The sequence below is a fragment of the Phyllostomus hastatus genome, unplaced genomic scaffold (genome assembly GCF_019186645.2).
Source record: "Phyllostomus hastatus isolate PE091 unplaced genomic scaffold, TTU_PhHast_1.1 phas_contig_1162, whole genome shotgun sequence".
Taxonomy (NCBI): Eukaryota; Metazoa; Chordata; class Mammalia; order Chiroptera; family Phyllostomidae; genus Phyllostomus; species Phyllostomus hastatus.
The window spans coordinates 4,499,264-4,571,352 of NW_025333537.1; positions in this window are offsets into that span (position 1 = coordinate 4,499,264).

A 72,089-nucleotide genomic window follows, 5' to 3' on the forward strand; every position below is an offset into this window, starting at 1 on the left:
GACTGCGGAAGACATTCCAAAAACCCCATTCTGAGACTAGGCTAAAACCTAGGATGAGGACGTCAGAACTGGAAAAATAATCTTTTCTTAGAAATGATCTGACCCAGCTGGTCCACTGAATAATAATGTTAAAAATAACCATCCCCTATTCAGTGCACACAATGCAGTAGGCCCTCTGTTGAGACTTTACGTACGTCATGCCCTGAAATCCTCACAAGAACCCAGCCTGGGAGGTACTAGTTCATCTCCACCTTACAGGGGCAGCTGGGGTCGCAGAGCCTAAGCCACTTGCCTGTGCACAGGGTGCACCTGAGCAGCACAAGCCAGCTGACTCCTAGAGCCGTGCCCGTAGCCACGATGCGTTAGTATCAGCATTCACGGTCCTTGCTGTTAGTTACCCTTGGCGACAGGCACCCACCAAGTAATAGGAGCCCACTGAGGCTAGCTTAGGCACACAGGAGGTTTGTTATAAAGGAGGATATCAGGGTGTTTTACAGAACCCATAGACAAGGAATTAGCTGGACCACAGAAATCACCTGTACCTAGGCTTTGGTTTGCTATAGGTACAAAAAAGGCGATCCATCTGTTACAGACTAGATGCCTGTGTCCCACCAAAACTCAGGTGAGGAGGGCCTAATCCCCAGTGTGACTGTATTTGCAGACAGGCCCTGTAAGAAGAGGAAGGTTAAATGAGGTCATAAGGGTTGGGCCCTAAGCCAAAAAGGCTGATGTCCTTATTTAAAAAAGAAGAAGGAGCCCTGCCTCCTTGGCTCCTGTGGCTCAGTGGATTGAGTGCCGGCCTGCGAATCAAAGGGTCACCGGTTTGATTCCCAGTCAGTGCACATGCCTGGGTTGCAGGCCAGGTCCCCGGTGGAGGGCATGGGAGAGGCAACCACACATTAAAGTTTCTCTCCTTCTCTTTTGTCCTCCTTTCCCCTCTCTAAAAAACTACATAAAATATTTTTAAAAAATAAAAAAAAGAAAATAGACAAAGGAGAAGATAGCTGTCTACAAGCCAAGAAGAGAGCTCTTAACGGGAACCAAACCCTGCTAGAACCTTCACCTTGGACTTTCTGGCCTCCAGAAATGTGAGAAAATACATTTCTGTTGTTGAAAAAACATCCAGTCTGTGGCATTTTATTATGGCAGCCCTGGCGGATGAAAACATCACCCTCCTCTCCTTCTCCCTCCCCTTCCCCCAACAAGGCAAGAACATCGTCAAAGGGAAAGCGTAGGAGCTGGGCTCCCCAAGCACGAAGGCCGGGTCCCCGGTGAGAAAGGGCCTCTCAGAACAGCCACACCCCAAAGGAGAGAGACACTGAGGTTGTAAATGTTTCTCCTGCGGAGCCAGGAGCCAGGCAGGGACCAGAAGTGAAGGAAGCGGGCTGGGCGTGTCCAGAAGGCAGAGGCAGGAACCTGGAGCCCCACGTAGAAGACCCAGCCACGTCTCCGCGTCAGCCAGCCGTGCCATGGATGCACAAGTCGAGTGGTGGCAGATTGTGCCCTTTCATGTTCAAAAAATAAATTCATGATCTGCATTTTCATGTGAGATCTCCAGATTTGTAACATCGCACACTTGCACAGTCCAAACTAAGCACATGTGTGGGCTATTTCTAGACCGAGGGCAGCCCGTCTGTGGGCTGTGTGTACAGAACCCATATAGAATCCGTTTGGGAGGGAGGGCTGGGGAAGAGAAAGAGGATACTCTACGGAGTCAAGGACCTGGGTTCATAAAAGTGCCGTCGTCCCGCCAAGCCATGTATGTACCTGTGCACCTGCAGCCACTTGGAGGGGGCGCCTCCTTCTAACTTTCACAAAGGGGGCTAATAGGGGCTCTGAGTTCACCTCCCATGGATTGTCAGCAACCCCTCTCAGCCCTTCCACGTTCAAGGTCAAGGTGGAGCCCACTGGAATCACAGGTAAGAAACGACCCACAGTGACAGTCTCAGGAGACACTTTCATCGCGAGACGCCCCGTTCCTACTGGAAGCTCGTTGGCCTCACTCCGTGTGTCCATCCCTAACCCTTTAGGAGGGGTTTTTGAGTCAGGTTCCAGGGGCTTCAGGATTTATGTCAAGGGGCCTCGATTTATTGAATTAATGCTGCTAGGCAGAACGGTAGCTGTTAAACAGTGCGTAGATCTGGATTTTACAGCAATGTAACTAATAAGGCCATTAACACGAACTGGGCCTGCCGCTGGCATTTATAACACCATAAATCTCTGCTCCCAGTGGAAGTATCGACGGGATGGCGGGCACTGGAGCCCGCCGCCTTTTCTGTGCGGCTCTGCTCTCAGGACTTGCTGGGCGGGAGGCGCCGCCCAATGAGGGGACGCGTTCGGAGGAAGGAGGGAGAGAAGTGACCCTGGGCTGATTCTCAGCCCCCACCCCTCCCGTCCACTGGAAATGCTGGCCATGACCATGAGCAGGTGCGGACATTTTAAAAATTACTGTTTATGTATTTACTTCCTACCCCTGTAGCACTTACCATGTGCCAAGCCCCTCACAAACGTAGTGACTAGGAATTTCCCTTCTCAGGAATGAAAACAGGAGCTTGTGTGTGTGTGTGTGTGTGTGTGTGTGTGTGTGTGTGTGTGTGTTCTCCCACTGAACTTAATGTCTGTCTCTGAAGCAGAACTTGTCATTTTGTCACTTCTACCTGGCGATTTTTATTTTTCTCATTGACCTCAGGTCAAACCAAGTCAGACTTGGGATTTTTTCACTCCTTTTCCCTCCGTGGGGGAGACGTCAGCTTCCCGTGGGGGACAGCGAATGTCCCCGCGCCACCCGTGGGGAGGGGTGGCCAGGTCGTGTTTTCATCTGTGCGTGTACTCTATTGGCATCCACCGTGATGCAACCTGTGCCACAGTGTCACCCTCCACCCTGGCTGGTCCCCGGCATGGGACACGCCCCACCCAGTCCCCACACCCTGCGCTGCAGTTCCTGCGTCTGGTCAGGGGGAGGCCTTGCCGAAGTCCCGTCTCCCTCCCTCCTCGTCTCTGAGTCCCACGGACGGGCCAGGGGCCATGACACTCCAGGGCCACTGGAAAGACATTCTCTGGACATTATTCCTGGCCCTGCCACCCACATGTCTATGGTCTCCCCAGCTAGTACCCAGGATGGCATGAGGGCACTGGGGACAGCTCTGAGAAGCCTGCTGCCATCTCCCTTAGCATTCTCTCCCTCCCCCTCCCCACCCCCCCACCCCCCGCCCCCAACCACAACAACCCCAACAGGGAGCCTTTCTTGGACACCACTCTCAGCCTCACAAGATACTCCTCCCCTGCACCCACAACAGCTCTGCCAGGGAAGACCCATCATGATCCCCAACCAGAGAAGCACAGACTGAGGTCCAAGAGCTTCGGTCCCCAGTGAGAGGCCACGTGGCCATTAAGATGTGGAGCTAGATTTGAACCCAGACAGGTGGGCTTCACCAAAGCAACAAGACACCCACAGAACCCAAAATGAAAGTGGGGCCCTGCTCCCTAGCACCCCTCCGGAGCTCTGCCCCCACAGAGGCGCTATGCGCACAGTCCCACCTGCATCTGAGATTTTACTCTCCTCCTTCTTCCAGTCTGGAGCTTAGGGAGTTGGGGGGATAAGTGGTTCCCCAGAAAATCATCATAAACTCTTGTTCCTGTCAAGACCTCAGCCATGCGGACTTCCAAAGTGACAGATGTCACCGTAGTCCTTTGTTCCTCAGGGCAGTGGAGGCCAAGATTGGTCTGAGTCTAGGATGACACCTGAACTTGAGTGTTTCAGGGACCGAAGAAGCCAGCAAAGGTGAAAGCTTCACGCCTCATCCACGTCGACATCATCACTTTCAGCCTCGCAGTGGCCCTGCTGAGGAAGGCGCCGTCCTCCTTTGGAACAAGGCCACGAAGGCTCCGGAACTCAGTGGCTTCTCCGGAGAAGCAAAACTGACAGGTCGGAGAACAAGAATCTGGGCTCAGGTCTGTTGGCGTTCCTGGAGGATCACTAACCTCTCCTCTGGGAGTAGAAACCGGTCTTGACTGCTCTTTCTGTCTAGCCAAATGGTGGGAAAACTCGTCCGAGTACAGAGCTGCCCGGAGTCTGAGACCGTCCCCTGGGGGCTCGGCCATGTGGCAGGAAGCGTGTCACAGAGGAGGCCCAGCTGTGGACCCTGGCCAGGCACCTTCTGTTGCAACAGAACTCCAGTCTTCCAGTGCTTCTTACCTTTTCTCCTGTGTCTCTGCCTCCCCCTTCGGCCCCCATTGTTTTATTCAAAGTACTTGTGAGCTCCCTCCTACTATGTGTTAGGCTATGTGTTAGGCTATGTGTTAGGCCTACTGTGTGTTAGGCTATGTGTTAGACTATGTGTTAGAAACTGTAGAGACAGTGGGGAGCAAACCTGACCCTCTCTTTCCCTCACGATTTCAGGGTGCCCAAGGTGGAGACTGTCAGTTCCCAGGGGCAGGATCCAGGGTCTCACACAGGTCCTGGCACAGAGCAGGTGATCAGTAAAGTAACAAGGATTCCTGGTTCCCATCAAATACACAACTTAGAAATGACCACCCATGGGCGTCTCAAAGGTTTGGACAGTTCTGTGCTTCCCAGATACCTGGCAACACAAGGACACCCAAGAGTGGTCATTACAAGGTTCAGGAATAAGTGATTGGAAGGAGACAAAGCTGGTGAGGATGCACCCAGACTAGGACACAAGAACCCAGAAAACCTACACTGTGCCGGACCTGGCCCAGACACTTACCCCACATTAACCTACTGAATCTCACAGTAGACTACGAAGGAACACTCTCTTGCCAGCCCTACAAACCCTCCCTTGTCTATAAAAGAGTGCTCTGTTATTCTGCCTACCTCCCATGGGTGCTCGATTAATTTTCATGAATGAAAGTGGGGTCAAATCCTGAGCCAAACTGAACCCCAGGGGATGTGGCCCCAAGTACAGCAGGGACATGGTTGGCTGGTTGGTTTCATTTGCTCAAACATCTATTTTGTTAAAATAATATATTGGTTTTTTTCTTCTTAGTCGATACATACACATAGGGTGAAAATGAAAAAACTGCAAATGAGCAAAACTCAGAAGAGAAAAACCACCCTCAATCCCATCATCAAGAAATATCCAACCTCAGTGCTCTGGCATTTACCTCCCAGGCACTACAAACATGCATGCACATATGCATGCACACGCACTATCATACACATGTGGATGTGCACATGCATGCCACATATATTATCTGTGCACACACAGAGTCATACATATATCATGTGTGTGTGCATATGCATACATGGTGGCATTTGTGGACAAATGTTATGTGTCTGTGTGTGTGTGCATATATCACACGTATGCTATATACGCATGCATGTCACGTACATATACATACCATTTTCTTCCAGAGCACCGTTTTGAAGGCTCCAGCAAAGCCATTATGTGTGTGGGCCACATTAGTATACCCAGTCCCAAATGTTAAACCCTGAGCTAGTTCAGCACCATAAAAAATGGTGCCACGAACACCTTCAGCACCGCGTCTGCGTGAATTTGTGATGATTTTCTAGGACAGGTTCCCAGAAGTGAAACTGCAGTGTCAGGGGCTGCGCGTACAAAGGAGGCTTCTGATGCATTTTATCAAACCCCTTTGTGTAAAGCGTGTGTGAATTCACCCGCCCCCGCCACTGCATAAGACTGCCTGCTCCGTCACACTGGTACCCTCACTGGGGGCTGTCATTTTTTACGTGTCTTTCAACTCGGGAGATGAGAAATGGTGTTTTAAGGATAGTTTAATTTGCGATTTTTATCACAAGCGAGGGTAGATCAATCACCTATTGAGCAACTGCTCTGACTTCAGTGAAGAGAAGGTGAGTTGGGGAGAGTGGTTAGTTACACACAGAAAGTTACTTATCAACACAAGGACCACATGGTAGAAGACGGCCATGTCATAGCATGAACCGGTACAGAACCAAGTGCTAGAGGAGGTCAAGGCTGAGGCCAGGGGAAAGGAGGCAGTGCCTGCCCTGGAGCTGAAAGGGAGGCCTCGAGGAGGAGGTGTGATCGGGAGGGTGCCTCTCACATCGCTCTGCCCCTTTCGGCTTCCCAAATGCCCCATCGTCCTCTCGCCTCCCAGCCTCTGCACGTGCTGGTTCTGCACCCCACCTTCCAGGCTGCACCTGCAAAGTCTCTTCCTCAGGAGGAGCGTCTCACCCCAACCCTGTCCCAGGCTAGGTGCTCTCCCCGTGCTCTGTACTTTAAAATACATGTTATGGTGATGATTAGTTAACTGTGCTTGCAATTACTCATATAATGTCCCTGAACTGTAAGCTCCGGACTCGACTATAAGCTCGGAGAGCCTGGACTGTACCTGTCTCTGGGTTTCCAAGACCTAATACAAAATCTACTGTTTTGTATTACGTTCGCTACTGTTCAACTCCTGTCTCCCGGCTCTAAGCCCACCCTTCACTACTCTGCTTTGCAACACTAAGTGCTAGATCTGGACACTACATTTCTCTGTTGCCGGCTAGACTTCTCTACGGTTTTATCAATGGGTGGAGACACGAAGGCTGGAGGAGGGAGAAGGGACCTGTTCCCTCTCCCAGGTGACATCCTATCCCATAAGACACCTCCTCAGCAAAACAGCTTCCAACCTCCCCATTCCCGACCCCACCTCCACTGCCCCAGCCCCTAGCTTTGGCAGGTGGTTCCGTCTCCAGCTGCCCGCAGCACTCCCAGAATCAGCCCAGGTGTGTTTCACAGGAACCAGCCCACACCAGGGGTGTCCCCTTATCAGAGGTCTAAGCCCCAAATCCACGGGCCCCTCCTCCCAGCTTCTAGGCTGGGATGAGCGCATGCCCTTCCCTTCGATCCCTCGGCTATAGGGGCAGTGACTGCCGCTCTCCGTTATTACACCTGGGCTCCCTCATTGCTCTGCTCTCGCTTTTCCGTCCTCCATAATCTGAACATCAAACTGCTATATTATACTCCCTCTGTTAAGATACCTAGTGTGGTCTTTGTCTTCCTCAGTGGACTCTGATGACACATAGCCGTTCAGCTCACAATTCGCTGAAGCCAGGGACAATTCCATGGTTAGGAACAGCATGAACAGCTCATACCAATATTGTGTGGCGGAGCTTCTACTACGTGGCTGGCATCGTGTGAGGTCCCCGAGTCCCAGAGGAGAAACAGAGCCAGCCAGCAATGCCCCAAACACCTCCAGACAGAGAGCAGAACCCCCTTTCTCCAACCTCCGTGTCTAGATTGGAAGCCTCTCCAAAGGGGGCAGTTGAAGCTAAAGATCCCTCCTGCTCTCTGAACTTGGCAGTGGTTTTCAATGGGTCTAGGAACATTGAGAAGAATTCTTTATCGTGCAGGACTGATTTTCACGAAGTTTAGCATTTTGTGGCCCCTAATCCAGGTGCTCACTCCCCCCCTCCAGTCACTTGGCCAGCCCAAAATGTCCCCACATGTTGACAAACGTCACTTTGGCAATGTCCGCCCTTCCTGACCACTACGGAGTCGGTCACCCATTGAGGAGACAGCCCCAGGGAATGAAAATTTTGCTAATTACTTCTGACATTGTCAGCCCTGGCCGAGCAATCGTTAGTAAGTGCAGGAGCTGGCACAGTTCCAAGTGAGCTCAGCAAATTAACCAAGACAACCCGCGGAACGGAACCCCGCAGAGGGCACGAGAAGGCGGCAGACTGGTAGGGTGGCAGGCAGAGGAAGAAGGCAGCCGGGAACCTAATTAGCCAGGACGGCGCCTGTCCCAGGCTCTCTGCGCCCAGCCACCTCCTGACAGGTGACAGGCTGAACTGAAATCGCCAGGAAGCACTCTCCCACAGCCCCGGGTGGAAATGGGTCGCCCGTGAAGGTGGGTTCTCCACACGTACGGCGCCATCCAAGGCGAGGTATTTCTGAAGGAACTGAGGTCTTCTCCACTCCACTGCCTTGCTTCGATCCCACCCCTGGGGACTTGTGGAGCACCAGTGCTCAACAAAGCAGGCAGGCACACTCAAAATTGATAGTGAAATGTGGTCACTGTGGTTACAAATTATTAACTAAAACTGGTTCGGCTCGTCTCTCATAATATAATTCTCTGGCACTTACATCACAGTATTCTCTCTTACATGCAAGAGAGAAAATACAGAGTTCCAGGTACGGCGCACAACTCCAACCGATCTTATCTTCCCAACCCAAATATAAATATTAGTCCTTTACTTCCTGTACCCTTCGCCCCAACCAAAGAAAAAACTTCTTTTGACTTTTGAAGTCAGCATAGCACGGCATGACAATGGATGTGAACACAGGAGTCTGAACTGAGTTCCGATCCTTTCCTGGACATTTAGTAGTGCTGGAATTAATGGCAAGTTACTAACCACCCTGAGCCCTAGATTTCTTCCCACTGGGTTCAACCATTGGCATATCAGCTTTGGGCCCTGAATGCTGCTGAGAAATGGGACTCTAAGGCCTGTGCTGCCAGTATTACAGGGTTGCTGTGGGGGTCTTGGGAGATAAAGGATAGGAGGGTTCTCTGTAACGTTGAATCATCTCATGCACAGGTACTGTCGGGCCTTGCTTATTCGCAAACAGTTTATGCCGTCCATTGATTACCTATATCGGCCTCCCTGCTCTGCTTCCCAGCTGATCCCAGGTGGGAGATCTGGCCAGAATGGATGAATGGCAGTCCTCCTGGCTGACCACCCAACAACCGTTCCCCTCCTCCTCCTCTGCAGTCCTGACTGGACAGAACCAATCAGAGTAATTTCATTGTCCTTGTCAGGGATTGGCTGACACACGGACATGGGACACAATTCTGGCCAACACACAGGATGGGAAGGCTGCTGGGGGCTCTGGGAAATTTCTTGCTCTTACCAATGCATTGCCTTTGATATCGTTGATGTCTTGATGCCTAGAGCTGCTGTAGCCATCTCTGAACTTGAAGGGCAAAGCCTAAAGACAAAACCTAGCCACTGAGACTTTGAGAGCCTCAATGTCTTTGATCCTCTAGAGCTTCCCGGCCTAGAGATGTCCTGATAACTCTGGTGATCATAAAACCTAGTCAGCTCAGGCCGACGTAACAAACTGCCATATACTGAGTAGCTTAAACCATATGAATTTATTTCCAATAGTTCTGGAGGCTGGAAGCCCAACATCAGAGTGGTCGCAGGCTCTGGTGACAGCCCCCCTGCAGCCTGCAGAAGGCCAGACTCCTCCATGTAGCCTCATATGATGAAAAAAGGGGGCTAGCTAGCTCTCTGGCCTCTTCTTAGAAGGGCACCAACCCTATTGGTGTGGGCTCCACCCTCATGACCTAACGAGCCCCCAAACTCCCACCTCCAGCTACCATCACAATGAGGATTATATCACATTTCAATATATGAATTTTTTGGTGGGGTAGGGGAAGAGGATACAAACATTCGATCCATACCAATTCTGGTATTACTGATCTAACTATTCCAGTTTACATTTGTACCTGGGTACTGTTTGATTTAGCATTCATCCTGAACAAAAATGCCTTGGTTTGAATGATAAATTATATGCGCTCCCTGCTGATAATAAATGTCCTTATTATTTACGTCACTTTGAGTTAAGTTTATTCTACGCAGCCAAAATATTCTAATTAATACAGGACTAGAAAGAGGTACAAAGGATTTGTGTGTGCATATTTATGCACACATACAAGCACATGCATGCCTATACTAAAGCTTAGAATGAATGCTTTACGTAACCTCTACTTAAAATTTTCCATGTTTTATCTTCTTCCCATCTTAGTAAATATCATTATTATGGAAACAGAAAAAACCATGAGAGAGAAACAGCGACATTAGAATCTGAGAATTCATCTTCTCCCAAATGTCTCATGAATCTTTAAGGCACAGCCGGTGTGCCTCCCCTATCCCCCACACACTACATTTTCATATTGTCTCAGGCAGCAAAACCCTGATCCCTCTCAGTGCATGTAGCTGTTTAATTTCCCCCAAAGTTGTAAATCCATTGTCAGAAAAAATGCATCTACAAGTTCTCATTCTCACCCTCTCCTTCATCTGTCCTTCCCCAGTCATTCTATTAATGGCTTCAATTTGCCAGCTGCCCTCTCCCCTTACACGGTGATCAGCCAGGGAGGGCCGACTTGGCCAGTGTCACAGAGAAAACTGAGGAGTCTGCTGATGTAGTGTGTCAAACACGTGCTCTATATCTATCATCTGGTAAGCCTCAGACATTAGCTTGGCTGATCTGAGGCAAGGTTTCAAGGAAAACCAGCAGGCTGACACGCCAAGTTAGACAAAAGCAAGTTAGAACATTCAATGCCTGCCCAGCCTGGAAATGGCTCTTGCAGATAATCAGTCAATCGACCTCTCTCTCTCTCTCTCTCTCTCTCTCTCTCTCTCTCTCTCTCTCTCTCTCTCCCTCTCCCTCTCTCTCCCCCTCTCCCCACACCCCCTCCAACCACCCACCTCCCTAATTCCTCACCTCACGCAAATCCAAATGTCTGAACTCAACTTCTCACCACCCATCTGGACTTGGAGATTTGAATTAAGGAACTTAGAAGACACTCACAGCTATTACTATCACTCTTTCCAAATCAATGAAAGGCACTCTTCCACTCTGATGCTAGGGGTATAAAAAGGTACAACATTTTTAGAGGGCAACGTGATAATATGAACACTTGAGAGTATTAATAACACACTTTGATTCAACAGTCCAATTTCTGTGAATCTATCCTAAAGAAATAAGGAGACAAATATGTGTGTATACAACAACGTTCATCACATCACTGTAACAGAAAAAAAAACTGGAAATGCTCACTGGCAGGTGATTGATAAAATAACTAATGGTACATCCATGTAGTGGAGGATGGCACAATGTGTTATTAAAACAAGTCCTGGTCAGCTGAACAGCTGTGAGTGTCAACTGGCACAACCATTCTGGAGGATACTCTGGCAATACGATCTGAAGTCTTAAAAATGTTCACACCAACTGAGATACCCACTAATGCTGGCTCTCCACCTTCCACACACATGGCAGAATCGAACTTCTTGGCTTTCTAGATATTATCCATCTGGCTACTATCCACGTGACTGGTTCTGGCTAATGAGTTGTACAGTGATTAGTTGAGTACCACTTCCAAGCCAGAGCTCTGAATCATCAATGTAACACCCAGATAACGCTTTCCTTCTTCCACAGTGACTAGCAATTTTTGAAATGGTGGCAGTTCTGGCAGCTCTGCTCCCAGAGGGAGAAGACATAAGCATAACTCAGCTGGAATATGTTGGATGAGCAGAAAATAAGCCTTTGCTGTTTTAAGATTTTTAGAGTTGTTTGTTACCTGTGCTGACTGATACACCCTTTGGCCTAGCGTGCCCACCTCTAGAATTGTATGATAAGGGAACACTTGTACAGACAGATACACATGTTAGAAGATATTTTGTATACATAGATACATGTTGAAGGATGTTAATCACCAAGTTGCTTTCAACACATAGAAAAATACACAGCAGCAAGTCGTGAAGCACACCCACGTGCCAAGACAGCCAGGGCAGAAGGCATGTCAACGGCATCCACACACGATGACGCTTCCTAAGAAAACCTGATGGGGAATCAAGTTGCCATTCCAGCTTCTTCCCTCCCTCCCTCCCTCATAATGAGTTGGCTTCGGAGCTACCAGGGCCCAGCGGCCTCCTTCAGTCAGAGTTCCCCAGTCCATCAAATGTGTTCTAATAATAGTAAACGCAATCTCTTTTTCTCCTAAGAATCTCTGAGGTTTATATGCAAATGTGTCCAACTCTTCCCCATAAGTCATCAAGGTCCATATAACAAGGAATACAGGGAGAAAGAGCCTTTAAGTGATCCCAACACATACCTGCTCTGTTCTTCCCCCAAAACAGTGGGCACATAGTCTCTTTGCATCTGCAGCACCCACCCAAGCAAATTCTCCACCTCTAGAAGTGAAAGCAGCTGGAAATGGAGCGACGTCTCTCAACACTGAAGAAAATAGTTTTTTTCAGTTTACCACCTCATCACACCAGTATGATTATGAGTTCTGTTGACCATATTGACAATGATGAGAAAGAAAACAAGGATGGAGTGGAGAAATGACATGTTTCACTATTCAAATTAGAATTTGCCTTGGGGGGGGGGCAGTCTCAGGATGCCCCTTTTAGTAACGGATCATTAAATTTTAATGGCTCTTCTGAGCCATAGGAAGTAGTTGGTAAAGACAATAAGTGGAATGAAAAGTCCCTGAGTCTCCCAAAGGGATGGCTTCTCACTTGCTGGAAGACCTGACATGGTTGCTGGTGGTGGCAATCGCGGCAGTGGTGGGAGTGGGCGTGATGGGGGTGACAGCAGTGCTGGTAACAGGTGAACAGAGTAGACCCACTCATCCCCCCAATCCTGACCTCTCAATTCACACAGCTGAATTAATGAGACAGTGATGGGGCATTAATATTTACTAGGATTTAATATTTTATAACCAGTTGCTCACTCCAGAAATGGATTGAAAGCAGAGAGGTCAGCTGTCATCAGGGAAAACGCAACTCAAAGCAATCAGACAGAAGGCAAGCAAGAGCAGGGGTGGGGTTCAGAGCAACGAGTAGAAAGGGGAGAGTGGACAATCCCACCATGAGAGCTGAGAAATCTTGAGGCACCTGCCTTCACAGACTCTAATAAGCCTATGGGACAGAAGCACCACTAGAACATCTGGTCAACCATTCTTCCCTTCCTATTTTTCTTCCTTCTAGAACATTCTGTCTCTTTTAACTCATCATCTCTCCTTCCATGAGAGGCAGGAAATGTAGACAGTGTACCCTTTTATAGCTGGAAAGCCAACAGGCAGACTTTGGGTAGCAGATCAAGTTGGGTCAAGGCTATACCATGCAAGGCCAGCACCACAATCCCACCATTGGCTGCTCTTGAGATGCCTCCCTTCTGTGAATAGGTGAACCCAACTAGGTATCACAGTTCTCCCCAAAGAGTGTTTGAAGAGGTGATCTGTAAACTGGACTGGTATCCTGTGTGGGCAGGGACCGGGTCTATCCTGATCACTAATGTTTCCTAAGAACCTGAAAAATGCCTACAACGTGGTCAGAGATCAACAGTTTTTCAAAGATGAATGAATAGTTGTATTTAAAAAAGATTCCATAGTCACATAGTTGTGAGAAGCACGCAGATCTAGCCCTTTCTTGGAGAATTACAATGTAATACTAAAGAATTTGTCTAATTCTGTTTATCACAGGAGGTCTAGTTTATTTGAACATATTATCTCCCACCCCTTCTGGAATGCCTTACCTCTTCACATCTGTGAGACGTGCTTTGGAAAGTGCTAGGAAGTGGAATCATAGCACAGTGGAAAGAGCAAGAAATCCAGAGTCATTCAAACCAAGACCCAAGTCTCAACTTGAATAGTTTTCAGCTGGGTTACCTTGGACAGGCTGTTCGATCTCTGAGCCTCAGTTTCCTCATTTGTGATATATGCACTATAACGATGCCTCCTTCATGTACTGTGTGGGAGTTGTTATAAGAACCAAATGAAATACTACACACACGTGGGAAGTAAACCACTGGCATACTGTGGCTGTGGCTGTTTCTAGAAGCCAGAGCCATGTCAAGTTGACAGTGCCCAAAGTAATTTCCATCTCAGCTTAGATCCTGCTAAACATGTGCCAATGTCTGATCTCTGGGGGCTTCTTGGGACTCAGAGATAAATTTCCAAGTATAGGTGAGTCTTACTACCACAGAAAATTAATGCCCGAGTTTTCTTTAAGGCCACCTGAATCACTGTGGTAGGTACTGATCATTCATAATACCTTTAATCCTTTGCTAACCTCCCACTATCTGCAGGCTGGAAAGCCAAAGACTACATTTCCAGATGCCCTTGCAGATTTAAGGATTTAAGGAGCAACTGGCTATAAAATATTAAATCCTTGCAGACAGGGGAGTTATAGCCTATGAAATATAAGAAGACATCTTCAATGAGGCTTCTGGGAAAGGCTTTGATTTTCTGATTTACTCGAGTCACACAAGACTAGCACAACCTTCTCCCCACTCACTCCTTGAACTGAGTGCAGGTGTGAAGGCTGGAACAGCGACAGCCACCTTGCAACCTTGAGGAGAAACGCAAGAGAACTACAGAGGCATCATTCTGGAATTATTGAGCCAGTGCTCCAGAGCCAGAAACTACCTTCTTTCAATTTCACATTATTTAAAAAAGAAAAAAAGTGAAATCACTGTAATCAGGTTTATGCTATTTGCAGCTGAATTTATTATCCTACCTGATGAAAACAGTAGGGAAAAGGGTTTGACTGGGACTTTATCTTTAAAATCAAACTTTAAGTTGTGAAAATATGTTTATATCTCACAGTAAAACAAATTTAGTTTATAATTAAGTGGCACTCTAATTCTTAGAACAAGAATGCATTATTGGTTTATTTGGGACAGAGCACAATTCTTCCAACATTATATCCCCGCAACATGTTGTGGAGCCGCTTCTCCTTGTATTTGGCTTTTACAGCAAGTTCGTTAGGATGAGCTTCATCAATTTTCCCAAAAGTCTCTTTTAATTCTCTGCTGTTCTCATCCCTCCTCTTTGCAGCTCCCATTGCAGGGTCCTCTTTTGTGCATTTTGTCTCTTCTTTAGTTGCCTCACTCCACCACATGCTCAGATGTCAGGAGCTTCGCACGCGATTGGACCAGTTCAGCCTCATTGGCTCTCACACGAGATCTGCAGTGCACAGCGTCTTCCCTCAACACGGTCGGAGGTTTGCGACGTCTGACGGTTGATGGAGAGGCCGACTGAGACACCAATGAGAGGGTGATGACAGACTGGCATTGAGGCAAAAGGAGTATCTGTATGTGGACTCATTTCTTACGCGGACCATCCATTATGAATATTTTCGTGCAATGACGGCATTCAAAAGCCCATGGTGAGGAACCTAAACACCAAAACAAAGAAACAAGCAAAATATAACCAAAGACACTGAAATAGAGGAACAGGCTGACAGTGTTCAGAGGGGAGAGGGGAGGGAATTTCAGGGGAAAGGGAAAGGGTTTATAGGAACAAGTAAGGACACATGGATAAAAAACTAGGGGTGGGTGGAAATGGGAGGGGAGAGGGGGAGGGTTGGGTGGGTGGGCTGGGATGGGAGTAAAAGATAGAAAATTGTACTGCAACAACAATTAAAATAAAATTTTTTTAAAAAGCCCTGGCTGGTGTGGCTCGGTGGATTGAGTGCTGGCCTGTGAACCAAAGGGTCACTGGTTCAATTCCCAGTCAGGGCACATGCCCGAGTTGCAGGCCATGCCCCTGATAGAGGGTGCAGGAGAGGCAACCACATGTTGATGTTGCTCTCCCTCCCTCCCTCCCTCCCCCTCCCCCCCCTCAAAAAAAAAAAAAAAGCCCATGGCGATGTTCACCTTGACAGAGCCACAGAGGCAACAGGCTGGGAGTCAAAGACCTGCGCCCCAGTTCTACCTTCGTCTCTGATTTGCTGGGCAACATTGGGCAAGTCATTCCCCCTCACTGGGACTCAGCTTCCCCAGCTCAATTTCTGAAAAGTCTACTGTCCTGCAAACAAGTGACAATGAGTAGGGGGTGGCAAGTTTGAGCCCTGACCCGAAGAGCCTCTGAAAAGGGGGACACAAACCCCTGGAGAAGGTCCCTGGCTAAATCTGACTCGGGCTGCACATTCTCATTTGGAGGATGCCCTCAACCTCTTCGCAGCAGAGAAGCTAATTACATTTAATAAGAGACAAGGCCGCTAAATGAAAGTACACGAGAAATATCACATCGCTGAAGATTAACACATGTTCTGGTCTGTCCTCATAATAAAACCAGGTCCTCCGTCTATCCAGAAATCTGTGACCTAGACAGAGTGACGGGAATAAGCAGTGTATTCATCTCTAATAAGGAATGATTTCATCCCAAAGGAAGAACGAGGAATATGAGTACGATTTAGAAACAAAGTGTATATGGAGAAGATCAAACTTACCCCATCACCTACTCTAATTCTTAATGCTCCTGTAGTCCCTAATATTTAAAATTGCCCTGTGGTTCCCCACTTTGCCCTTGTCATTCACTATTTCAATCTTTTTACCTTGCACTTCAGCATCAAGGAATTTAATATGCTCAATATTAAATATTCCATTTACACTGAGCTCTTTCTCACTTCCCAGGTATATTTCCTCTGTGCTTCTCAGGATTCTCTCCCCTACCTTCCACCCTGTCCTGCAGCCAAACCAGTTATAGTTCCCTGAGCACGTCCCCCTCTAGCCTCTTTATTTGTACAAACAGGTGCCCTCTTCCAAGGACGATTTATCCATTACAATGTAGTTACTTTGACTACAATTAACACAATACTCAACTGAAAATAGCTCAAACAATAAAAAACTTAAAGTAGTTTGTTCAATAGCTCAACATCCTCAGCCAGGACAGCCCCTTCCCTCCCCCACCCACCCCACCTCAAGGTGGCAAAATGGCTGCCACAGCTCCGGGCATCACAAGTCACAAAACAGCATCCAAAGACATTCAAAAGAGAATTTTATCTTCTCAACTCTCTTTTTAGGAAGGAGGAAAAAAACTTTCTCAGAAGCTCCTGGCCCCCAAAGAATTTCCCTCATATTTCACTGGCAAGGAAAGTTCTCACACTTCCCAGGAGAAAAACTTATCAAGCACTTACCCTCTACTCCCTTCCTAAATGTCACTAGATCCTCCCCTAGCCTTACCTCTGGTTTTGACTTTCATTCTAGCAGCATATACTGACTATTACTAAATGCTAGCCACTCTGCTAAGCACTCTGTAAACAAACATCATCTTGTTTAGGCCCTAGAACAACTTCCTGAGGTGAGCATTGTTATTCCCACTTGAGAGTTGAGACCACAGCCCAGAAAGATTAAGCAACTCAGCCAAGGATGCACAGCTGGAAAGAGGGAGAGCCAGGACTGAAAGCCAAGTGTGTCCAAGCTCCCCGCCACCCTTCCTGTCTCCTTCCGACATTCTTTGCCGCTCCAGGGCTGCTGTCCTTACAAAGTGTAAGTCCCCCTGCCTAATGGACCCTTCCTCTCTGCTGAGCAACATTTTCAGATCTTCCCTATAATTAGAGAGACATGAGAGCCATTTCCTTTCACCCTGTTCTCTCCTCAATCTATCAAACTTCTCAAAACACCTTTTCGCACTTAACGATTCCACATCCTCAGCACACATCGACCCTGCTTCATCCGGGCGTCCTCCCCCGCCTCCTCACTGACAGGCTCTGCCAAGGTCATCAATAAGGGCCAATCAAATGGCTCCTCTCCACGCTCCCTCCTCCCGCGTCTGATCCTCCTTGATTGGCAAGGTAACCAGAGGCAGCTGCCCAGAGCTCGAGTCTGGATGGGACAGCTAAAACATCACTGGAAATGTAACAAGCGAGGAAAATTGTGTTTACTTCTCGGCCCTCCTCTCAGAGACAGTGCCTGCGTGCAGACGGAAAGGGACTTCGGGAAGGGCTGTGAGAGGTCCCCAGGAGGCATGCCCGAGTAACAATAAATGCTTTCCTCTCAGTGCTGGTCTCTGAGTACAGGGCTTTTGTTTTGCTGAATACGGAACGCAAGCCTAGAGCCAGAGCGAATCGCTTGGGTCAAGAGAGAGGAGAGGCCTTTGCCCCATGCAGTGCCCAGGCTCTCCCCCAAATTAATGCCCGAGATTTAAAGGACGTCAGTTTGAAGAGTACGAAATTATTAACTTACCCTATGGACCCACATTTCACAGTCCAGGTCTGTCTGCAGTATGTAGCATAGCCGATGCATTTCCTCCTCTCCTCGGTATCTGGTGTGCCTTCTTCTGGGCCCCAGTGGGCCACTGCTTCATCCTTTTGATACCTCTCTGTGTCTCTCCGCCCCCGCCCCCGCCCCCGCCCCCGCCCCCGCCCCCGCCCCCGCCCCCGCCCCCGCCCCCGCCCCCGCCCCCCATCCTGTCTCCCGCTCTTCGGTTTCATTGGTTCCTCTGTCTCCTCCCACCCGGGCTCTGACCTCCTGATCTCCGCCTTTCCCAGGTGTACTTCATCTACTGCCGCATAACAAAGCACCCCAAGCTGTAGCAGCTGAAAACAGCCAACATTGGCTCATCTCGAGGTTTCTTCTGGTCAGGAATCCAGGTGTGGCTTGTTAGGTGATTCTGCCTCGAGGTCCCTCATGATGAGGCTGCCGTCAAGGTGAGGCCAGGACTCCAGGCACCTTCATGTCACGCGGCCCTCCCCACGGGGCTGCAGCACAACGCAGCAGCCGGCCTCCCCAAGGGCGAGGCATCCAAGAGAAAGCACCCAAGAGGGAAGCCACGGCCTTTTTATAACCTCATCTCAGAAGTGATACCCCGTCACTTCTGCCGTATTCTGCACATGAGAATCAAGTCGACAGTCCCCTGTACACGGGGCGCATGGGGCAGGTGGTGGGGATCTGGGGCCCCTTAGGGACTAGGGACCACCTAGGGCTGTCCCACCAGCTTCCTGGAGCCCACATCTGTCACGACCCTTTCAGCCTGGTACTCCTACGTGCCTGCTGAGTCATCCGCGCAGACACGGTGGGTGGCCGGCACCTCATGTTCTACTTACCTCAAACCAACTTTTTTGTGTTTTCTTCAAGTGGCCCAATTTGCCTCCCTTGTCTCACTGATAGCACTATTGTTCTCCCAGCCCCTGGAGATGCAGGCTTCCGAGTCAAGCTTTCTTCTTCAATTCGACAAAAGCCCTCCCGCCGCCGTTCAGGGAGCGCCCGATGCGGTCCAGGCTCTTTCACAGACGGTGCCCCGTTTAATTTTGGCAGCCCTGTGAGGTGCACATTATCGCTCCCATTTTGCAGGTGGGTGAACTCACTTTTCCTTCAAAGACAGGTAGATTTCCTGGAGTCGGGTCCTGTTCTGCTCGGGGAAACATCGGTGAACGAGACAAGCACCGTCCCTGGAGGAGCGAATAACGTCGCAGAAGAGAATTTTCCTGGCTGAGCAGCCTCTGGCTGAGGTCGTGCGTTGTACAGAGTTAACAACCAGGGCTTGGAGTCAAACAGACCTCAGTTCAAGTCCCAGTTTAGATGTTGGCCAGAGAGGTGACCTCCGGCAAGTGGCTGAATGTTCCAGGCCTCAATTTCCTCCTGTATCGAAGTAAAAGCGCTTACATCATGCAGCTGTTTTGTATATTAAATGAACTCATTCAAGTAATCCACTTGGCACAGGGCTTACCTAGCACAATAGGGTTCACTAAAAGGGAGGTTTTGATGATGACGGGACAAGTGACGATGACAATGGTGAGGACGGTGATGTTCGCCCGGTCCACAGCAACAGTGATCACTAACATTTACGAAGACCCACTGGGCGCCAGGCCGCTTTCTAAGCACCACACGTGCAATAACTCAGTCATCAAAGCAGCTGTGAGTTAGACACAGTGTTACATCCATTTTATGTATGGGGCAACTGAGGCAGAGAGATTAAGAACCTTGACTACGGAGACGAAGCCAGCAAAGGGTAGAAACAGAATCTGAACCCAGGCAGACCAGCGTCAGGGCCAAGAACCTGACAGAATTTTAAAAGTAGAGCTGCCTAGCCCTGGCTGGCGTAGCTCAGTGGATTGAGCGCGAGCTGCGAACCGAAGTGTCGCAGGTTCAATTCCCAGTCAGGGCACATGCCTGGGTTGCAGGCCACGGCCCCCAGCAACCTCACATTGATGTTTCTCTCTCTCTCTCTCTTTCTCCCTCCCTTCCCTCTCTAGAAAATAAATAAATAAAATCTTTTAAAAAATAAAATAAGAATTTAAAAAAAAGTAGAGATGCCTGAAAAACCCAATGTTCAGGGAACCATAGTGATGTGTGTGTGTGTGTGTGTGTCCACAGGCAGGACTATGTGGCTTACATGTGTGGCTATACACATGTTAGATTGTGTGTGTTCACGCTCATACTGTATTGAGTAGAGGAAAAAATGTACATTCTAGGTTACATTTTGTATTCTCTTTGCATTTGGGCACATAGCTTTCAATTGCAAAAATTATTGCTTTTTTGTTTTTCCTAGAACGCCTCTCCTTTTCCTAAAGCACGATCCCCACTTACAGTTAAGGGAATGATGAAAAAGCCCCCACTGGCAAAGTGGAACTTGTCTCTTAAGGGCACATAAAAAGAACCACAAAACTCACTTAAACACTTCCTACTGATAAACAATTGGGAGATTTCCTCAGTAAAGAAGACGAATGAATTATACAGTATTTCATTCCAATGCAATCTTCTCCTTCCCGACATTACTGAATAAAGACATCCTATGGCAGGCAGGCTCTCTGGTTGGCCTGCCAGTGTCCCCCTCCACCACCCCCAGGCTTGGTGTCTCCATCAAACGGCTGGACAATCTACACACCCCTCCGCCACTGAGGGTGTCTCCATTTGGATATGACCAGTTCCGGCATCAGCAAAACTCACCTGCTGTGCCCCTCCCTCCTTCCTTCCTGTTTTTCCTTAGGTTCCCCCCACACCCTTCCCTCCCATTTCCAACTCTCTCCCTCCTCCCTCCGTTCCTGCCATTTCTCATCTTTACTCATAAAATTAGGAAGCAGAACTGGTTAAAAGGTAGGGAATTGGTGTCAGACTCATTGGCGTCAGATCATTTCTTTCATCTGCCCTTTACCACCTATGTGACTTTGAGCAAGTGGTTTAACCTTTTAGAGCCTTGGGTTCTTCATTTGAAAAATGAGGGTTACTGTGAGGATTAAATGAAATATGTAAGTAAGGTACTTAGAACAGCACTTGACACATGGTAAGCACTAAATCCATATTAGAAGTAACTATTAAATTCCTAATGAATCACAATGGGGACTCAAAAAATTTCCTGACTGAATGGTTAGACATCTGTTAAGAATAGGCCACTGATCAAGGATGAACTTGACCTGTCATTATGCAGCGGTCAAGAACACAGACCTGCATTCAAATGCAAGTGCTACAGCATACTGGCTCTGTGACCTTGGGCGAGAGGCTTAAGTTCTCTAGGCATCAGTTTCCTCAGCTGTCAGATGGAGGCAAGAGTCCCCACCTGTCAGGAAGATGTAACGAAGTAGATTCAAGCCCTTAGGTCAGAGCCCACTGCATGGCAATGATAATAAGTGGTTATTATTAGGATTGGGGCATACCCTTCCTTTTGCGGTCCATGAACTTCCCTTGGCCGTTTTTGCCCTCTTCCCTCTCTGCTTGGCCTTAACCCCTCCTCACTCCCCCGTCACACGCAGAACTAGGAAAATTCACTCCTAGTTTGTTTATCCAATGCTGTATCAGCTATCTATTGCCATTTAACGAAACACATGAAACTGAGTGGCCTAAAACAGTCAAAATCATTTCTTTTGCTCATGAATCTGCAACTTGGGCAGTGTTCGGCAGGAATGACTAGTCTCTGCTCCAAAGAGTGCCGGGTGAGGCCGTTGAAGAGGCAGCCCAGGATGGCTCGTTCACACGGCTGGGAAGGTGGTGCCGGTTCAGGCTGCGGACCCAGTCAAAGCTATGGGCTGGGAAGCTTGATTCCTCTCCACAGGCGCGGGTGTGTGGGCTTCCTTACAGCATGGTGGCTATGCCCCGAAAGTGAATGGTTTAAGAGAACAAGGAAGACATGCATGACATGTTTATGAACTAGGTTGGGACCTCACACAGCTCAAGGGGAGGGCTGAGTGTAATTTCAACTCCTTAACAGTTAAGGAGCAGTTACATGTATACAGTCCTAAAATTATCTGGCCCTTTGAAGGCAACCACGAGGCTGATGTGCCTGCCCTCCCTTGAAAATGAGTTTGACACCCCTGGCCTACAGCATGAAGACGAACTGAACCAATCAGATCCACTCTCACGGAAATGCAAACTAAGAAACAGAAGGCAGCATCCATTCAATGGGAACGACAGCTGGAAGCTCATAAGGCAGAGTAGGGATGAAGCCACCTTAAGAATTTGGTGCAAGCTGGTATTGTGGTGAGCAGGAACGACCAGTTACAGATGAGCTGGTCTGTAGCGAGGAGAGTGGAGCAGCCCCCCAAAATAAAGATAGAGACAATAAGTTAGAGGAGAGAGTAGACAGTCATTAGAGCTATTTCAGATTTGGAGAACTTTCCAGGGACTTGATGAGGAAGTCCCTCTTAAACCCAGAAGTAGGATTGCTGGGCCCTGTGGTAGTTCTGTTTTTAATCCCTTGAGGAATCTCTATATCGTCTTTCCATAGTGCCTGCTCCAATTCACACTCCCACCAACAACAGTGCACAAGGGTTCCCTTTCCCCCACTCATCAACACTGACACCGTTCGTCTTTTTGATAACAGCCGTCCTGACAGGTGTGTGAGGTGACACCTCACTGTGGTTTTGATTTGCACTTCCCTGATGATACCTTCTTGGGCATCTTTTCATCCACCTGCTGGCCCTTTGTACGGATTCTCTGGAGAAATGCCTATTCAAGTCCTTGCCCATTTTTAAAATCCAGTTACTTACTTATCTCTATGGATAAGGAAGATGTTCACATACAACGGAATATTACTCGGCTTTTTAGAACGAAATGTTGTCATACGCAACAGCATGGATGAACCTGATGAGCTACGTGAAATGAGCCAGTCACAGATGAACACTTACATGATCCCACTGACAGGTATTAAAAGAGTCAAACTCACAGAAACAGAGAGTAGAATGGTGGATGTCAGGGGCTCGGGAGAGGGTGGGCGGGGCATTGCTATGCAAATTTATGGCTATAAAGTTCCAGCTATGCAAGACGAATTACGTTCTAGAAATCTATTGTACAATGTTGTGCCCGTAACTGACAATGCTGCAGGGTGCACTTAAAAATGTGTTGAGATTACCACTCATGTTGTGTTCTGACCACAGGGTTTTAAAAGCCTCTTCGATTACATTTTTTTTATTTTATTTTTCAATTACAGCTTACATTCAGTATGATTTTGTAATGGTTTCAGGTGTACCGCACAGTGGTTATGTAATCATGTACTTCATGAAGTCTGCCCAGCACTTTGAGGGGCACTCCCCTGGCACCACACATGGTTATTTCAATATTACTGACTGTGTTTCTCAGGCCCTACTTTACCCCCACAATGTCCTTGCCATACTTCACTGGCTTCCCTCACTAAAACATGTACAGCGTATTCACCCATTACAGAGACAAGGAAACTGGGGCTCAGAGAGGTTAACCAACTTGCCAAAGGTGACATAGCAATTGAGTTGCCCAGTGGAGACTGGAGCACAGACCACCCGGGGCACCCCAGCCCTTCCTTCCATGTCTTCTGGAAAGGTCCTTCCTCTCTGATTCGTCCTCTAAGGGGCACCCCCCACTCTCAGAACTTGTGCCTTGGAGGCTGCTGTGAAGATATTTTAGCAATAATCCTGTCCTTGAGAGATGACTCTATCTTAATATTTCACCTTCCTGATGGAATTCTCTGATTCCACCCCTTGCTCATGCCAGCCTAATCACCAAGACTGTGGGGATATGTCACCTCCTCCTCAGTTCACCCAGCAGGGCCCAGCCCCTTAACAAGGCACCTTTCTGACAAAGTACATCATATGGCCACAGGTGAAACTTTCCAAGAAGGGGATTGGAGGGGGAAGTTAAAAGAATGCAGAGGGGAGACAAAGAGACTTCTTTTCATTGACGTCTTTGCCAATGAGAAGTCTTTAAAAATCACTTTTTAGCTGCACCCCTCAGGTGCCTCAGCTGTTATGCTGAGGGAGGGTGGGAAAAATCAAACTCTGTATCAGATCGAACTGTGAACTTTCATTCATCTGCACAGGCAGCCAACTTGGTAAACAGAAAATGAGATATTCAAACACAAGAAGAGGGAATGTCTGAGGTAGGCTTGGCCTCAGGCAAAATTGTGAGGTTGGAAAAGTCTGACTTCAGAACCCTGCAGTGCCCCTGCCATCTGCCCTGCCCCCTGCCCCAGGCAGAATCCGCCTTGATGCGGGCGAGGACAAGGGCAACATGGCATTGCCTCCCTCTCAGCTTCACCTTCTGCATCCTGGTACACCTCCGGTCACTTGTCCCCTCCAGTCTTGGCGTCATCTGTCCCATCACTTCTCTGCTGCTAGAAACCGCCCCCCAGGAGGTGCTGATAGTTGAAGGAGCTGTTAATTACCTAATCATAAAGTCTAAGCTGTAGGTTTCCCCTTCACACCAATTCAAGGGTATTTGAGATTTGAAAAAGGGAGCTCTTGGAGAGCCCAAGGTCTTCAAGATACAGACCCTTTGATGCAGGGCTAGTGGGTGATGTGTTGGTTGAGGGGTTTGGTGGATGCTAGGAGGTACCACCAAGCCCCCCTTCAGAAATGAAAGATGTGTTACCCAACTCCTGAAGGACTCTGAACAGACAGCCCTTTGCAATCCACCCCTTTCACAGATTGCCTCATCCAAAGGGCTACCTCATCCAAGGTCGTGCCCAAGGTCGTGCCCTCTTTCCTGGACAGCCTGCCAATGACTGATCACCAGAGAGTATACAGGTCCAGCCTTCTTGCTGAGACAACTTCAGAGACAAGTTTAGAAGATCACCCCACCTTCAGAACTCCTGCTAAGGCCAGCTGTTTCTGTTCAGACTAAGTTACAGCTCAATTTCTGTTTTCAATCTTGCTTCCTTCCCTTCTCCCCACAGGTATTGATCCCAAGAGCTCTCCCTAATAAACCTCCTGCATGCCAATGGATACAAGCTGTGGAGAGGATATGGAGGATGTAAAGAGGGTACTAAAACTAAGCCATCCCTAGTTCATCATTTCACCTGTCACCATCGTATAATTCAACCCAGTCTTTGGTGAATTCCCTCATCATGGATCCAAGTGACTTAATGATAGTCCTAAGGGGTACAATCCACCTAACAGCAGAGAGAATATGTGGTCCCTGCCCTCAAATAACAGCCTTGTTCAATTTGGGCAGCCACTCTCCCCAGCCCACAGCTTTCTTTCCTTTCCCATCATTTCTGTTCTAGCACAAAGCAATTCTGTCCCAGAGGCTTCCTGTGCCTTTTTAACTCTGCAATCACCCAGCAGTTAGTAAGACCTATTAACATTCCAGCTCATTCTTCAACTGCAGGGCCATGACACTCACTGAACACAAACCATCTATTTGTCTACCACAAAATGCACCCAAGTGTCTCGGAAATGCACCCAAGTGTCTCAGAAATGCCCTTCTGGTCGCCAAATGAGACCGCACTTCAGCACATTGGAGAGCACCCTCCCTCCGCCCCCCAATATCCAAGTCAACACAAAATCACTTGCTCCAGGACCTCTTCCACAATCCAGGGTATGGCTTTGCCTCTTCTTCACATTATTAACCGGAAAGAAAAATTCAAAACACTGAGTGGGCCTAGCCAGTTCCGAGGAGGCAATTCTCCTCAGAGGGAGCTTGAAAAAAAAAGGCTTATATTTAGCAAGATTAAGGTAATAATAATAAATATTCACTGTGTTCCTGACGTATGCCAGAAACATGCTATATTGTTGTCATGTTAAAGACAGAAAAACAGAGAAGTTACCACATTATAGAACGCTTGCTAAATGCCAGAGAGTCAGCTAAGATTTTATATATATATATATATATTCACACACACACAATCCTATGGATTTATACTGATATATTTTTGCCATATTTTATCTATCCAGTTCTTGAATTTGGATCAAAAAAATTTCAATAGTGAGAAGGAAAAAAAGAAAAGGAAAAGGAAAGAAAAGAATAGGAAAGGAAAGGAAAGGAAAGAAAAAAAAGAAAAGAAAAGAGAGAAGAAAAAAAAAAGAGGTACTTCTATTATTGGGCTCATTTTCTGGGAAGTAACTGAGGCAGGCAGTGGTACATCGCTCTTAATAGCAGTAGCAGATTTAATCCAGACAGCCTGAACACACCAAAGCATCATCCTTTTCAGGGTGACATGGGTGCCATTAATGCTAAGGCCAGAACAGCAAGTGTGAATCAGGACGGTCCCAGATACACCAGAATACACAGTCACTAATTACATGGACCTCAGTGAAATAACATATTGAAAGCATTTATCCCCAGGCCTAAAATGTAGTATGTGCTCAATATACTTTAGCTGTTCTCATTATTATCCATCTCTTTGGGTCATTGTGGGGCCTTCAGGAGATGGAAGGTGGGAAGTCGCCCAGAGACACAGTCTCATCGAGGGTCTCTTTAACATGCCGCCGGCATTCTGTCCCCTTGCTTTGTTAAGGGAGCATCAATTCTGGCACATGACATCTGTCCCAAGTGAGCAATGCAGAGCCAGGAGAACGTGAGATGACTCCAGGCCCGCCTGCCTCCGGTTGATGGATGGCAAACCAATGAAGCGCTGAGAGAGGCTCAAACACCCGGCTACCGCATGCCGGGAAAGAAGCCGAGGCCCCTGGGGCAGCCATTGATGTCCGTCTGGGCATCGGACCCCTCGGCAAATTCGGACTGCTAGTCATTCGAGACTCCTCTGGAGGCCTCGCTTTCGAGGTCCTCTCGGCTCATGGGCACGACCTGTTGCAGTGGTGAGGCCTTCATTCCGGGCTGCTGCTCCTGTTTCTTCAGCAGTTGTCTCAGTTTTCCCAGCTCTACCTTCATTCTCCTTCAAGTCTTCAATCACACGGTCTTGCAGCAAGTAAAACATCTTATCAATGGCCACTTTCCCAAGGTGAGGCTAACAGATATTAAATCATGAAGTCATGGAAAACCCACAGAGACCCAGGTTGCTCTATGAGTCTCCCGTCTGATGCCTTCAATTTACAGATCGGGAAACTGAGGCTCCGTGAGAGAAGAGAGTGGCCTGATATAATATGCAAATTACTTGAGCACCAGAATAAGAGGTTAGGGGCAGGTTTCTGGGGTCAGGCTGCCTAGAGTCAGATTCTACCTTCACCCCATTCAAGCTACTTTCTCTCTCTGCACCCCAACTTTCTCAGCCACAAAGGGAGACTAACCATAGCACCCATGGCCTTATACATGGTAAGGATTAAATAAGACAGTGAACGGAAACCTCTTAGCACAATTCCCTAGGGCTCAGAAAAAGCATTAGATAAAGGTTGCTTTTTATTATTTTTAATATTGATGGAGCTAGTACAAAATTCCAGATTTCTTAGCAGGAAAAATGGAACTTGTCCAATTCCGAATGTATCCTTAAAAAAAGGGGCTTTTTTAAGGTTTTAAATGTTTTAATGTTTTCCCTTTATAAATTCAATGCTCTGAAAGTAATCAAATTGACCAGCACGTCTTATACCGTATTCTTCAAAACAGTAGTTTCCTTCAAAGCTAAAAATTCCTTTGAAATCCTACGTTTGGTGATCACAGAAGTCTGAGAAATGTTGGACCTCTGTTTCCCCTCCTCCGGACGCTAATGCACGTGAATTTACTAAAGAGCTGAGCAGGCCTACGGGAAAGAAGTCTGCGCTATGCTGTGTAAGCTGGCATTTCCCAAGCATGCCTGACCACAGAAGCCTTTTTTGAGCACCCCGCTGACACTAGGGTCCCAGGAACACAGCTTGAGAAATTCTGCATGAAAGCTTCTCGAAGTCTCCCACTCAAACTCAGAAGCCAAACTGTATCACCTGACATTCCATAGCTTCCCAACCTGAAAAAAAAAAAAACTTCCTACAAATAACTGATAATTCCCATGCAGTACTGAGTCTCCACACTCATGTCTGCACCTCACCCCTAAGCCACAGCTGACTGGACCAGAGGTGAACGCCTGACTGAGGATGAACCAAGCAGATTCTCTCCACGGAGAGCCTGACATTGGGAGGTGTCCCAGCTCTGAAGTTCAAGTCCCAAAACTTTTACTGTTGTTGACCCAGAAACTATTCTGCTTATGGCTTCCCTCCCCACGTAGTGGTAAAGGTGGTGACTAGAAACTCTGGCCTGAGTGTTCTTGGCTCTGATTAGCCCCAGTTGGGTGCTAACTGATCCTGAACCAATCACAAAGCACAAAGAATGAGGGCTTCTGATTGGCTGGGCCTGAGTCACATGACCGTATCTGGAGCCAGGATTGACAAAAACCCACCTGAATCTCACAGGACTGAGAGTATGGGAAGGGTGGGCCCCCAAGGAAAGGTGAGATCTTGTGACCGGAAGAAGAGGGCAGAGGTGGTGGCCAGACGAAAGCAGAGGATGTCTACCATACCCAGGGCCACAAGATGACTTTTATGGGTCTTAAGACACTTTTGTCTTCCTCCATTAAAAAAATACACACACACACACATATTTAAAATTGTGTTTTACCATAAAGACAAATATAACCCAGGCTGGATTACACTCATGTTTTCTTCTGATTTTAGGAGAAATTTAAACAATTTTGGTGACAATTTCATTCATTGGCACTGCACCTACTGTGCCAGTGAACGAATCGGCCCTGACCACACCCACTCTCAGGAGGAAACCTGTTGATTGGCAACTTGTGCCCGCGGACTACCAAGCGCTGCCCCAGTGTCTGCCTTCCGTGCCGTCCTCCGGCTGGTCCTGAGAGCTCGTGAGGTGGGGCAGCCAATCCTCCTGAGCAACCAGCCTGGAGAAAAGGCAGCCAAGTAAATTATGGGCTTCCTAATAAGCATAATCTTCCTGCTAAGGGGTTTATCTGCCAGAATGGCTTAATCTGCTTCCAAAGTTCACATTCATTAACTGCCCAGTCTCCAAACCGTGCTGACAGGCCCTTCACAAATCTCTCGCCTGCCATAACCCAAGTTATATTCATGGTGATTCTTTTCAGGATATAAAGTCAGTAATCTTTTACTTCCTCCCCACGTGGCTTGAAGAGAGATGAACCACGGGGATGGGTTTTTTTTTTTTTTAAGATTTTATGTATTTATTTTTAGAAAGAGGCAGGGAGGGAGAAAGAGAGGGAGGGAAACATCAATGTGCGAGAGATACATCTGTAGGTTGCCTCTTGCCTGGCCCCAACCGGGGACCTGGCCCACAACCCAAGCGTGCGCCCATGCTGGAAATAGAAGTGGTGACCTTCCAATTCGCAGGCCGGCACCCAGTCCACTGAGCCGCATCAGCCAGGGCCGAAGGGGATGTTTTCATGGAGGAAAAAACAGAGGAACATGCTGAAAAGGGCCCTGACTGCTTTGAACCCAGAAGCCCAGAAGGAACGTTCTGAGGTTAGCTGGGAAAGCTGCTGTCTCTAGCACTTCACCTGAAATTATTCTGGCCGGAGGGTCACGTGTCAGCACCGTGTGGTGTACACATTCTCGTCTGTTAGCCATTTGCTTAACACGTCGGTGGGTTCTGCCACATCTGGGTCTCAACTCTAGTATTATTTATTAAGCTTTTGTTTACTTTCAACTGACTCTTTTCCACATAACCTAATTGTAAGCAGTACCATCCATGAGCTCAAGTATGACATACCCGTTATATTTTTCCTCATATGAACTATTTGAATAGAAAATATTTATAGAGGCACATCCTAAAACCTTCACAAGTACCCCCCCATCACATATATCCCCCTGGGAGGGTGGACACCTGCCACTAATTAGCTGTGTGACTTTAGCAAGTGACTCGCCCTCTCTGAGCGTCAGTTTCCTGGCCCAGCTGACCTCTAGAGGTCTATAATTCTGATATTACAGCGATGTGTTTAGGCAGCTGAATTTTGCAAGACTGTATTCTGGTTTCCGCCTACTTTTCTAATATTTAACTCTCTGAGTATTAATTTTTAAGTGAGGAAAGGCCTATATAAACTTTGAAAATAAAATATATCTTGAACTACTATTTTTCCCTTGCTCTCTGCACTCCAAAACTACTGAATTTTTTTCTCAGATTTCTGTCCACCCAAGAACCTTCAAAACTTCAGGGGTTTTGCACATTCTCTTCCCTCTAGAGGCGACGCTCTTCCCGCAAGAGTTAACACTTACCCTTCATACCTCAGCTCACATATGCCTTGCTTAGGGCAGCCTTCCCAACCTGTTACCACCACTTCTACTATAAGTCAGGTCTTCCTATTAAATGCTTCCGTATCATTCTGTTTCACTAGATGTAATTTTTTTTAAATTTGGGAATCATTTCATAAATGTCTGCCCTCCTCACTAGACTATAAGTTTCATAAAGGCAGGAATAGTATTTGATTTCCCTGCCACAGTGTTTCCAGAAAATTCTATAGTGCCTGGCACACAGTAGGTACCCAATTTGTTGAAAAAATGAAATTTCCGGGAGGGAATGGTTTTGTAATGCCATAGAAACTCACATTGCTTTTGGCAACCTGTTCTTGGATGTCTCAACCTTTTCAGTCACAAAAATGTCTTTCACGTCTAGTCGAAATTCTACCTTACTCTTGGCGGAGAAAACATTTTACAAATCGAGTTATACCTAAATGCTGTCGTCATTGGTCGAGCACCAAGGAGAAATGGCAAGCTGCTTCTCTGATGGGGCCCTGGGAATTTCCGCCCCCTTGCCCCCACCCTCCACCAGGCAAAATGCAAATGTTCTCGATGCACATTAATACCGAGTGAAGCCTACTGTTACCTGGTTCGATGCAATTATCTACAAAGCTGGTCAAAACCGCTCAGACAGAGATGGTTTAAGAACAAAGAGGAAGGGAGAACATTATTTGAGCAGCAAGTAGGCAAGCAAAATCCATCATGGTTAATTATTTGCTCTTAATTGTCAGGAAATGAAGGATGGATAGAAGAGGGTTTAAATGGAATAATACCGAAAGTGTTCCTCTACCCAAACACTGTAACCAAATTTGCAAGTGAGACTTTTCACATCCACGGGTTGTTAATTATCTAAACACGGGTCCCTTGGAGCTGCCTGAGTGAAGATTAATTAGTTTTTGAAATAATAGCTAAATTGATGCGGGGAAGGAGTTCAGACTCCAAAATAATGGCTGAAAATTAGCCATCCTATTTCTTCATTTCTCTTTGCTGGGCTCCTGGAGGACATTTATCTCTGCTGCTTTTGCAGAGAGGGCTCATTAATCAACCGGGCAGATGGGCCTTCCCAAGTCTGTGACATGCAATGAAAAAGCGGCCCTGCAAAGTGCACAGGAGAAGAAAAGCTGGGGATTTTTGGCGCAGACTTCCTCCTCAACGCAGCCACGGCCAGGCGCTTCCTTGTCAATGCGAGCGTGACAAGGCACAAACTCTCTTCTCCAGGCCTGGGAGGCGGGCCTGCGGGCAGAAGGAGGTTCTCGTGGGCCCACTGTTCAGCCCAGAGACTGGACTTCTCACTCCGACAAACAGCTTTATGCATAGTCTTTTTATCTATCTAAGTAAAATTAAGGGTTTTTTTCCTATTTACTTATCACATTGTGTCCCCCCCAAAAAAAAATCAGAGCAGGTTTTTCACTAGATTTGGGATGGATGTTTGGGGTGAGCTACTAAAAAATAGAGGCTAGGCGAGGCTGATGCATCTCACTTTTGAGGCAGGCAGTTGTCTTAGTCTGGGTTTCCCCAAATCATGCGCTTGACTTGGGTGAAGGTCATTTATCTGGGAGGTGACCCCAGGGAGCAGGCATGAGGAAGCGGGGAAAGGGAGCCAGACAAGGGTAAACGTCAACAAAGTGTTGGCAAGTGATGACCATGGTGAGCAGCAAGAGCTCCATCCCATTAGAAGTCATCTCGGAAACCCGTAAAACACGCGCCTAAGGGGTCTCCTGGAGGATGAGGAGGATGGGGCACTGGCTCGACGATCCCCAGGCTCCACCACTGGAGGGTTCCCTTGGGCACTGACCCCCGCTAGCGTTCTCCCTGGTGCCAGGGAAAGCCCTCGGGCGGAGAAGACAGACGCAGGTGAAAACTGCCCACCGCCGCAGGTGAGCTCAGACAGAGCCAGGGAGATGCGTGGTGGGGCGTCGACAGCACCTGCAACAGCAGCCACCCCTCCGAGCAGGTGGAATGGATAGAAGAAGTTGGGGACTGTGCAAACACGTAACATGATGCATTACAAAACTGTGGGGGAAACACCCAGTAGTTTCAAAAATGAGCCCCTGCACAAGCAATCCAATGAAAAAATGGGCAAAGGACCTAAACTGACACTTCTTCCAAGAGGACATAGAGGTGGCCCATAGACATAATGACAAGATGCTCAACGTTGCTACTCATCAGAGGAATGCAAATTAAAACCACAACGAGATATCTATCACCTCCCACCTGTCAGAATGGCTATCATCAATAAATCAAGAAACAGCAAGATTCGTTGAGGATGTGGAGAAAAGGGAACCCTCGCACACTGTTGGCAGGAATGCAGATTGGAGCAGCCACTGTGGAAAACAGTACAGAGTTTCCTCAAAAAAATAAATAATGGAACTACCCTATGATCCAGTGATTCCAACTCTAGCTATTTGAAGAAATCCAAAACACTTATTCCAAAAGATACATGCACCCCTATGTTCACAGCAGCATTATTTACAATAGCCAAGATATGGAAGCAACTAAGAGCCCGTCAATAGACAACTGGATAAAGAGCTGGTATGTGTATACAATGGAATATTACTCGGCCATAAAAAAGGAATGAAATCTTACCATCTGTGACAACATGGATGGGCCTAGAGGGCATTAAACTTAAGTGAAGTCAGACAGAGAAAGACAAATACCATATGACTTTACTTATCTCCAGAATCTAAAGAACAAAATAAATGAACAAACAAAACAGAAACAGACTCACAGACACAGAGAACAGACCGATAGATGCCAGAGGCGACATGGTTAGAAGGCTAGGTGAAAAGGGGAAAGGATTAAAAAGGACAAATTTGTAGTTACAAAATGGTCACAGGGAAGTGAAGTACAGCATAGGGAATACAATCAACAATACTGCAACAACGAATTATAAATGGTGCCAGGTGGGTACTAGAATTATCAGGGGAATCCCTTTGTAAATTATATAAAAATCTAATCACTATGCTGTACATCTGAAACTAATGTAAAATAACATTGAATGTCAATGGTAATCAAAAAAACTTTTAAAAATAAACGAGCCCCTAAGTCAAAGTCATAAGGGGAGTACTCCAAAATACAGCATTAACCGTTTTGGCCTCCCTCTGTTACAAGAAGAAACCCAAATTTCTGACACTGGCTTAAAGGGCCTGAGTCTGAGACACAATACCCCCTCGCCTTCTACACCCCACCGAGTACAATGCAGCCGTAGGTAACTAGATAAAGACGTGGTACATATGTACAATGGACTATGAAAAGAATGAAGTCGCCATGTTCTCTTCCTTCCAGGACTTCGCTTACACTGTTTCCTTGCTTGTAAAACTCTTCCCCTTTCTCCCACACACCTATAGCTTCCTCGGGTCTCAGTTTAGTGGCTCTTCTTCCAGAAAGCCTTCCTTCTATCACAGAGTCGGTGGGCACACCCTCTTTACCAACCCCTAGCACACTGACCTTCTCCATGGTAGTACTTAGGTACTGCACTGTATTTTTTTGTCGTGGACATATCTGTTTCCCCCATTAGACTGAGCTGTGCCAGAGCAGGGACCAGGATTTGCTCACCAATTGGTCATCAGTGCCTAGCACAAACACCCGGCACACTAATTGTGGTGGAGTAAATGTGAAGCAAAGCTTGCCCTGTACCCACACTAAGTGATGCTCTAAACCAGGGGTGTCCAATCCGCAGCCTGCGGGCCACCTGTGGCTCAGGATGGCTATGAATGCGGCCCAACACAAAATCGTAAATTTACTTAAAACATTATGAGATTTTTTTCTGATTACGTGTTGCAATGTCACGTAAAATAAATGTACGTACAATGAGATGATTTTTTTCACTTACATATGAACATTTTTCTATATTAGTGGTCACAAACTTGGGACCTGGTTGATAATTTTAAAAGATTACCAAAAGGGCCGCTGCATAATCAGGGTTATTATGTGAGGACTTCTTTGCTCATCTGTGGTGGCAGATAGTACAAAAATTATGCACAGACCTTTTTTTGCTCATCAGTTTTCATTAGCGCTTGTGTATTTAACGTGTGGCCCAAGACAACTCTTCTTCTTCCAGCGTGGCCCAGAGGCACCAAAAGGTTGGACGCCCTTGCTCTAAACCCTCCCCAGTCTGGTCCAGTTCCAACGATCGCTCTGAAGCAATATAGACAATTTCTTCACTGTGGGCTATGGAGAAAGTCTTTGCTGTCTGGTCCACCCTTGTACCATGCCCAGGTATTATGAGAAAGCTGATATTTGGCATCTCAATAGGAAGGACACAATTATCCAAGCAAGAAAAAGACTTTTACAACTTCCGGTCACCAAAGGGAGGTGTGTGGAGGGACGGAAGTTCCCTGGTTAATCCACAGGAGAACTTCACCTATGTGAAGTTCACGAGGGCCCCACGGCTGCTGAGGTGAGGATCTCATCTTTCACAGCTCCCATCAGCAAGAGAAACGAAGATGATACATCAAATTCTGGAATCATTACCAAGCTGTGAAGATCCAGTCTACACACTAATCGACCTCCAGGAGTGACACTGGAGTTTTGGAGTCTAAATGCATCCAGATGGCCAAGCAATCAATAACCCCCAGGAAAGCCAGTCAGAATTAGCAGGGGCCCAGCAGACTGTAGCCTGAGAGACACTGGGCAGGGCCGGAAGGAAACCCACTTGTTTGCCAGAACTGAAATGGAAGGGCTTGGCCCAGGCACAGTGACTCTTCTGAAAGAGGGTGCTTCTTTCCCCAAGAGTCTGATTCCCCAATCTCCACGAGGACAGGAATTCTGGGCATCCCTTTACCGACACATCTCCAGATCCTGGCACAGTACCAGGCACATAGCAAATCTTCACCAAATGTTTGTTGAGTAAATGAATAAACCACCCAATGCGGTACCACTTTCTTAACATCTGTTGCTGTCGATTTCTCTAGTTCTGTGCCTCTCCATTCTCCACCACACACGTGAAGTTCTAGCCACGGTGAAGATGCAGAGGGACCACTGGTGGTGGAAATGCAAATCTGTGGAAGTACTCTGAATAAATATTAGGCAGTATCTATTAAAGTTGAATATACACACATAAACTGACCCAGTAATCCCATTCCTAGGTATATGTGCACGTATGCACATATGTTCACTAAGAGATATGTATAAGGATTTTCTTAGCATCGCTCACTATTTACAATGACCCCCAAGCTGGAAACGACCAAGATGCCCATCAGCGGTAGAAAGGACAGAATAGACAACCACACTGTCATAGAATCACACAGTGGAGTACAATAAGTGATGAGAATGAACAGACAACTACAGGCAACAGCGCGGATGAACGTGACAAATAAAATGCTAAGTGAAAGAAACCAGGCACAAGGATCCTAGTGTATGATGCAATTATATAAAGTTCAAAAGCAAGCGAAACAATCTGTTCTGTTGGAAGACAGGGAGTGGCTACCCTCGGGGATGGCAGTGGCCAAAAGCAGGTGTGGTGGAAATTGAGGGGCGCTCGCAATGACCCATTTCTTAATGGGGGTGCTTGTTGCACGGATATGTTTGGACTGCAAGCATTCACTACACCACATACACTTCTAATGTGTGCTTTTTGCTGCATTTGGGTTATCCTTTATTTTGAAACATTTTTACTTTTTTAAGGATTTTACTTTATTTACTTTTGGAGAGAGGGGAAGGGAGGGAGAGAGCGGGGAAACATCACTGTGTGAGAGAAACATCAGTCACTTGCCTCTCACACACGCCCTGACCGGGGGACTGGGCCCACAGCCCAGGCGTGGACCCTGATGGGGAATCAAACCAGTGACCTTTTACTTTTGGGGACAATACTCAACCAATGGAGCCACGCTGCTCAGGGATTAACATTTTTAATAAAAAACGAATCCTACCCAACAACTTCCAAACCCAAATGTTTTCAGAGGTCACTATGTGTACTTAATGGAGGTGAGAGAAATGGGCCCGTGGGCCAGGCACGAGGGACAGAAGAAGTGGGAGGGGCTGAGGGGAACAGGGAGGCAAAGCCCCTTCACAGACATTTAAATTCAGATTTTAAACAGCTCTGCGCTCACCCAACCAAACATGACCGTGGGCCCAACTCAACCCACGTGTAACCACAACTACCCACCTCTTCAGGTCCAGCCCGCAGCCAAACGCCCACAGCCTCTAGACCGTGAGCATGCCTGTGAGGCTGCGTTTGCACACGGCCTTCTGCTGCCTTCTCCCATGGCAACGCCTTCCTTGTCCCCCAGGGTTTAGCTCAACACTGAACTCAACTCACCCACGGACAAGCCTTGCTGACCCTTCCTCTCTCAAGCGCTCACAATCACTTCCTCCTTCGTGCTGCCTCCCGCACAGGCAAATATTCAGGACCTAGGACAATGCCTTGCAAATACCAATAATGCCTGCTGTAAATATATGCAGAGTGAGGCTGTAGCTCTAACACTATGCCCTTTATCCAGAAGAGTAAAGTTATAAAGCCCATAGACAAATATGCATAGCCGGGCAATCCCTCATACCAAACCCAGAGGACTACCCGAACAGTCTTTACTTGGGAGGGAGGCTGGAATTGTCTCTTTATTATAACACAATGCCCACACCTACAAGCATTCTCTTCTTGATTCTTAGAAATGATATCCCTTGAGGCATGACCCAACTTGGAAGACCCTTTGACTTGGACCCTCCTTCTCTTCGTCCTCTCCCCACTGGACCCTTAGCTCAGTAAAGCCATTGCCCATTCTTCCTGTGCCCAGTTTCCAGTGCAATTTTTCAGCCAGTTGGATCTGCCTTTTGTTCCATTGTTAGGTTGGAGCAGGAAGAGGGGCTCCCAGGTCTTTTGGGGAGGAGGGGTGAGGTACTCACCCTGGCCCCACTCACGAATTATCAAAAAAGTGATCAGCTCTATCACACTGCCAGGATCAATCCCCCACTAGCTCATCCCTAAGGCATCGTTATGCTGAAAGAGTATCTCCCACTGGCATTCTAGCCTTGGTATATGCCACAGGAAGGGAGGGGTGCAGGGAGGAGAATAAGTCCCTCTCCTCCTCTACCATCATAAACATCGCACTGTATTGTGATGAGTTGTATGCAATCTGCTTCTCCTAGGAGACTGTGAGCTCCCTGAGGGCACCGACTATGTTTTATTCTTCTCTACATCTAAGCATCCTCAAGGCACTCGCAGAGGGATGGGGAGGGGGTGCCATATGGTGATGTGCTCTGCTGGGGAGTGGCTGAGATGAAAGCTGCCGCCACTGGCAAAAAAAAGGGTCGTTTTAAACCACATTCACATTTGCCTCCAACAGACTGCATCTGTCCAACGTTCTGTACAGTTGTGTTTGTGCTACAGAAGACAAAAGACACCAAGTGAGAGTTTGGGCAACTGAAAGCTTGGGCCGTTCAGAATGATGGGCCTGCATACAGCTCTCTCAGCTGGAAGCTCTGGGTACCCACCCCACCTTTGGTGTTCAGCATGCTGCATGCAGGGCGGAAGATTCAGGATGCTGCAATGCACTGTTTGGACTATAAGAGCATCCACGGGCACCACCAGGCACCAGTACCATGCACAGTCTAACAGGGACTGGCATTCCGGCCTATATTTTTAAATTGAAAATAATCTTCTTAATATAAGCACAATACATGTTAACTGTGGAAAACATTGAAAACACAAGGAAGCATAAATATATTTTTTAAAAAAACACGTGGTAGTAGTACCTAGAAATAAACACCGTAACTCTTCCCAGACTTTAATGTACCAGTCCTGGCCCTGGTCTCAGAAAGTGCTTGGCTGTATCCTCATGTTAATTCAACTCTGTTCCACACAGTTTCTGCTAGGTGTGGTCCCCTCCTTAATGCCTCTTACACGCCCTTGGCCACCTCCACTTCCCTCCAGCCATGGTGACTCTCACCTCTGGTGCACGGCGGGCGACGGCTGCTGCCCCTTCTTCTCCACTCCACGTAACATGCGCACTTATAGCATCAACTTTGCACCCTCCTCCGCTGGAGCCCTCCCCTTTGGGTTATCAAGAGGCTATGTTGTGACACCCCCAAATGTGTTACCATGTGCCTGCTACACCCACTCTAATTCTTCTGGAGGCAAGGGTGATGCCTCTGACTAATTAGGGAAGCTTACGTACTAGGAAAAAGAGGAAATAAAACACTACACACGTGTTCCTGCATTTCACCAAGTCTAAGATGCTAATAATTATAATGCACAGCATTTAAAAATGTTTGTTGAGGCCTAGTACACAGGAAGTGCATGAAACATAAGGGTATAATTCCAAGAATCATCACCAAGCGAGCGTCTGTGTGACCATCAGCTGGGTCGAGAAACAGAGCGTCTCTTCCTTGTTTCCATGCCTTTGCTTCTATTTGTTTGTTAGTGGGAGTGGGGGCTGGGACGGGCAGAGGAGGGCAAAGAGGGGAAAAATGGGATAACTATAATAGAATAGAATAACAATAAAAATGATTAAACTTAAAAAAGAAATAGAACGATGCCAGCCTTTTAGAAGTCCCCTTCACATCCTCTGCGTCCTCCTAGAACACCTGCTGGGCCTATAACACTCAATCTCGGTTTGGCCTGCGTTTTTGGAACTTTATGTACGTAGCATCGTGCATTATATATTCTTTTGTTTATAACTTCTATCACTCAACGTTGTACTTGTGAGATTCATCTTTGACTTGCCACTATTTTACACAGTCCTAAAAAAGGAAAAACACTACCAATTAAACTATGGCACAAAGCTTTCTCATCACTCATACTTTTTTATGTTACACCTACTTAAAGAGCTCTTTCAGACTTCTTCAGACTTTTATTACATATTATTCTTATACGCTCATAAAAAGGGACGTTATAACAAGCGAAGGAAATCGGTAGGGTATTCTTAAAACTCCTTTATGTTCAGAATCCAATTCTTCTAAACCATCCTGACTCACAGTGAAGAATGTGCATTTCTTTCTCACACTGTGCCATTCACTGTACAGCTGCACGGGTGATCCAGCTTTTTCTCGGTGTCCTGCCATTGTCTCCAGAGTTTTCTTCCAAGCTGGTGGCATGAGTCTGCAAATGTGGATGCTGAAACTTTCTTAATCTTCCTGGAGGTGTCAATGAATGGTTTCCAGACAATCACAATTCACAGTCTCTCCTCAAATGATCCTTCGCACAGCTTGCTGACTGAAGCATCACAGAGCTGAGTGGTCAGCTAGGCCACCGGGAATAAGACACAAGTGTGCAAATACCCAGATGGTGACAACCACATAATGATGGCTGTCTCGCTGGCAGTGACTGTATATGGCTATCAACTCCCAGATGCAGCCCAATTTCTGCAACGACACCATGCTATTGAATGTGTGTTTCAGAAACATTGAAATGTGGTAATATCGTAATGTATTTAGCTTGCTTTAGTATGCAGTAGGAAACTGTCATGTGGTAGGACTATATTTCCCTAAGAAAGGGAGAAAAAAATAGACAACAAAAAATAAATGATGTAGTATATCAAGAAAATGTTTGGGCCAAAAGACTGAGAAGCTGACTTCAGTTTAATTATAAAACAAAGGATGAGGTGAATTTGGCTGAATTTATTTAAATTTTACACTAAAAACCCTTTGGGACTTTGTGTTTTATCTCTCTCATGACCTCGCAGTAGCCGTGCTCACCGCCCTGGGAGCACCGCCACCAGCCATCCACCCCGCTTCCCAAGCTGGGAATGTAGCTGACGTCTCCTTCACTCACGACCCCCACGTCCAACCCGTGTCCAAATGGCACCCCTCTGACCACCCGGAGCTCTCTCCTGTCTATCCACACCTCTTCTCCTTCATCACAGGCACCCCAGGTCAAACCACCATTGTTGCTCACTTTGATGACGACCAAGGTCTCCTCCCAGGCCTATCCTAATCTCTCCCGGGCCCACTGCCACCCATGTGCCCCCCAGCAAAGAGGGGGTCTCTCTAAAACACAGATCTGGCCATGCCATCCCACGACTCCGACAGGTAACGTCCACACTCCTTACTGTGGCTCATAAATCTGCGCATGTTCAGGCTGATAAATGCCACGTATGGCCATGCTGGCGTGTCCTGGACAACTCTAGGGCACACCGTTCTCTCAACTGTGAGGAGGCTGACCGAGGGAGCTGTGGCCATCCACACCAGCCCTGCCCTGCTTGCTTCTCCAGCCCTGTCTGTACTGCTTTCCCCCACCTCCTCACGCTGGACCTTTTCCTGGTGCCCCCTCCACCCCGAAGTGCTTCCCAGCTTGGCCTGTGCTGTTCTGCCTGGTGCGGCACACTTACCCTCAATTCCTCCTTCACTTCGTAACTCCTACTAATCCCGCATGACTCAGTTTGAATGGCACTTCCTCAAGAAAGCCTTCCCTGACCGTCTGTCCAGGTTTTCTGTGTGACCATTCATAGATCTGGTTAAAATTGTAACAAATAGTTTACCGTGTACTTTATGGTATAATATATGTATCCTTGTCTGGCATATCAACTGCCCAAGGAGAGAAACCGCCCCCTCCCAATGTCCAGCCTAGTGCCAGGCACAGAGCATGTGTTCAATAGGGAGGGAATGAATGAATGGTGGATGCAGGATGGATGGGTAAGAAGATGACTGAATGAATAAGTGAATGAATCCCTTTAAAACAAATAGAAGTAGCGCTAATCCATTTGGCAAAGTTCGGGGCAGCCTGAGATCCCCAGTCCTCTCTCCTTCTTCATCCTAACCTGTCATCTACCTAGTTTGGTCTGAGAATTGGGACCCTCTGCTGGTCCCAAAATTGCCTTCAACCTGGAGTGGCCAAAGGTAGGAAATAAAACACAGGATGCCCAGTTAAATTTAAATTTCAGCTAAGCAGTGAATTATTTTTTAGTATTACTATGACAAAACGAATATTAAAAGTTTTCTTTTGGCATAGTAAAACTGAAAAAAATACATTCTTTATCTGAAATTCAAATTTAACTGAAAACCCTGTGCTTTTTCTGACAACCACACTTCAACTCTTGTGCAAAGCCTGGACCTATTTGCTCTCAGCTCCTGGCTCCTGCTTATCACAGGGGTCTGACTTCTGGGGACTACGTTTCCCAGAAACCTTTGCTCGCTGGCTTCTGGATTGGGCCAGAGGAAGGCACAAATGGAAAAGTAGATTACAATAAGAGAAGTCAGTCCTTCTCTCCTTTCTTCTCTTCCTGAGGCAACATCTCTAGGAGTAGCCACGCGGCCTCTATGAGACCATCTCCTGCTACCAGGCTCCCCGTGGTTCCAGCTTCCAAAGGTGACCCTTTGGTCACACCGCCTCCCCTCTCTGTGCCTAGGAATGGTAGGTAGCGTCTTCTGGTTCTACCAGTCTCTGAGTTGGCTCGCCATTTCAGTTTGGCTTCTCCATTCTCGGCTCCTCTGTGTAACCCCATGCCATGCATTAAATTCCTTTTGTAGTAAAACCTCAGAAGGTTTCTGAGGTGAACCCCAGCTCATAGACCCCAAGTCTCTGCCTCCTTGTACAGCCCCCTGCCCTGCTTACTAGGCACAGCTCCTCCTGCAAGACTGTGAGCCAAGTGTATCATCCCTAACACCGTCCCTATTGTCAAGTCCTTTCACTGAGATGGCAGTAACAGCTGGCCCAATGTTGGGGAAATGGCTTCGTTACTATTTTTGTGAGTAGCAGTAACAGCTAGTATTTATTGACCAGTTACTATAAGCAAAGCACAACATGTGCTTCCTCGCATTTACTTTCCAATGTAATTTCCTGACTTGGTACCATTATCCCCATTTAGCAGATGACAAACTTGAGTCTCAGAGATCAAGGTCATCATGCATTTAAGAAGGGCAAACCCAAGCTGGTGTGACTCCATGCTCTTAATTGTCCCACTCTTCTGCCTGGGAATCCGGTCCCATTCCCTCTATCACGCTGTCTTCTGACTGTGGCCTTGAAGCCAGTGCCCAGTCTCTCGGAAGACTTGGGCACCTTCAGAAGCTGGTGTGTATGCTTTCTCTGGAGGGCTCTTTGAGTTTTTCAGCCAGCGGGCTGTATACCTCGAGGCTGCTTCAAAGGAACCAGTCTCAGTGGTGTATGTGTGCATGGGGAGTGACCTTGAAATCTGCAATGAAGTCGCTCTGTCAGCTGCCATTGTAGTGAGAAGCCAGCCTCACGGCTCCGCAGGGGACCCAGGGAGACATGAAAGGCACACAGAGTCAGGTGGAAGGAGAAGTCATTAATCAGGCACAGGGGCCATCAGCACCAAGGGAGCATCTGCATTAACGAAATGTGAAGTGTCACCCACGCAGCACTGTGAGAAGGCCTCCTGATGTATGTGACCTTAGAACAGCCCACTTTGTAGCAAAAATAAATAATGAAGTGAGGCTGACACCCATCTCTTCATCACTCGTTCGAGCTTCTGGGAAATCTGCAGCTAACGGAGCACTGCACGACACCGAGCTGCACAATCAGACGCACAGAGAGGTGCCTCCACGGGGGTCTGCATCAGACTTCAGCCCCTGTTAGCCACCAGCTGCCACCTCGGGGATCCAGCTGTTTAACATTTGCAAACCAATGTCTATTTTTAACATGGCACAGGTGTCAGGTACTGGGCAGAGAGCCAGGCAGGGATGAAGTGAGCACAGTCTGATCTGACAAAGTTCCCTGATCTGGGGAGGGGTGGGGGAGAGGAGGCAGGGTGCCTTGGGAAGCAGACAGGGTATGTGAGGTCTGTCCAGAAAGTATCCAGCCACACACTATTTAAAAGGGAGACCTTTATTAAAAAAGATACAAGAAACACTGTACACAGGACAATTATGCCTTAGTCCCCTTCAAAATAGGCACCTTGGGACCTCACACAGTTCTCCCAACTGTCATCAGCTGCCCTGTTGCATTTTCCTGAATTTTATCAATGGTATGAAATCTCTTCCCTTTCAAAGGTGATTTTAGTTTTGGGAAGAGCCAGAAGTCACAGGGCACCATTCTGGGCTGTAGTGGGGCTGAGTCACCTGGGTGACTCGATGTTTCACCAAAAACCCCTGTACAAGACGTGATGCGTGAGTGGGTGCGTTGTCCTGATGAAGCTGCCAATCACCAGCTGCCCGTAGCTGCGGCCTTCTGAATCATACAAATAGTTTCCGTGGAGGAATGTTCAAGTTCAACACAAAATTTGATGTAGATTCATTGCTCTACTCACTCAGTCATTTTGAATGCGATGACCACACAGTTCACTTGCTCACTCAATGGTGTCTACCTCTCCCATAGACTAGTACAGTGAAGTCATCATTGTTCATGCATGTGCATTCCAGCCCACTCTCCTTGGCTGCCAGGTTACATCAATGTTGCACAAACTATTCTTATTATATTAACAATAGCTGGACTTTATATGGACAGACCTCGTATGTCTGGCAGTTTCCTTTCTGGGACCCCCCACATCAAATACCCAATGCTAACAGGCCACTGCTGCAGTGGCACAGGAAGGCCCACCTCCAAAGTCCCATCCACCCACTCCTCTTTAACCAGTGTTTACTGAGCATGTACTATGCCCCAGCGTTGTGCTGGGGGTAACCCCAGACATCCTCCATTAGGGAAGCCTTTCCCTATATTCTGTCCCATTCCCTCAAGATCTTGCTTTCTGGTCAGTTGTTTCATTCTGTCCAAGAAGTGTTCATTAGGCACCTGCTCTGTGAGGCACTGCAGGTGAATATACAGCAGTGCACAAGACAGACACAGTCAGTGACACACGGTGGCAAGAGCAACAGATTTAGAGGCAGACGACTGACTGTGGACCAGACAGTCCACTCCTCGGAACACCGGTCTCCCACTTAATGAGGCAGGACGATGCTACCCTCTTCACAGAGATATTACGACTCGCAGAGATGAAGAATGTGAACATTACCAATTTCATCCACAAAGGCCTTATTTCTAAATGAGGTCGTGTTCTGAGGTTATCAGTAGTTATAAATTTGGAGGGACACTAACCTACTATGATTACACTATATTATCAATTAATTAGTGTTTTTAAGGTTTGACTGTATGTTTATGACTCTTCTTATTCAACCAGCCTATAAACGCTTCAAGATCGGGAGACTGGATAACATTTTCTTGAATCCCCATTTTCACCAGCATCTAATTATCAGTTGAAGGAAGGAAGGAAGGAAGGGAGGGAGGGAGGGAGGGAGGGAGGAAGGAAGGAAAGGAAGGAAGGAAGGAAAAAAGGGAGGGAGGGAGGGAGGGAGGGATACTGAGAGGGGGCTGCACCCCCAAGGGCCAGGCTAGGAAAATAAATGAAGGCAAAAGGGGTCCTGCTGGGCGAAGTGGGGGGCACATGCCCTCGATGAGAGCACTGCCCCTCAACCCCAGCCAACTCCTGCCATACCGGGTCAGGCTCAGGGTGGCCGGACCTTCTAATCTTTCAACAGAAGCAGAAAATGTGGCCTATTATGTGAAATCTCTCAAGTTTCCAATGGTGGCAATAAACAAAATACACTGATGAGCTGAATCGGGCGCCCAGGCCAACAACTGATAGTGTCTACATGAGACCCAAGGAGTGACTCTGATGGTGTCCTTGCAGACAGGCCAGGGACACAGACGTCTTTGAGATGGTGGGCCTGGCAACGTCTCTCCCTTGCCTACCTGTGGGTTGGGAATTTGTGGAGTCCTGCAGAGATTTACAAGTGGGAAATTCGTGCCCTCATCCATTCCTGACCTCATCAATTCGTGCATTCAAGAAGAATTCACTGAGCCTCCACTCTGTGTGATGCTATGCGGGGGCTGAGCACACACAGGAGACCAACACAGATCATGCCTGCCCTCATGGAGCCTGGAAAGGGAGAGACACTAAACTGATCATTATTCAAATAACTATTTCACCACAACTGTGGTGAACTGGAAGGAAGACAGGGGCAACATTTTCCTCTCTCAGTTTTTTGGTATTTTTTTTTAAAGATTTTATTTTATTTTTTTTAAGATTTTATTTATTTATTTTTAGAGAGGGAAGGGAGAGAGATAGAGAGAGAGAGAAACATCAACGTGCGGTTGCTGGGGGTTATGGCCTGCAACCCAGGCATGTACCCTGGCTGGGAATCAAACCTGGGACACTTTGGTTCCCAGCCCGCGCTCCATCCACTGAGCTACGCCAGCCAGGGCTAGTTTTTTGGTATTTTTATTTCGTTTATTTGAGAATAGAGATATGTGCATTGAGTCCCATGAAAACCTGAAGAACCCAAACAGAACAGAATTCTTTGAAAAGTGATTGGAAAAGTTAATAACAGCTACCATTTAGTGAGCACCTACTGTGTCCATCCTTGCACCAAACGTGTTAAATGTGTTTTCTTTCACTGTCAAAACAAGCCTGCAGGGTAAATATTAGTTCCTTTTTCTAAAGGACAACTCTAAAGCTGAGAGAGATTAAGTAAATCACCCAAGGTTAGACCACATCATTTCTGTTTATATTCCATTGGCTATAACTTGGTCACATGGTAACAGCTACCACAAGGAAGGCTGGGAAATGTAGTCCATCTGTGTGTCAAGGAAGAAAGGAAACTCATTTGTGATCAGCTAGTACTCCTGCCACACTGCTTCCAATAAGCCATTTATTCTGGTTGTATCTTTTGAGTACCTGATAAAGTTCACCCCAGCTTCCCTTCCCTTCTGGTGTGCTCAAGAAGCCTTTATTTATGTTACTCACTGTTTTATATTTACAGTAAAAGCTATTTAAAGTCTATAACTGCTTCACACTATCATTGTCTTACAAGTTTTGGAGAGGTTGGAGTCTTGAGGAGAGACATGCTTTCTTTTCCATGGATTAGAAATGACTACAGCCCTCTAAGCAATCTTGCCAAGAACTGAGAAAATAATATAGTGAAAAGCTTTCAAAAGGAAGATTTTACTCATGTACTCATTCAGAGCTAGGTCTGCAAAGAAGACAGGGAAATACCATAAGCCAATTTCAAAGCAAATGTCATCCAAGACTCCTAAGTGGTTTCCTCTTGTCGTTTCCCTTTATGACACACTGAAAATTTTAGGGTATGTCAATAAATACCACGATTTGCCATTTCCTTTCAAAGCCCTCCCTGTTGTGAAATTCCAATTAGGTAATCCCTAAAACAATATCTTCTAGACGACAATACTGAGTATGTCTGCTTTTATCTTATGTTGCCCTTTATGTAAAGAACTCTCGCCCTATTCGCTACCAGCAGGGGATACCCGATGAAATGGGCTCCCCCGGCCCCCTTTGGTGGATAAATCACACACGGCCTTACATGCCTCCCTACAAGGGGATTTACTCGAACTGTGTTTTATGGAATACTCTTCCTGTGTGTGTTAATAACTGTTTGGAGGAAAATGGGATGCAAAGAAGGGATTCTGGGGGAAAAATAAGAGGGGACAAGCGGGGTTAAAGAAAGATAAAGGGGATTCTTTCCTGTAGACCTTTCAGAACCTTCTGTATGCTAATGAGGGACTGAATAGTGAAGAGAGGGTGCACGCTGATTGGAGACAGAGACAGCTGCTACAGACAGACAGAAGCCGCTGACAGTGACAGCGAGCGAGCACGCCTTGCATTTCCATGCACTCATATGCCATTCTTCTGAGTTTAAAAACCAAGGCTACTGCTCTGCTCAAAATATTCCTAGATGGGATATTGGATACCTTTCCTGATCACTCCATTGTAAGTCAAGGGTATGGGGGGAAAAAAACCCTCTTAATTCAGATTAAGAACAGAAATATTGGGGTCAAAAGACCTGGGTTTGAATCTTTATTCTTCCACTCACTAGCTGTGCAACCTTGGGTAAGTTAACTAATCTCTCTGAGTACTATTTCTTGATGTTCCATTTCCTCATATGTAGAATGGGGATAACAAGAAGCCTACCTCACTGGGACACTGCGAAAATTAAGTGGGAAAAACTCTGACAAATACTGAGTTGGCTTCCTGCCACACAATGATCAACTTCCCCCCAAAGGAAAAAAAAAACACTGTTATAGTTATTATAGTACATTTCCTAGATTTGTTCTACGTGACAACCTTCTAACACAGAATATGTGCTAGCACCTCAAGGAACACTGCAGAACCGAGTTTGGGACATGCTAAGCAAGTGGACACTGGACAAAGATGACATCATATGGTGACAACAGGCTACAAGGAAGTTACAGGACCCAGAGGGAGTACACCCAGGAGCTCGACACGAACATGGTCTCTCCACCCATCTCCCAGAATCCAAGATGCTTCATCTGAAGATGATGCCAATTTCGTGGCTCAGCTTGCAAAGTCCTGCTGCCTGGGCCTCCTGTTCACCAAGTTCCAATCCCAGGCAGGACTTAAAGAGTTTGGGGCTGGCCTTCCTCTGCTCAAAACGAGGACCTGCCTGCTGGAGGCCACGCGGAGCTCTCAGAACCCACCCACACACTACCATTCCATCAACCATCCAGGTCAGTGCTTCCCCGTTTCCCGCTGGAGAGGATTCTGCTCCTGTGGCTAGAGAGCCCCGTGGAGTCTGCTCCTGTGGCTACAGAGCCCTGTGGAGTCTACCGCAGCCTGTCTGCTCCGTTCTCTGTGAGAGACGACCTGCCCCCAAATGCAGTTACAGCCGTCCAAGTTCCAATGACTGTCACCTCACTCCTTCACACTTCCAATGTGCCAGGCAGTGCACTGAGCACGTGAGATGCACCCCTCATTCAACCTTTACAAGAACTCCACGTGCCCATGTCACAGACGAAGAGAGTGAGGTCACAGGGGATGAAAAGACTTGCCCGAGTCCTCCCAGTAAGTTAGGATCGGAACCTGGACCACGTCTCCCGGGTTTGGTTCACTTACTTCACACCGCCTCCTTTTGCTCATCGTTTTCGTCCCCCTTCTGCCTGTTCTCTGCCGTAGTCTCCTAGAAAGAACTGGACAGACTCTGGCAGGAAGAAGGGGTGCTAGCTGGGTACCCTGATTCCCAGAAAAAACAGCTTTCCACTCACGGATGTTCAGCAGATTCGCCTGCTCCCAGTATCGGGGCCAGCAGCGGGTGGGTGGCTGAGAAGAGCCCAAGTGGGGAACCATGAAATGGAATGCACTCCCACCTGCAAGTGTTTCCATTTAACCTACAGTGAGGCGGAGGCATTTGTCCGCCCTCTTTTCGGGCTGGGAGCAGGTCTTGTCACGGAGCGCGGCAGCCCTAATGGGATATTCCCTTGTCTCTTTCTTGCATAAGTCACAGCCACCATATATTGCCTCTGATACCCAATTCCGACGGCTTTAGAAAAGTGCACTTTGAAGCCGGCACGTGCGAAGCTACCCGAGTGCCGCGCTCTTCCAGAATTTTGTGATTTTTTTTTGGCCCGTCTCTCGAGTTTTTGTCCCCTCCGTTGACAGCATTTCTTTGCAAGTCACCTTTTCAAGTCTTTTTCAAAGCCTTTAACTTAGTGTTCATGGAAATAACTCCTCGCTTTAAACTCTTCTATATCATCTGCGATTTGTGATATTTAATTAAACGCTACACGTAAAATAGAGCAGCAGGGAGGAGCCGTGATCTCCGTGATACCTGCCCGACAGGCTCCCTCGCCTCCTTCCCATGATGCTCCACTGTTACCTTCCCAGCAAGACAAAACTGCGACCCTCCCCAGACCCCTCCCCCGCCCACGGTTCCCTACAGCACTTACAATCACCTGAGGTTCTGAACATTTCATCTTCTGTTTACTATTGTTTTGCTCCATTAGAATGTTATAAAGACAGAGACTTCATTTTGTTTGCGGATGTATCCCTGACACTTGGCACACCGTAAGTCCTCGATAAATACAATTTTAAAAAACAAGTATGACTTGTGTTAAGAGCATTAAATTACTTTTGTAATTCAAAAATATGGTGCAACCTAAAATTTAAAATATTTTAAATAATAATATACAAATATATTTTACATGTCAAAAATACATAGTGAAAGGCAGTCCCGCGTCCAGGACTGTAGGGCCCTACGTCCACCGGCCGTAGCCGCGTCCAGCCCGCCCCACAACGGAGAGAAGCAGGGCTGCACCGGCCCCCTCCCCACTGCCCTCCCCGGCCTCCTCACAGCCCCCCGCACAGAGGAAGAATGAATGACCCTGGGCCTGCTCTCCGAGGTGTCCAGGGGCCAGGCTACTGCCCGGGCCACATCGGTCTGCCTGTTGTTACCATGTCAACTCGAGCCTTTGTCCGCGACACGGTGACCAACTCCCATTACTCACTCTGTCCTTTCCTGTCCAGCTGTGCCAATAAAATGATTTATCAGCAGGAGCTCAGGACTGGCTGCCAGGTTCTGGGAGAAGAAGGAGACATGGGAACTTTTTTTTTTTAAATAAAATAAAGGCCTGGTCCCCAAAGGACACACATCACAATTTCAAATGCCTTTCCCACGAGTGCTGGATGTTGCATACATTCATGCATTTATTCATTCATTCAGCAAACGTTTGCTGAGGACCAGAGCTGAGCCAGGCCTATGGGATTTGGTAGCGAGCAAAGAGGTGAGGTCTTCCGCCCTTTGGAGTCACAGATCCGGGGGAAGGGTGCCACGAAAGCAGACTCAGTGCACATTAGTTACAGATGCATTTAAGCAAGCCAGGGATGCTATCAAGGCAAGAGGCAGGGGCCTCAAATGGCCTGGTGGGGGGAGAAGGCCTCTCTACGAAGGCGATTCTTGAGCTGTGACCTGAAGGCAGAAGAGAAGTCCAGTCCATCAAGAGGGAGGGAAAAGCACGCCAGGTGGAGGATACGGCACCACCAGCAAAGGCCCTGTGGTCAGAAGGAGCTTGGTGTTTGTGAGGATCTATCTGTAAGAGGAAGTGTGGCCAGGAAGCAGAGACCAGAGGATGCAGGGCTCCGAGGGCCTTTATAATGTAGTCGGTCTTTATCCAAAAGGGCCGGGGAAGAGAACTGGAGGGTTGCACATGGAGGCATGCCAGGACCCTATACGCACTCTAGGAAGACCACTAAGGAAAACAGATTAGGAGGGGACCTGTGTGGAGTAAGAAAAGACACTTAGGGACCCAGAACAGTGCTCTCCAGACTACCTGGAAGGAAGGCCCACTTTTTCCCCAGTCAATCACAAACCTCTACTTTTGTAAAATACGACAAAATTCGCTTACATGTCCAATTGCCATGAAAGTTGCTAAACGCCTGTGGGGTCTTTACTTCCTCTTCGTGGAGCAGGCAGCAGTTTGTGGACTATGTCTAGCTCACAGGTGGCAGTTTGAGTAGCACCGGTGTGGCATGAATAAGGTCCCCAAGAGAGACTCGGGTGTCCAAAGAGAGAACTCTATTTTCTAGAAGCTAGTTGAGTTTCAGACACCTGGCTTTTCTGCTCAGCCCAACATAAGAAACATGTTCTCAGCCCTTCCAGATAAACCTGCAAGTCACTACTCACACGCACTCGGGTGTTTATCCTCCTCCATCTCCCTCCCCCTGCACCCCCTCCCCACCACATCCCTGGGATCCCAGGCGCACAGCAGCCCGGATGGTCTTCCTGGGAAGAGGGCTGCTGTATATAGTTGTCTGCCTCTGCCCAGGGCTGGTTCCTGCCCTACATGTATCCTGTCCCTTCTCGTTCTTGAGATCATCTTCTGTCCGGCACTGACCTCCGCTGAGAGGGAGCTGCATCCTCTATTCTGGTCCTCCCCTGTTCGGCTCCTCAGGGCATCCCGTGGCTCACCAGTCCCCTCATCCTGGGACCAGCCTCCCCTCTGGCCCTTCCTCTTTCCCTCCTTCCCTCCCTCCAACTGGCTCCTTTCCCATCTCGCTCTGGGGCCACACACAACCCATGCTTTCTGTCAGTCGTCCCTCTGCTCAACACCGCTCATGACCACAGAGCAAGGCTGCTGATTCCCAGGGTATCAGAGGGGGGCAGCAAGACTCAGGTGCCCCATGCATGACCCTTGGTCTCTGTAATTAAAGTGGTATCCTCACACTTATATAAAATTCATATTCATTCCCATTCATATTTTCATACTTTGTCTCCTTCTCTCTCTCTTTCTTCCCCGCCCCCCTGTCCAAACTCTCCCCAGTCAGGCCTCTCTCATCAGAGGTGGGAGGAGGGGACCTGGCTCTGGTTGATGTTGATTTCCTGAACCTTCTGTCTCACAGCCAGATCAACGTTTTGCATTTAAAAGATGGTAAGTCACCACCCTTATTATCAACTCCTATTCTGCCACCATTCCCTGGGGAAGTGATTAGTGCTGGTCACCAATATTCCCAATTCTTTCTTTCTTTCTTTCAGCAGGCTCCTCTGCTCTTCTGAATTAGACATGGCCACGTGATTTGCTATGGCCAATAAAATGGGAGCAGGAGTGACATGTGTCACCTCTGGGTGGAAGCATCTCAGAGCTATCAACAGTTCTGTCTTCTCCTCCTGCAGTAATCATGAAGCATGCTGGCTTCCGTTGACATGCGAGATCCCTGAGACCCAGGCAGCCTGGAATGCTGAACTCGCCAGAGGGCAGCTGCCCGGAGCATCGCCAAGGCTGTAGCAGGCTTTACCTTGAACGCAAACTAAACTTCTATGTGGAACCCACTGGCTGGCTGTTACAGCAGCATAGCAGTGCCTGTCCTGACTAACGTACCATGTTTCTGACCAAAACAGTGGATGATGAAAGTAAAAAGAAAAGGCACTCACTAGCTAATCTCAGTAGGTCATCCATCCGGGAGAGGTTGTGGCCATATTCTGAGCTTCAAATAATGGTGGCCTGGTTTGTAGAAGTAGTGGCTGCGAAGATGTGGACAGACTGGATATGCAGGGGAAAGAGACAGGTTTGGGTGACAGATGAGACTGGGAGGATGACAAGAGGCATATGTCAGGTTACACCCTGATCTCTGGCTCGGGGAACTGGGGAAATGGCAGACCCACTAAGTGAGATGTAGAGCACGGAAGAAGCACCTGCCTGTCCCAAGACTTCTGAACATGGCAGGTTACAACAACTGGGAAAAACAGCCTTTATTTCGGCCGATCTCCTGATTTCAGTGTGCAAGCCAGGGATGGTCTTGCTCAGTTATGTGGTCGACGCTCCAGAGGAACAGCCAATGGGACTCTGCTAAATCACTCCCATTTATAATCATCAGGAAAATACCAAACTACCAGGAAAAATGCCGCACTCCAGAAACCACTGGCATTTGAGCACTCAACGGAGCTGCCAGTGCTGAGGGTTTGACGGATGGAGAGGGCTGAGAGGAGGGGCTGCTTTCATTGTTCATTGCATCAACTAGTTACATGGCGTCCATTCATCAGCACAAGATGGCGAACGGGAGGCAGGCCTGAAGCTGAGACCCAGAGACTTGGGTCTTGGTACCAATTCTGCCATTCACGACCTTGGGCCAGACCAGGCACTCCCCCTTTCTGGGTGTCCCCAGCCCTACGGTGCAGACCTTCCCCAGGGGCCTGTGCACTCCTTGGAGGTCCGTAAATGGGCCTTAGGGTTCCCGAGAAATCATACCCAGAGCACTGTCTGGACGCGTGGATGCCTAGTATTAGAGAAGAGGGACCGTGGCTTTGATCACACCCTCAAGGAATTCTGGGACTTGGGAAGATGAAAACCCACTGACGGCGGAGATGGACACAGGCTGTGGGGATGAGGCAGGAGAAGCTGCAGGAGCCAGAGCAGGAAGGACCTTGTGAGCCACGCGAGAGAGCCAGGCATCGACCCGAAACGAACACAGGAATCCACTCGGGTTCTCTTTTCCAATCGCATCCGGGCAAGCCAAACAACAGATGTCGGAATATTCAGGAAAAGGGCAAGCAGAGAATAACTGAATCCTTCGTCCAGCAGGCATTTGTTGGACACCTGCTGTGTGCCAGGACCCGAAACTAGGGACCGTGCTATGGTGAGAAAGAAACAGGGACTGGGACCGACGGGCAGAGGAGTGCGTGTGTCTGTATGCGTGTGCACCTGCATCTGTCGGTCTCTGTGCGTATTGTGTCTGTGTGTCAGTATTATGTATGTGCATGTCAAAACGTGTCTCTATGTGTATATGTGTATGTGAGTGTGTCCATGTGTGTTTCTGTGTCTGTATGTGTGTATCAGTGTGTGTCTGTGAATGTGTCTGTGTGTGTGTTTGCACATATCTATAATGCGTGTCTCTGGGTGTCTGAGTGTGTATCTCTGTGTGTCTCTGCACCTGAGTGTGTGCTGGCCCTCGGGCAGCGGTGGGCTGGGAGCCCCAGGCGGGTCCTTTCCCACCAGAGCCCGGCTCTGGAAAGCTCCAGCGGACAGTGCACATCGAGGTCAGGAAGAGTCAGTGCTGAAGCTGCAAGGCAGAGAAGGCCGGTGCCAAGAGAGTGAAGGTCTGGGAACTAAAAAGTCTCGTTTCTAATACACAAAACTGGCAAATGGGGGCTGGCTGTCCCAGGCCCTCCTCTGGGGCTCCTCAATCTGCCACGGTGGAGAGCCAGCCTGAAACCTTGCTGGAGGTGGAATTTCTGGTTTTCTGCACAACTGGCTAGAAAACCTACATCATTACCCACATTCTCAGTGGCAGACATTCAGAGTTCTGGGTACATCTACTGACTGCAGACTGGAAAGGGTCTGAATATGGGTCCCTTCCCCGGGGGGAAAGTGGTGAGGCGCTGGTCTCTGCCTGAGGGCAGCAGGGCCAGAGCAGTGCGGCACGGAGACGTGGCGCAAGGAGGGGTCAGGAGCGAGCACCCTGCAGTCAGTGCGGTCAGAGCGAGCAGGTTTGAACCAGTGACCAGAGTGTGCCTCGGTCTACTCTTCTGTTGAATGGAGACAGCAACAGGACCTACCTGCTAGGGCTGTGTGAGAACTACATGAGCGGGGACTGGCACGCAGTGAACCCTAAATAAATACCACTGAGCAGAGAGAGCAAGAGAAAAGAAGGCAAGGAAATAAGATGTTACCCACTGATGATGCCAGGCAAGAAAAGGGCAAATCAATTTTTATGATATATTATTATAAATATTTTATCACATTAGAACTAGCTTGAGCTATGATATATCTTTTTCTCAACTGTACGGCATTTCTTTGTCTTTTCTACATCAATTATGCCATGTTTCACTAGGAAGGAAGAAAGGGAGGGAGGGGAGGAGGAAGGAGAGGAGGACATGGGAGGGAAGAGGAGAGGAGAGGAGAGGGGAGGGGAGGGGGAGGGGAGGGGGAGGGGAGGGGGAGGGGGAGGGCAGAAATCTGCCTCCCAAGCAGTGACTGATGTGTTGTGCATCAGCTGTGCAGTGTGTACAGGTTCCTGAGCGTCTGCAGTTTACGGGCTTCTGCTGGCTACGCACAAACACCCCCGGGAAGCCGGCATTCTCAGCTCCATTTTACCAATGAGGAGACCGGGGCGAGACAGGTCAAGTTGCTCACGCATGGTGACCCAACCAAGCCCCAGCTCCTCTGATCCCCTGCCTGGGAGTGCTGGGCCACCCTCCCACTGCCCCTCGAAATTCCTCACTTGTTCATTCGACAGGCGGTACTCGGAGTCCGGCTCCAGGCCCGGCCTCGTGATTGGAGCTGCAGTTTCAAGGGGCAGGCTACGCTCTAGTCCCAGGAGGTATTCCAACAGGCTTTCTCCGAGACTGTCCGCCCCAGAGCCATGCGCCCCACGGTCCTGCGCTCAGGCCCTCTCCCACACGGTGCTGTGTGAGGTCGGGCCCCCAAACGACCTCTCTGAGAGCCACGGTCCTCAGATGTGAAAGGATGATGGTGAGGACAGTCCCTACCTCCCAGGGCTGCCGTGAGTCTTACATAAAACGATTCCTGCAGAAGCCCCCAGTCTACCCTGGGCGGAACAGACAGGACACATTTCCTCCCTGACAGGTCCAAACACCCTCAAAGGAGACTCAGACACCTGGCCGAGAGTTGTGTCGAGTTCGTGGGAAGCACACAGATAACAAAGCCACGGGGAAGGCCAGGCAGCGATTTACTCCCAAGAGAACAAAAGGTGTTGCAGGAGGGGGAGGGACTCTGAGTGGCCGGCGGCCCGGCAGGTCACACCAGTTACAGTGAGTAAGGTGACATGAACCCCGAGGACGGGTCCCACAGAAATGACAACAGACTTGGGGGGCAGGGTGGCGTGGATAAAGGCGGGCACAGGTGGAAGCGGAGAAAGGAGAGCCGCTTCCTCACCCGCCACAGGGAGAAGCCAAGGGGCAGAGTCCAGAACGAAGTCACCAAGGCGCCACAGCGCCAGCAGGCTGCTGGGAGGCCGCACATGAGTCCATGTGCGCTAAGGACCTGGCGCAGGCGCTAAGGAGTAAAAAGAAGCTCGATCCGACTGACGTGAAAATTCCTTCACTGCTTGGCCAGGTGACCTCGGGCAAGTCACATAACTTAATAGAACCTCGCCCATCCATATGGAGGGATGAGCGCCCCACATCCCCCAGGGGCAGTGAGGAAGCTTGAAATCGAGCCTGCAAAGCTCCTAGCCTGGCCAGTGACGGCCACGGTGGCAGCCTCATCCTGACAAGGGGCCCTCGCCCGGCCAGGCCTGCTTTCCAGGAAAGCCGAGGAGCCCACGCCGGCTCCTCCCTCTCCAGGCGAACCCAACACGCGCTGCAGCACCAACCCTTCGGGCCGTCGGGCAGGGTGGGCAGGACCCAGTGGGTGCCCTCTGCTCCCCCCAAATGAATAAAGCATTACGGGAAAGCGTTATGCATCCTGCCAGCATCCATAAGGACCTAAATTATATATAACAAGGCTGCAAAAGCAATTCATCCCAGGCACGTGCAAGGCATAAAATGGGACCTCCTGGGCGCCCGAAACAATTTTCATATATTGCCATTTTTATCAGAGCAGTAAGGTCCACCCAAGGAAGACCCTGTCCCGAGGGTGTGTGGACACCTCCGCGGGGTTTATTTATTATCAGGGGAGAGAACACTGACTCTCCCTCCCAGCGCTGCCGCCTCCTCCACCCGCTGCCCCAGGGTGGCTGCCTCTCAGCTCGGGGGCTCTGGGATATGGAGACGCTGCCAAAAAGCAATCACCTTCCTAGAGGGGACCATCTGCTGAGGCGCTGGAGGCGGGACCAGGTGTGCTTCACATCCCCGGAGGGAGGGGAGTGGGGTGGAGGAATTGCAAGAAGAGAACACGGTATGGTAGCAAGAGCTCTAAATCTAAGCTCAGGAGTCCTGCCTTGGCCCCCGATGACAGGTGAGGCCCTGAAAGGTTAAGTAACTAGGTGACACGGGGAGAGAGAAGAGCTGAAATGACAACCCGGTCAGGTTCGGCTGACCTTTATTAGGTGGTCACTGTGTGCCGGCCCCAGGGATACGTGGTAGGGAGGTCCCCGTATGAGAGACCTCTGGCTGCCTCTCCATCTGCGTTTCTGACACTCGCCCTCCGCCGTGGGGCTTCGGCCCACCAGGCTGCCCTGCGTATGTGCTCCGTGGTGCTCAGTGCCTTCCTCTCTCGGGACTTTGCACTTGCTGTTCCCACTGCCTGGAACACTGTCTCTCCAGATAGCTGCAGAGCTGACTCCCTCGCCTCCTGGTCTGTGCCCAAACATCATCGCCTCCTCTGAGAGGCCTTCCCTCACCACTTTACCCAACTGGCAAGACCCTCCTCCCATGCCATGGTGCTCCACCAGCTTGTTGCAGTATTGGGTTCTCCGGAAACACACAGGGACGGCGAGTGGAGTGTAGGCGCAGGATGGGGCAGAAGGGGGAGCTGAGACTGTCACCCCCGTCCGACAAAGCCTCGTCCAACTCCGGGAGGAGCTCTGCAAGGAGTGGCCCAGCAGAATGTCCCAAGCCAGTGGAAATGGCCTTTGTACCCCTTCCCCACCGTCACTGCATGGCAGTGACGCTGAGAAAGGTGCAAGCTCGGGGCAGGTGGCCCTCTGCGGCTCAGGCAGGCCCCGAAGGGGCCCACAGGTGGGGGCTGTCTGCTGACCACTCTCTACAGCCGAGCACCCAGTCCCTCCTGACGGGGGTGGGGGGTGGGGGGTGGGGAGCACATCGACTCCGTGTCAACAACACTCCTTCTTGCTGCTTTAAATTTCTTCCCAGGGTTTACCCCCTACCCAACACTCTGTACATCTACGTATTTATTTATTATCTTCCCGGGCGACTGGACTGTGAGGCTTTCTAGAATATAGGTAACGACTGCCCTGTTCTCATCGCCTAGAACAGTGCTTGGCACATGGCAGATACCCAGTAAAAATCTGCTCGATGGCCCTTCCCATCTGACTTATTTCATTTGGCATGACACTCTCAAGATCCACCCATGACTCATCTGTGGGAGATAAAACAGAAAACCACGAAAGAGCAAGCGAAACACATACAGAAAACAGGATGGTGGTTACCAGACAGGAAGGGAGGTGGGGGGAGGGGGGGGGTAAAGGGGTCCAATGTGTCAAATGTGTGATGACGGAGGGAGACTAGACTCTGGGTGGTGAGCACACAGCGCAACGCACAGATGACGCATTATAGGACCGCACCCCTGACACTTACATAATGTTATTAACCAATATTACCCCAAGAAACTTAATGTAAAATTTTTTTTTACATTTTGTTCAATGCACACACAAATGAATGAGTGCCCTCCACTGCTCCCAGCGTACCTGGGGAGACGGATCAGTGAACGGATGATGCACCCTGGCACGGCGAACGCTCTCAAAGGGGCGGCGGGTGGTCTCCAACCAGCCTGGAGGTGGGAGTGTCCGAGGAGGTCTGTCTGACTCCAAGTCCACGGCCACTTCCGCCATGCCAGGGCAGGGCAAGCAGCACACAAGCAGCCTCCACTGTACTCCGACGGCCACTCCATCATCTTGATGTGTCGCGCACGGTCACTTAACCATTTCATGTTTTTATATATTGCCTCTCCAACCAGGTTATTACTTCTCTGAGCCCAGGGAGCGTGTCTTACATTTCTTTTCTTGATCCCCCCTCAACGCAGGTGTGGTGTGTCGTGCACCGCCGACACTCCCTGAAAAATTACTGGAATGGGAATAGGGCCTTTATGGAGAAAGACAGCGAGGCTGTGGGAGACCATGGTGTTTGATCTCCGGCTGGGACACAGGGTCTGTGAAAGCAGAAACAGCTATCGCTCAGTGAGCAGTGGCTCCCGCCAGACCCTGTGCCAAGCTTTCTGCATGCATCGCACCTACCGATTCTCCTGGCAGCCTTGCAAGGTAGAGGTCTGAATGCTGTCTCCATTTTACAGATGAGGACACTGAGGCTCGGAGAGGGGACACCTTTGCCCCAGGTTTCACAGTCACTATGGGGTAGAGCTGAGAGATCAGCCTGATTTGATGTTCCCTGCCGTTACACCGACTTTCTGAGGTTAATGTGACGGACTGTTTTAAATCAAGATGGAATCATGAAATCCGGGACATGAGATCGAACACCCCCACACGACTGAGCCTGACGTCACCGGGGTTTCTGTGTATTCAGGAGGCAGGGGCAGGAAACAGGGCCCCTCAGCCCTGTTCATTCTCTTCTCAGCAGTGATTCCACATGTCTCCTCTAGACCGTCAGTGGTGTCCCCGCCAGAAGAAAGAACCAGCGAGCTGTCTTCCAAGAGACTTATGGGACGACACCAAGGCTGGGTGACTGTGCTAAGATCACTATACACACGAAAACCCGCCTTCCCAACCCACCGATGACAGCATCATCTCTCAGGGTCAGACTCACGTGAGCCACACTTTGAAACTGATGAACACACTGGGTGAAAAGTATTCATTTGCGAAAGAAATTACTATTACTATTGACTGGTTCAGAAAGTCAACACAACCTGTACTTCCTCCCCTGGTAAGCAGAACATCCTGGGGAAATAAATAATAATCTCATTTCCGGATGCATAAAATCGGGACAAGGTGAGACAGGCGTGCTCACTGCACGGTTAGCGGCAGCGGACTGGAAAGGCTGGGGCCGAGCATCTCGGGGCAGGTGCTTCCGAGGGATCGTCACCATGGCAGACCAAGCGGCGGGGCAGAGGTTGCAGACCTTCTGCAGCCCGGCCTCCGAAACCACACGGCGCCACTTCCACTTCGCGCTCTTTCTCAGAGTCAGCCGCAGGGTGAGGCTGAACTCAAGGGGGAGGGAAGCAGACCCTGCCTCTTATCGGGAAGCGAGACGAGGAAATTTCAGCCACCGTCACTCGACCACAGTTACCAGTCTGCCTGTATGCTACTTGTAGCTAAAAGCCTTCCTCTAGAACAAGAGACATGGGAAGACCACGGCTCCCCCTCCACGGGGCCGAGCTGCAGTGGCTGCACTGCCAAGGTCGTCACTGGCAAGTGTCTGTCCTCTAGGTTCCTGTGGCACGTGATGGTACCCATGGTCTTTCTTTCAATGTGTTAATATGTCCAAGCATGTGACAGGCACGCCTTGAAGGCCTGGGAGCCATCCTGCCTCTTTAAGGGAACGTGCATCGCTCTGCTTTGATCTATAATATATCGACCTCACCATTTAACTCTCAGAAGGCAATCTCCACTCCCTACATTTTCCCGGCGCTTGAGAAAACATCACGCTAGCACAGTAATTTTCCACCGGTGCCCTGAGGCACACTGGTGCGCCCCAAGACTTTTTAAAACATGTAATAGCTGGCTATTTAGTCAGGGGCGCTGACCTCTTTTCCCTTAGATTGTCAAATTAAAAAAAAAAAATGACAACAGCCAACACAACAATAGCAGTCCAGTGTGAATACATCAAAATTATACCTATTTTTTGTCAGATCGGCAAAAAGTGTATTTTTTGGAGTGCTGTGGAACTTCGATAATTAGTTCACGTGCGCCGGGAGGTGCAAAAGGCTGGACATCGCTGCTCCAGCGCCGCAGACCTGGTGGCAGTCTTCATCGAGATGATGATCCTCGCCCTGCGGCATCATGGGTTGTTGAGAGAATCAGGTGGGATTACAGCTGGAAAGGTATCTTGGAATGGTTAAGAGGGATTACTATCATAATCAAATACGCATGGTGCGTCAGTTACGGCTCTCTGGGCAGCAACAGACGTAAAACCCCATTCTCAGTAGCTTAAGCGAAAGGAAGAAATGCTGGCTGGAAGTCCAAGGGGGTCTTGCCACTTTCAGGCATGGCAGGATCCAGCAACGCAAACATCAGCAGCAGGACCTACTTTCTCTCTGCCTCGTGGTCCTGCTCTCCTCAGGCGGCGTCACTTCCCAACAGGGTGAGTGTAAACAGCTTCAGAGGCACGTCCTGCTGGGTTCTCTTTCCTTAAGTCTTTCAACAAAAGTCCTTCTCCTGACTGTTACCAGCCCAAGTTGGGCAGCATGCCTGTCCCCTAACCAACCCTTACGGCCAAGGGCACACTCCTGAGCTCACTGACCAGGCCTGGGACACATGCTGACCCTAGATGTAAGGACAGGGTCAATTCCGCCCAAATGGTATGGATCGAGAAACACTGGGGTATTGTCACCAGGAGAAGGGTGAGAAGCTGCCTACTGTAACTGATACGATACAAGTGCACTGGGTGGGGACTCAGGAGCCTGAGTTACCATCTTGGTCCTGCTGGATTAATCCCTCTTGCTCCTGAAGCTTATACTTGGCCCATCGTGATCTCTATGTTGTTTGCGTCCATCTACTATTACGTCAGCATGATACCTAAGCCTGACCATATTTCTCAGAGATTCCTGAGGACGAATCTGATTGGCCCAGCTCATGTCCTTTTTATAAAGTCTAGGTCCTAGGCCAGCCTATAGCTGCCCTTGGTGGTCCAAAAACTAGGGCTGGGAAGGGCAGACACACACACACAACATGGATGTCTCGGGAGGTACGCCGTGAACAAGCAGAGAACACAGACGTGGCGAGAGAAGCAGGGAGATGGAGTGAATGGTTGTGGCAACAAGTCGATGGGGAAGGCCGTGCAGCTCCCCAGGAAAAGGAGGGAGGGACTTACCTCCCTGGTCAGTCCTGGTGGAGGACATTTATTAAAGTAAGTCACTTAATACTGAGCCTGATTTTCATAGCAAATCATGGGGGGATAGGGGTTGGACTTGGAACTGCATCCTGAAAAATGAAACTAAAGCTTATCAACATAAAATTTAGGTTACCATTTCGACCATGCAAGAATTCTTAGAAAGAACGAAAAATGCATTAAGTAGTAAAATGAATTAAGCGGTAAATTCTGTGATGTAATTTTTCTGACAAACCCCTGCATTGCAGGCTTGGCTTTCCTAGCACGACAGCACAAAGGTCATTAAAAATATATTCCAGCGCTCCGCCACGGTTCCTAAGGCCCTCTCGAACCTTTTGATATTTAAATCTTTCTTTTGAAGTGTTCACCGTGTCACTTTTTTTGTCATTTTTTTCCTTCAACCGTTAACTCTTTTGGGGATGACATGCAAAACGTTGCAGAACTGATGAAACAGGCATCGGCCAATCAGAACAGCCACCGCGACAGCCGGTGTGCCTGAAGCTCTGGTTCAGGTGGACACGGGAGTGACTCTTCAGAGACCCCTAGATGCTTATGGGCCAGCTGTGATCTTTCTGTTCTTTTAGCGGGTTTCACCGCCGCTTTCATCAGCTCCATGGAATCCTGCATCTCGGGAAAGATTCCCAATGACCCACTGGCAGCAGGATTATGTTGTGTATGCACCAGGGTCAGAGTGTGGGGGGGTGGGACCGATTCTCTTCACGGGACTCACTGGTCCATGCAAGGGCATTCAGACTTCAGGGGCTCTTTCGGAGATGGGGCCACAAGGAAGTTGAGATGATTAAAAAAAAAAAAGAATGGATGCATGCTAGTGTTAAACAAGGAGGATTGTTGAATTGTTTAAATTTTTAATAACTGAAGTTTCCATACAACTTCATCACCTCAAGGACTCAAATGATAAATGGTCAATAACAAGGACCTCTGGAATTTTGTTTGTGGACCAGTTGAATGGGTTGACCTTTCTTACAACCAATGAGTCTTGCCAAACACAAGCAGGGTTTATGCATAAGTTTTTCCAGATGGTTTCAACAGAAATATTGGGCCTGCTTGGAAGAAATACAATAGCCATGTATGGATCTGATATTTTCTGAATTTGCTTCCCAGGTGAAAACACTCCAACATCAGCTTGCATGGTTCAAACTGGAAACCCTGTTTACAAAAATCCAGGGCAGTTCCTTTGTTCAGCTGTAGATTTCATTGCCCTGATTCAGATAAAGGTGACGCTTGCCATTCTCATCACAGGACAGAAAGCATAGTAAACACATGTTTAAAGAGGCAGAAGCAGATGAACTGGTAAATTTCTCCATCTTGTCTTCTTGCTAAGGCTTTCGAGTTCAGTCTTTGGACTTAGGAGTCAGAGTTGGAGTGGTTACAGGTCACTGGGGGTCTCCCCACCCCCAGTTTTGAGGGATACCAGCAAACACTTCACTATTCTTCAATGCTAATTAACTCAAATAGGTCAACGGCATGCCCAGACCAGAAATGGTTCTGAAGCGGAACTGGTGAATTCTGCAGACTGTGAGTTTTCCTTAATTAGCATATTAACGTACATTCTTCCCATGTCTCAGAGCCTTTTCAATCTTGGGAACAGAACAGCAAGAGCATCTAAAACTAGCAGTCATCACTTCTGAAAGGGTGTGGTGGTAGAAGGCTGGGGTTCTGCAGCCAGATGGGTATGGATGTGAATCTTGGCTCTGCTACTTACTACATAATCTTGGGTAAGTCAGGCTGTGCATGCCTCTGTAAAATGAGGGAAATAACAGTATATACTTCATAGGGGTGTTAATAAGTATAAAATGTTTTCAAGACCTAACACATCATGAATGTCCAGTAATTATGAATCTGACACAGTGGTAGACAATCTATCCTTTTTCTCCCCCCACCAGGCTTTTATTCTTCCTTGTGGTGACACTCTTTGGGTTTCCTTGGAGTGACCACTTCTTCTCTACGAACGGTTTCAAGGGGCACTGAACAAATCCGCCCCAATCCCAAGACTGAATCTGAGTATTAGTTCGGTGGGGCTGCGACGGAAGTTCTCTCGCAGTTCGGGAGGCGGTTAGTCAAGATCAAGGTGCTGGCAGAGTTGGCTGCACCTGAGGTCCCTGTCCTTGGCTTGCAGGTGTCCATCTTATCCCTGTGTCTTCACATGGTTTTCTGTGTGTGTGTGTGTCCTAATTCTTCTTCTCCTGAGAACACCAGGCACACTGGATCGGGGCCCACTCATAAGACCTCATTTAACCTTAATTACCTCTTTAAAGACCCTCTCTCCAAAGAGTCACATTATGAGGCACTGGGGTTAGGACTTCAACAAAAGACTTTGAAGGAGACACAATTCGGCCCATAACTTCCCATATTTTGTCATGTATAAGGTGCACCCACGGTTTTTATGTGCTTATACACGGGATTATTACACCCCATGGCACATGACCATTATACTCATGTATAATATGCATCCTTATTTTCCCCTCAAAAATTTGGGCAAAAAAAAGTGCACATTATACATGGCAAAATACGGTATGACCCAGATCTGGACAAAATATTCCCCCAGCCCCAGTCTCAGTGATTAATTCCATCCTAGACATTTTTTTTAAAGCTCTGGTACATAGAATTTCTTCATCTGCAAGATTTGTGTTGCACAAATAATGCAGAATAGAACTTCCAGGGTCAAGTGAGAAAAGCCAAAATAGGAGAAAATGACAGACAGGAAAGGGAGAGGCTGAGTCCTGATGTCATCATCTGAGCCCCCGAATCCAGGTGAGCCTGAAGCTCACGTTGACATCCACTCATATAACCCACTAAACGTCCCTTCTGTGGCTCAAGCCAGCTTGAATTGGGTGTCCGTCAGCTGGAACCAAAGACGTCTCGAATAGCACAGTCCGCACTCATGCAGTAAGGAGCTTGTAGATCCCAAAGAAGTAGAAGGAAATGGAGAGGACTGAGGAACAGCACTGGGAAGTGCAAGGAATGTTACAAAACAAAGCAGGTGGGTGATCGTGAGCATATGCTAACTACAGGAGGCAGGGTGGATTTGAGAACGAATGTCCATTCCTTTAACCTAGCCTAATACGAGAAAGTTCGGCTCTGCAGAGCAGTTAAGTAGCTCTTCACTAAACCGCGAGCTTCTGAGGCAGCCATGGTGTCTTGTTCGGAAGCAATGTATCCCTGGTGCCCGGCATGAAATAGGCACTCGAAAAAATATTTGTGGACTTGACTGGGCTTACTGAGAAATCTTCTGCATTTTTATGATACAACACAGACATCCTTAAAATAATAAATTTGCCACAGTATAATATTTGCAAGTTCCCAGTACACTCGCTGTTGAAGAATTACACTGATAATCGTGCAGTAGCCGAGCATTAATTTTAATGAGATCTAGTAATTCTGAGAGTAAAGTGCCGAGTGTGCCCCCTCACCATTACCTGACCTGTAACTGGTCCTTCCCCTACCCCGTAAAGCCCATTATAATTCTCTGGTGCATTTTGGAACTGCTTTGCTCAGGACCCATCATAGCCCCTTCAGAAGCAGTTTGGATGGGAAAATGGAAGAATGTACGTTAATGACACTAGATAACAGCATAGAGTGAGAAGAGTCTGGCCTTGCTCTGCTTGGATGTTGGCACCATGGAAGAAGAACCTTAAACTTGGGAGATGCTAAGTTTCTATCATGCCACTGGTAAGCTGCCCATCCTCCCCTCTGAAGAGAGATTACTCCTTACCCTGGAGAGTAAGAAAAAGTTTCTGGCACACGGGGAAGGTGTCTCTAGGTTTATCGCCTTAGAATGTAAGCAAATACCCTGCAGGAAGAGAAGGTAACTTTATTATCACAGAATCTCTCCAGGGAGAAAGAGGTTCTCTATCTGTAGTCTGTTACACAGTCCTCCCTGAACACAGCCTGTCACTGCCCTTTCCTGGGAAGGCCCAGACCACACAAGAACCTGAGAAATCCAGGGAGCATTGTGTCCCAACAGATACGTGTTTAGAGGATGACGCCACAGGATGGAGGGAACCTGGCTCCCTGAGTCACCAGATGCAGGAGATGCTTTGCCGACCCGCATGAGACTTTACATAAACTTCTGTGATGCTCAACCACTTGAGATACAAGGTCTTGTTTATCATGTGAGCAGGTGCTAATTATCCTGACTAAGAAAGATGACTTTACCATACCTCAAACAAATGACACTTGTATGAGAAATAAGAGAGCTAGCCAATATATAGAAAAGGTTCGGGGTGGGACTGGGGAGAGGGCGGATGATCATGAGGAGGCCATACCTTACCAGTGGCAGAGTAAAAGGAAACAGAGTGGGAGGGACAAGCCACAGCTTGTCCCGGGAACACATCCCCCAGTCTCAGCACGTCCCAGTGTCATCAGCCCACCTCGTTCATGAGTATCCACACCGGAGCCAAAGTGGTGAGTGACTTTCACACCAGTTTAGCATTTTCAGATCATCTTCAACTCAATCACAGATAAACCAATAACATACCCCAAACATCGTTATTGGAAAATCACCAACCAGGCCTGCTAATTGCATTTGCAGCATTTTCATTATATTAGTAAAGTCATAAGTGCAGCATGCTCTTCCCGGGGGATAACCATTCACGAGGCCAATTTCCTTGGCTGAGGCGCTCACATCACAGCCATTTGGAACTAATGCATCTCAGGAAATAAACTCAGATCAGGGACATTTGCAACCAGAAAATATTTGGAGCAAATTGCAGAGTAGAGCCTGCAACAGAGACCAACATGATCCTTACCTGACACTTGGAAGCTGTTGTAACTGGAAACCTTTGGGACTTCCCAAGGGGTCCATTTGGAGTTACTGTTCGCATTACCTGGCAAGACACAAAGAAGCCTCATTGCATTACTTTGGGACTCTTTCCCAGGAAGCTCAACATATTATCCCTAACCTGAAAAAAGCAAATAACATTTATTAAGCCCCTTCTGTGTTTCAGGCTTGACGCCTTGAGCAATGTTTGCATAAATAAGGAGTCTTGATGAAAGTCCACAAAGTTCAAATTCTGGATCTGACCCTTGGCAAATTGTGTTGCTTCTCTACTATTAATTGTGTTGCTTCTCTACTATTAATTGTGTTGCTTCTCTAGATACTATTAATAGTATCTACTTTCCAGGGATGTTTTGATGATTGAAGAGAAGGTATGTAAGGTGCCCAGCTTAGTGCCTGGTGCATAGTAGGTGCTCGATAACAGCTATTGCTATGACTTTAAGCACATGGTTTATATATTTTTTATGTATTTATTTTTAGATAGAGGGGGAACAAAGGAGAGAAACATCAATGTGTGGTTGCTTCTCAAGCGCCACCTACTGGAGAGCTGCCCTGAAACCCAGGCATGTGCCCTGACCAGGAAGCGAACCAGAGACCCTTTGATTCACAGGCTGGCACTCAATCCACTGAGCCACACCAGCCAGGGCTAAGCACATCTTTTCAAATGAAGTTAACAACTGTTCATTAATCAAATTAATGTTTCCTCCTCACTGAGCCATTTGGGGGGAAAAAGAGTTTACACCTCAATCTAGGTTAGGTTGACCCACAAAATGCTCTCACACTAAGAGAAAAGGCATGTCATTTTGGTTTTGAAAAGAAACTATCAGCTTCTCCTCTTTATTTTTTCCAGGAAAAGCCCTTGATGTAACCTAGCATTCTATGAGTATCAGATAAAGACTGAACAGTTAATAAAGAAAGGAGGAAGATACCAAAACCACAGAAGAGTAAGAAGTATTTATAAAGTCCTAGAATTGGGGTTACTATGGACCACTTAGGCCTGGTATTGAATTGACTGAGCGCTCGGCAACTGTGTGACTTGGAGAAAATAATTTCTCTGGGTTATTGCTTGCTCTCTGCAAAACAGGAACACCATCTGCCTTGAAGAGGTAATGTAAAAACTAAATAAGATGATAAATAATAAAAATTTTTAAAATCCTCATCCAAGGATATGTTTATTGATTTCAGAGAGAAAGGGAAGGAAGGAGGGAGAAAGAGAGACAGACAGACATTGATTTTTGAGGCCACCATGGCTGAGCTGAGGGTCCCAAATATCTCCCCCTAAAACAGCAGGTAACGAGAAGTAATCCAAAAACACTGTACCAATGTTCCCTTTATTTATGCTGTATAAGGCAAGTGGTTTAGAATCAAAGCAAAACGCAGTTGAAGCACTGCGTGAAGTTTTGGGTGTTCTCCTAATACTGGGGCACAAAACTGGATGGAGGTCAGGGCTACCAAACCCTAGGAAACGCTCCAGTGAACAGCAGGTTCCCATCTGGGAGCCCCGCCTCCAGGTGGTGGGCGTGAATCAGAGGCAGGCAGAGCCTCACAGAGATCACAGTCCAACCAACCCTTGGCCAGCTGAGTCCCTGAGCCGACAGAGGTGACCTGCCCCTACAGGAGCTGCCTGTTGGAGGATGGGGAGACACCCCCTGGAAGAAGACACTACGTCATCTAGAACTCTAATTTTTATACACAATGTCTGACATCCCATCAAAACTTACCAGGAATGCAAAAGCCCACCCAAAGGGAAAAAAAAAAAGGACAAGGTTAATATAATTAAGAAAACGGACACTCTCACCAGAGAATTTAAAATCTACAAAAATAGAAGCAAATAGAAATACCAGAACCTAAAAACGATGAAATTAAGAATCTAGGAGAATGTTTATCAGTGGATAAGACACAGCTTAAAAAAGTATTAGCCAAAAAAGAGAAAAGTCAGGAAGAAATGTCCAGACTGTCGCTAGAGAATAAATGACACGGAAAATCAGAAAAGAAATGCCAAAGAGACACAGTAAAAAGTTCTAATATATGAGGTCTGTCCAGAAAGCACCCAGCCACATACTACGAAAAAGAGGCATTTATTGAGGATACAAGGTGCAAGAAGCACTGCACAGAGGACAATGACGCCTCCGTTCCTTCAAAGCAGTCACCTTAGGACCTCACACAGTTCTCCCGGCATCTCTCCCACTGTTCAAAACACTCCACAAAATCCTTTGTTGGAATTGCCATCAGCTGCTCCATTGTATTTTCCTGAATCTCATCAACGGTCTAAATCTCTTCTCTTTTGAAGGTGAGTTTAATTTGGGGAAAAGCCAGAAGTCGCAAGGTGCCACATCTGGGCTATGGAGGGGCTGTGTCACCTGGGTCGCCGATCTTTGTTGATCGCAGTCCATACATGTTCACATTCTCAGGTGTGCTGCTTGCTGCAGGCCTTCCAGGCCGTGGATCACTTTCAACAGAATCTCGACCATCTTTGAAGCATTTGTGCCACACTGTTATGTGTGCTGCACTCATTGTATCATCCCCAAAAGTCTTCTGAATCATCCAAATAGTTTCCACAGAAAAATGTTCCAGTTTAATACAAAATTTGATGCAGACTCATCACTCTACTCGCTCACTCAGTTTGAATGTGACCGCCACACAGTACACAGGCTCACTCAATGGTGTCTACTGCCCCCCACTGACTAGTACAGTGAAGTCGTCATTGTTCACACATGCGCATTCCAGTCCACTCTCCTTGGCTGCCAGGTTACATCGATGTCCCACAAACCACTCTCATTATATTGACAGACCTCCTATGTATAATTTGAGCCCCAACATTAAAAATAGAGAGCAATTAGAAAAAAGCAATATGGAGAAATCACAGCCAAGAAATTTTCGAAACTGAGTAAAACCATGAAGACAGAGATTCAAGAAGTTCTGAGAACCTCAGTAAGATAAATACGAAGAAAAGCACAGCTAAGTACATCACAGTATAATGAAACCTGAAAACAAATGAAAAAGAAAAGCTTTTAAGGGAAATATAAAAACTTCTAAAAGCACACAGGCAAAAGAAAAAAGCATTAACTTCAAAGAAGCAACTATGTGAGAGCTGACTTCTCAGTAGACATGATGGGAGCACAAGAACAGTGAAGGGAAATGCTGTCCGAGTTGGAATTCTGTATATGCCGAACCCAGGGTGGGGAAGCGTAGGTTTACAGTTGTAATACAGACAAATAACACCATAACAAGTAATAATACAAGGATAAACTCTGTGTTTCACGTGCTCACAACTGTAAACCTCGGCTGGCCCACCCTTGTATACCCTTCAAAGGCAAAATAAAATAAAGGTACTGTGAAGCAGATTGAAACAGGGCATTTGTCACTAGCAGATGCAACTGAAACAAATACTAAAGGGGGACCTTGAGGCAGCAAGAAAACTACCCAGGACTAAATGCAGGAAGACTGAAAAACAACAAACAAGGACATGAGTACATCTAAATGAATACTGAAAACAACAGCAACAATTTCTTATGACATTAAGTATAGGCAGATTTAATTATTAAAAACACAAAAGGCAGAAGAAAGCTATCAGTGACTTACAGTGTAATAGGCCCTGGGTTGTCTGAAAATAAAGAGGTTATATCTTCCTATCTAGGGTAATTACTAAAAGAAGGCATAACTAAAAGTTTAATTCAAAACCTAGTTCCATTTTTAAAATTCATTGGCTCAGATTAAGGCAAGAAAGAGAGGGAAAGTGGAGCAAATAGAAAAAACAGTAATGTTATACATATAAAAGCAAACATATCAGTTATTACATTATGTGTAAATAGACAAAACTTGTGAATTAATAGACCTAGCTTATCAGGCTAGAGTAGGATAAAAGTTATATGTTGCTTATATGAGATACACCAGAAATACAAACAACTAAAGAAAGTGGGAGTAAGCAAATGGAAAGAGCACTAGCCAAAAGAAAGGCAGTAAACGTGAACAAGTCAAGTGAACTTGAAGGCAAGATGTATAACTAGATATAAAAAGGGAAATTTCAATACAAAGGTTAATCCATTGGGGAATAACAATTGTACATTCACATGTACATAACAGCATAATGTACAAATCAAAAAACTAACAAGAAAAGTAGACAAATCCATAATCATAGAATATTTTAACACCCTTTTTTAGCAGCTAAGGAAACAAGCAGACAAAGGGGTAGGAGTATAAAGACCTAAAGGACACAATGAATTTGACTTGTTTGACATGAGACTGTTTAGGAACAGACTGGACACAGCTAAAAAAATAAAAAAGGGATTAGTGGAACAGGAGTAAGTCAGCAGAAATCACACATTGCACCCAAAAATAAATAACACAATATACATGCTTTAGGTGCATATGGAACATTTACCTAAATTGATGAGACACTAAGTCATAAAACAAATTTAAACAAATTTCAAGAATTAATATTATTAATATACATGCAATTACGCTACTAACCAATAATAACTAAACATCTTTTAAAACATACTTGAAAATTAAGAAGAATCAAGTGTGATAAGCAGGTAAAGCTCTGATTAGACAAACCTACTATAACTTAGAATGGATATTATTAGAAAAGAAGAGAGAATGGAAATCAATAATCCAAAAATCCATTTCAAAAAGTTAGAAAAAGAACAAATCAAACTCAAAGAAAGTACAAGGGAGAAAATAATAAACATAAAAATAAAAATCGATGGAATGGAAAGCAAATTTGCAATAGAGAAAATCAACAAAGCCCAAAATTGTTCTTTGAAAAGGCTAATAAAATTATTAAGCACCCAGCAAGATCTTATGGGCATGTAAAGGATACCAACAGAATGTCATAAACAAATTTATGGCAACAGAAATTGACAATTTGATTAAATACACAAACTAGGAAAATATAGCTTACCAAAATTAGAACAAATAAAACATCTGAATACACCCGTATCTACTAAAGAAACAGAATCTCTAATTAACATTCCCACAAAGAGATCTTCACGCCTAGATATTCACTGGTGAATTCATCCAAGGTTTTAAAAAAGAAATAATATGGAGCTTACACAACCTCTAACTAGCAAACATGAAAAGATGAAACACGTCTCAATTCATTTTTTGAGGTCAACATAACCCTCACACAAACATCCAGACACCAAAACTGACAAGAAAATTATAGGAAAAGAAAATTATAGTCCAATCTCTCTCACACACCCAGACGCAAAACTCCTAAGCAAAATATTACCAAATCAAATGCAGTGATACATAAAACGGATATTATATCATGAACAAGTTTGGTTTATTCCAAGAGTACAAAGTTGGTTTCGCATTTAAAAAGAAATCACCATAATTCTCCACACTAGAGGAATAAAAAACCAAAAAAAAAATTAAAAAGCAAAGAATCATCTGCATAGATGGAGAAGATGATTTGAAAAAGTCAAATACCCATTTATGGTTGAATTTTAGCAAACTGAAACAGTTTTGATAAAGTGTGGCTAAGAAAACAATCACACATAACGGTGCAAGGCTGGGACCGGTGCAGGTTTGGGCAGAGCGTCGTTCTGACCCCCCGAGGCTGGGGGTAGGAGGGCACACGTACCAGAATCAACCCGTGACCATAAGCAAGTGAACAACAAATCAGTGTTCTCTCTCTCTCTCTCTCACCCACTCACCCACTGATCCCTCCCTCCCCCACCCACCCTCTAAAGTCAATAAAGAAATGTGGAAGGTGGAAAATGAGTTAAGAATGCTTATCATCCCCACATCCGCCCACCACATCAGAAGTCCTGCCGTCCAGCCTGTGCCCTTGTCACTTCCTCCTCCACCCACCGGTAGGCCACGCCCACAGGTCGGCTGTGGCCCACTGTACGCATGCCCAAAGAGTTTAATTCTTTTAAAATGACTATACCAAGTGTTGTTCAGGGCTTGGAGCAACTGGAACTCCCATATATTGGGAGTGCAAGGAAAACTGATATGTTCACTGTGAAAAAGTGTTTGGCATCAACTACTAACACACACGCACACACCCGATCACCCAATAATTCCACTCCTCGAAATGGCCTCAAACTGGAAAACAACCCAGGTATCCATCGTCAATCCACTGTGATATATTTTAGCATGGAATAGTACAGAGCAATAAAAAAGAATAAACTACAGCTGCATGAATAAAATTCAAAAACAGGCCAAATTAGCCCGTGGAGGCAGAAGTGAGGTTCCCCGGAAGAGACTACAATGGGAGGAGGGCCCCAGAGAGGTTCTAGTTCCTAATCTGAGAGGAGATGGGACGGCCGTGCTCATGAATCCATCCGTCTGTGTCCACATATGTGTATTTCCTTTTTGTACATTACACTTCAGTTAAAAGTTCACCTTTTGCAAAGAATGGAATCTTACCTTTTGCGACAGCATGGATGGACCTACAGGGCATCATGCTCAGTGAAATAAGTCAACCAGAGAAAGACACATACCAGTGTGATTTCATTCATACGTGGAATCTAAAGAACAGAGGAAACGAGCAAACCAATCTACGGGTCCACAGGTGATGCTCCAACCAACTGAGCCACGCCAGCCGGGGCAACTAGAGAGATGTCTAAAAAATAGGTCATCTGGACTCTCTGAAAGCTTTATTTCAAGTGTCTATGGATGTAAAATGAAGTTTCAGACCATAAAAAGTAGTTTTAAATAATATTAACGACACGAACAGAGGACTCACGGGCACGG